Source organism: Vombatus ursinus, unplaced genomic scaffold, assembly GCF_900497805.2.
Source record: "Vombatus ursinus unplaced genomic scaffold, bare-nosed wombat genome assembly UNPS02010639.1, whole genome shotgun sequence".
Taxonomy (NCBI): domain Eukaryota; kingdom Metazoa; phylum Chordata; class Mammalia; order Diprotodontia; family Vombatidae; genus Vombatus; species Vombatus ursinus.
Genome location: NW_020950417.1, coordinates 3,002,240 through 3,074,328, shown reverse-complemented (window position 1 = coordinate 3,074,328; position 72,089 = coordinate 3,002,240). Strand labels below are relative to the sequence as shown.

The following is a 72,089-nucleotide window of genomic DNA, read 5'->3' as shown; positions in this document are numbered from 1 at the left end:
CCATCCCACACTATTAACTTTCAATGATTAATGCCCCAGTCGTATTTAATAATACTAAATAACATTTACAAAGTGATATTTACTTTGATTTTTAAAATACATTTTATTACTATCTTCTGTCTTTACATCAGTCATTTCAACTTGCACTCTTCAGATTGCTCTCCCTGTGATTAAAAAAGACATCAAAACAAAATAAAAATAGCCAATACAGTGACATCTGAATATGTATACTATAGTATACATTATAGTCCTCCATAGCACTATGGAGAGGTATGTATTATCTGTTTTCCATCTCCTTTATTGGTTTTTCAGTTACTCAAAACTTTACTTTCTTTTACTGATCTTTTCATTTAAGTTGTTGTCATATGTATTGTTCTTTTAGTATTACTTATCTCAGTTCATGTAACTCTTCCCATGTTTCTTCAAATTTTTAATATTTCTTAACTGTACCATAATATTCTTGTTTCTTTTTTTAAAGATCCTTCTTTTTTCCCTTCTACTATCTTCTGCTCCATTAGGGAAAAAAAAAAGAAAGAAAACCTCTATTACAATCAAGAATAGCCAAGTAAAACAAATTCCCAAACTGTCCATATCCAAAATAAAATTTGTCATAATTTGCACTAAGTCCATCACCTACCTCTCTATTAGAATGCAAGTAGCATGTCTCATCAAGAGTCCTCTGGAATTGTAATTTTTCATTGTACTGATTATAGATCTTAAGTCTTTCAAAGTTGTTTGTCTTTACAACATTATTGTTAGTGTAGAAATTATATTTCAGTTCTATTTACTTCATTCTGTATCAGTTCATACAAGTCTTTCAAGGTTTTTCTGAAACATCTTCTTCATCATTTCTTACACTACAATATTATTTTATCACATTCATATACCATAACTTGTTCAGCCATTCCCTAATTGATGAGTTTAATATTTTTGAGCAATTCTTTGCTACTTCAAAAAGAACTGCTATAAATATTTTTGCACGTTTGAATCCTTTTACTCTTTCTTTGATCTCTTTGGAGTACAGATGTAAGAGTATTCACAGTTTAGTAGCTTTGAGGGGATAATTCCAAATTGCTTTCCAGAATGTCTGGATGAGGTCACCATCCACACCAACAATTCACTAATGTTTCTGTTTTTTCACAGCCACCTCCAGCATTTATTTTCCTTTTTATCAATTTTATCAATCTGATGGGCGTGAGTTAGAACTTCAGAAGTATTTTCATTTGCATTTCTCAAATTATTAGTAATTTAGTAATTTTAGTAAATTAGTAATTTTTTTCATATGGCTCTTGATAACTTGGATTTCTTCCTCAGAAAATTGGCTATTCATATCCTTTGTTCATTTATCAACTGGGGAATGGCTTTTAATCTTATTATTTTATATATCTTAGAAATGAGACCTTTGTCAGAGAAACTTGCTGCAAAGATGTTTTTCCTCATATATGTTTCTAGTTTAATTTTAGCTGCACTGCTTTTGCTTGTGTGGGAAAAACTTTTTAATTTTATGTAATTAATAGACAGTTGGCAATAGAAACCTATCTTACCCTAGGAGGAAATGGGAGAGGTAAGAGAAAGGGGAGGGGGAGGTGATTGAAGAGAGGAGAGATAAAAGAAAGCAATGGTCAGAAGCAAAACAGATTTTAGAAGGAAGGATAGTATAAAAAGAGAGAAGCATAAAGAAAAGAAAATAGAATGTAGGGAAATGCAGAGTTAGTAATTATAACTGAATGTTAATAGAATGAAGGCACCCATAAAATGGAAGTGGGCAGCAGAATGGATTAGAAATCAGAATCCAACAATATGTTGTTTATGAGAAACACGCTTGAAACAGAAAGGCATGTACAGAGTTAAAATAAGGAGTTGAAGCAGAATCTATTATACTTCAGCTGAAATAAAAAAGACAAGGGTAGCAATCATGATCTCAGACAATGTAAAAGTAAAACTAGACCTAATCAAATGGCATAAGCAGCAAAATTACATCTTGCTAAAAGGAACCACAGACAATGAAGTAATAGCAATACTAAAATATATGTACCAAATGGGGACCTCAACTTTCCCCACTCAGAGCTAGATAAATCTAATCATAAAATAAGAAAGAAGTCAAGGAGATGGATAGAATATTTAAAAAGTTAGATAAAAGACTTCTGGAGAAAATTGAATAGGAATAGAAAAAAAAATACCTTTTTTCCAGCTATACATGGCTCCTTCACAAAAACTCACCATGGATTAGGGTATTAAAAACCTCACAACTAAATGCAGAAAAGCAGAAATGTTCACTGTACCCTGTTCAGAGCATAAGGCAATAGAAATTACATTTAATTAAGGGGCCATGGAAGAATAGAGTAAAAATTAATTGGAAACTAAATAATCTAATTGTAAAGAATGAGGGAGTTAAAAAAAAGTCATAGAAACAATTTCTTTAAAGAGAATGACAATAATGAGGTAACATTCCAAAATTCGTGGTACAGTAGTATATAGGGGGAAAAGCAGTATATGGGGGAAATTTATATCTCTAAATGTATACATAAAAAAGGCAGATCAATGAATTGGGCATGCAACTAAAACTAGAAAAAGAACAAATTAAAAATATCTAATAAAATGCCAATTTGGAAATCCTGAAAATCTAAGGAGAGATAAACAAAATTGAAAATAAAAAAGCCCTTGAACTAATAAATAAAACTAAAGCTATTTTATGTGAAAATCCAATTAAATACATGAACCATTGTTTAATTTTATCTTAAAAAGAAAGAATAAAAGCTAATTACTGGTATAAAAATGAAAAAGGTAAATGCACCACAATGAAGATGAAATTAAAGCAATTATTAGGCGTTATTTTGCTTAAGTGTATGCCAGTAAAACTTTCAATCTAATTGAAAGGATTGGATATTTACAAAAATATAAATTGCCCAGATGAACAGAAAAGTAAATACAATACTTAAATAACTCTTTCTTAGAAAAAGAAATTGAATTAATGAGCTTCCTAAGAAAAAATCCCCAGGACCAGATGGATTCACAAGTAAATTCTACCGAACATTTAAGCAACAAGTAATTATAGTACCACATAAACTATTTGGGAAAATGGGCAAAGAAGGAGTCCTGCCAAATTTCTTTTTTGACACAAATATGGTTTTGATACCTAAACCAGAGAGAGCAAAAATTTGAAAAAAAGAAAACTATAGACTAATTTTATTAATAAATATCGACCCCAAAATTTTAAATGAAATACTCGCAATGAGATTAGAGCAATATATCACAAAGATCATACCCTATGACCAGGTGAGGTTTATTCCAAGAAGGCTGGGCTAGTTCAATATTAGGAAAACTATTAGCATAATTGATCATATCAATAGAAAAATCATATCATATCAATAGGTACAGAAAAAGCTTTTGACAAAATAAACATCCATTCCTATTAAAAACACTATACTAGAAAGTATAGGAATCAATAGAGCCTTTCTTAAAGCAATAAGTAGTATCTATTTAAAACCAAGAGCAAGCATTATCTATAATGGAGATAAGCATGAAGCCTTCCCAATAAGATCAAGGTGAAGCAAGTGTGTCCATTATCACCACCATCATTCAGTATTGTAATAGCAATACAAACCCAGGGATTATCTTAACACAATTACAAAACACTTTTCACACAAAGATCTAAACAATTGGAGAAATATTAATTGCTCCTGGGTAGGCCTAGCCAATATAATAAAAATGACAGTTCTATATAGTTAGTTACTTATTCAATGCCTTACCAATAAAACTACCAAAGAATTATTTTATAGAGCTAGAAAAGATTTAACAAAATTAATCGGGAAGAATAAAAGGTCAAGAATATTAAGGGAATTAATGTACCAAAAGTGAACAAAAGAAGTCTAACAGTTACAGATTTCAAGGTATATTACAAAGTGGTAATCATCGAAACAGTCTGGTACTGGCTAAGAAATAGAGTGGTGGATCAGGGGAATAGACTGAGTACACATTGTACAGTAGTTAATGAACATAGTAATGTAGCATTTGATAAACATAAAGATGCAAGCTTTGGGGATGAGAACTCAACATTTGACAAAAATTGCTGGGAAAACTGGAAAGCAGTTTGGCAGAAACTAGGCATAGCTCAGCATCTCACACTGTATACCAAGATAAGGTTAAAATGGATAAATTATTTAGACAAGAAGGGTGATATAAGAAAATTGGGAGCATGGAAAGATGTAACTCAGATTTATGGACATGGGAAGAGCTTCAAGCAAGAAATAGAAATGATCACATGAAGTAAGATGGATAATTTTGATTATATAAAATTAAAAAGCTTTTGCACAAACAAAACTAATGCAGATAAAATTAGACAAACTAAGAAATTAGGAAACAAAGAAAAAAATTTACAAGTTTCTCTGATAAAGGTCTCATTTCTCAAATATATAGGGAACTGTGCCAAAATTATAAAAAGAAGAGTCATTCCCTAGTAGATAAATGGTCAAAAGATAAAAACAGGCAGTTTTCAGAAAATTCAAAGCTATCAATTGTCACATGAAAAATACTCTAAGTCACTACTGATTAGAGAAATACAAATGAAAACAAAGAACATATACATTGGCACTTGGTAATTCCTGAATAACTTTCTTAAAGACTTTAGTAGGAGGTTATAATCTGCTGAAATATAAGAATTTCCCAGCCTTTCACATCTTGCCTATGTATGTCATTAGCAGAAACAATATTGCAGACATTGCTTCATCCCTCTGGCAGAGCGAAGTGCCATTTGGGTCCCTGCAATTTCATAGATGCTTCTTTTAATATCGTAAAATGCTCTTTAAAAAGGTTCTTTCAATAACATTAGTGTCTCTGGAGCCAGTCAGTCCTCTTTTGAAAGAATTTCCTTTCTTTCCTTTTTCCTGTTTGACCTTTGCAGAAGGTTATGAAAATAGTAAAATTTGCTTTATCTGTTGGTGCTTTAATGGCCAGGGTTCAATCTCATAGAAGCATCCTCATTAAAAATGTTGCCATTTGTCTGACCTGCTGAGATCTTGGCTGATGCAGATTCTGTCTTTGAAAAATTACAGAGGGGATTGTTGCTGAAATTTCTACAGTATGAATGGATAGCATTTTCTCTTTGCTTGTTGGCTTGACTTATGGAGTTATGAATCAGGCAAGAGAATATATCTTCCATGTAACTAAGAAATCTGTTGATCCATTCTGCAAATTAAGACAAGCCAACTTGAATGTTGAATGTTAAGATGCTTGCAGTATACAGTAGTGCTAAAAACAATGTGCTTTTTTCATTCTTGTGTATGTCTGTGTCTTTGAGTTTGGGATAGAGGGAGATGTTGTGGGCTGGGCCTGATTCAGGAAAATGTGATGCTTCAGGCTTAGAACTGGAATGAAATGAAAGGTTTGTAGACCAACAATTAACAAAAGGTTTACTTAACAGGGTAAGGGTATTTACACAGGATTGACTTAGTGGTGCACAGCTTACCTGACTCTGCTGTCTCGTGAGAAGGTTAGGGAAGGAGCTGCTAACTCTTCCTGCAGTGATGTTTGTATTTAGGCTGTCAGAAGTTCTGTCATTGATTTGGGACTTAATATCCCCTGGGTTATGTCTCAAACACAGTTTTAATTCCTTTTAAAGAAAAAGTAGCAGAGCTGATGTGGGCTAGGGCCTCAGAACATTGTTCCAACCACATTGTATGTATGTGTTTATGTGTGTGTGCATGTATGTGTATGTGTGTGTATATATATGTATGTATTTTCTCTCCCACTGTTAATTAAAATTAATCTCTTATGAATAAAGGCTATATCCTATCTTGCAGGTTATAAAAACCATAAAAGTGTTTACACAAAGTAGACCAAGAATTTGTTAATAAAAATTCAACAAAGCTGTCTACAAAACTTTTTCTTCTTTTAAACATCCACCACGTCGCAGGCACTGTTCAAGGAGTGCATGGGGGAGACAAAGATGAATAAAATAGGGACCCTACTGTTAAATAGCTAAATAGTTAAATAAGAGTCTTCTTTTGGGGGAGATGTGGCAAATACTAAAATGCAAATTAGAATATGGTATGTGCAGTGAAGAGGTACAAAGCATCATGAGAGATCTAAGGAGGGATAGATTGTTTTTGTCTGTATATATCATGGAAGACTATGAGGTCACATCCAAGTTAGGTATGATATATGGGCAGACTTTCAGCAGGTAAAGATGGAAGAAAGGTTTTATTCAAGGTATGACAAGTGACTATTCAAAACCTTAGTTTTAAATTAGTTCAGCAAATGGAGTCACATAGCACCATCTAGCCTTTTGTTTTTATTTTTGTTTTAAACTAATTTTGAAATGCATTATCTTAATTTGACAAGTATCATGTGCTCATTTAGAACCCGGATATTCTAGTCACATTTATCAGAAGACATCACTTTTGAATAATGGTGATGGTGATGATGATAATAAGCTTATAAATCAATTTGTATTATGTTCCATTCTCTTTCTCAAGTAACTCTAAAATTCTATAATCTTGTCATCCTAAATTCCCAAATGGCTACATTTTTGGAACCAAGAAAGCAGATTATTTATAGTATACATCGGGTAAAGTCAAGTCCATCATAGAAAAGATACTATCTGAATAATTCTTTTGCTATTACCAATATGATTCTCTACTTTCCTTGCTCCCTACCACATCATCGAAGATAGAAATGACCTGGTATGCTTATACATTTCTGTTTCTCTCATTGATTTTTATCCTAGAGATAACTATAATTTTGTGGAATTTTTTAATGTAGAGAGGGCTCTAGAAATGTACATTGTTTATTCATTTTATTAGGTTAATGGGGTAAGCTTATCATATCTCATATAACTTTATGTTGAAGGCTGTGGTCTTGGTATTAGAAATTCTTCAGGGAAAGCATTGCATGATCATTATTTGAATCTAGAAGGTGTTCTCCCTAAAGATCAGATTTTAGGAGGAAAAGTATGGACCAATCAAAACTGAGAGCAGGGCCATGAAATAGAAATCAAGAGTTGTGGGATGCTTACCCAACAGTCTCAGAATTTGCCACCCTCTAGTAAGAGGCAATGTATTTAATTTCCAGTTTCTTGAAATGCACTTGGCTAGTTATCATGACTAGCTTTACAATTTACTAGTTTTACAGGTTACTAGTTTTATTGCTTAAGTCATATGCATGCTGCCAAAAAGGAGAAATAGATTTTACCCTTTTGTGCATAAAACTTGGCTTTCTGTATTAAATTGCTGTTTCCTTATTGGGATATCTATCTAATGTATATTTTCAACCATACTTGAGGAATTAGCTTTGCAGTTTGCCTCTATCAAACTTCCTAAAGAAAGTCTCTTATCTTAATTTGAATTCAATATAAATAGTATGTTTTCTCTGATATTTTCCCAACAGGTACACCCACTTACAACAGCTTCTATGTTTTCTGCAAAGGAGATTGTCAAGATGTTCAGTCAGGAAAATTCAGGGTATGGTGCAGCACCTGTAAACAGACAGCACTGACCTTGGACCAGGTAAGGAAAGGCAGTGTCCAGAAGGATACTGTCTGGAAAAGAACAATGCATTTTCCCACAGGGTTTCTTTTTATTGTTTATCATTTTATCATAGGTCACTGGCAGCCAAAGACATGTCCCTTTATTATATTAATCTCTACTTAAAGTTTTACTTAAAACAGGCAGTTTTACCCTTTGGAAATAACCCTTCCATTTAAAACCATAGGAAGTATGATTAGATACTTCTTTTTCTGTCTCCCAAACACAGTGGTATCAAATCCATGTGTAAGTGTTGTTTTTCCTATTGAAATGTTTATGACCAATGCAATGGACATATGAGGACATATAAAGCTTCAGTTGGAATACAGGGTAGAATTTGGCTAGAAAGAAAGAAAAGGAAGGAAGGGAAAGGAGGAAGGGAAAGTGAAAGAGAGAAACAAAGAAATAGGGAAGAAGGGAAGGGAGGAAGGAAAAGTAAGACTTACCATATGTCAGGCACTGTACTAAGTAATGGAGATATAAGTACAAACAGAAAGCCAGTCCTTGCCCTCAAACAGATTACATTCTAATAAGGGAAGATATTTGTAAGGGAATAATGGACAAGGAGAGGTATTTTGGACTGGAAAGTCATAGGAAAGTTGAGCATAACCAAAGACAATTAACGTACATTTATTTTCCAGTAATGGTAATGTTGATTTGATTATTTTCTCCAGATTTAAAGTTGGAAATGGGAAAGGTACATATGTGATATTATCGCATATGTTATTGTACAGACACATATGGAGATAGACTGTTTCTATGTGCCCTACTCCATCTATGTTCTTTTTGGACTATGGCTCCCAGAAGACTGTGTGTAAGATTCCTTAAACTGTTCAGACTTTGGCTTGAACTAGTATTTACTCTGGTTTGTGTCTAGGACATGGTTGTCATTTTTTCATGACTCTGTACCTTTTCATTAGCTGTCCGCCATGCTTGGAATGCTCTCCATCCTAATCTCTGTCTCCTGGCTTGCCTAGATTTCTTCAAGATTCAACTCAAATTAACTTTCTGAAAAGATGTCTTTCCTCGTCCCCTTAATAAGTGTCTTACTTCTGATATTACCACCACTTTCCCTGTGTTTTACAGGGAATGTACATCTTGAATGTACATAATTGTTTACTTGTCTCCCCCATTAAAATGTGAAATGAAGTGGAGGCACTATTTTTGCCTTTCTTTGTATCTCTAGAGCTTAGCACAATGCCTGATACATAATAATTGCTTATTGACTTGTCTTCTTGACTTGATTACCTACCCATCTTCCTCAAGCTATCCTCAAGCTCACTAGTGGTAGGAGCAGTATTTTAACCTGTCCCTTATGCAGATGAAGTTGGTTTTTCCTTAAACGATATTGAAACATTTCTCAAGACTTGATTGGCTTAGAGGAATAAGATCAGCCTGTTGACATCATCCTCGTCACTTCTGTACAAAGCAGCCATAAGAGACAAGTTTGGCTGGTATATAGAGATAGTTAATATAGAAAAGGGAGCTTTATTTAACTTAATCAATTTGAGGTGTCTATCCTCAAGACCTATCCTTGTTGAATATCATTCTCCTGCTACGACAAAGAAAATCTTTTTTTTTTTAACTGTTGAATGACTTACAAGTCATTTTGGGCCATAGTTGAATCGAAACTACTGACAGACTGGTGGTATAACTCAAGCCTTGTCCAGAACAACCTGGGAGGCTCTGTCTTCTCTTTATAATTCTTTCTATTGTTAGCTCTTTTTTTATCCTTTTTTTGATGAGGCAATTGGAGTTAAGTGACTTGCCCAGGGTCACACAGCTAGTTAAGTGTCAAGTGTCTGATCTGAGACCGCATTTGAACTCGGGTCTTCCTGACTCCAGGGTTGGTGCTCTATCCACTGCACCACCTAGATGCCCCCTCTTTATAATTCTTTCTTATCAAAATCTGTGCTAGGTAATGCAAAGTGGTAAATTGCAAAGTTCATGCACAGACTTCTGAAAAATGTAATCCAAAGAGGATATCAAGTATGCAAAAGGTCATCTCCCACTCCTCTCCAACAAAGATGATAATAATAATTTATTGTAATACATTATTACATAATACTGTTATATACATATTTATATCATATAAAATTATATTATCTATATTATGTAATGTAGTATATATATCATATAAAATTATATTATCTATAGATGCTGCATTGTAGATATCATGAAAAGGAACACATTTAAAATTGCAGTGAATGTCTTAATGTTGTAACTGCTCTAGTGCTAGAAAAAAACACTATACCTTCCTTTGTGGTGACCTTAAACAGTGTTAGGCAATTATAGTATTATACAATGTCGTCATATGTGAAAGTGGGCATTGTGGCATTGTGTCAAGAGGACAATGTTTGTTCCAGAATTCAAATCATGTTTCTTCTATTTATTATTGATATTACCTTGGGCAAATCATTTTTGTTCTCAGTGTTTTGGTCTCCATCTTTGTAAAGTAAAGAACTAGAGTAGATGTTTTCTAAGGTTCCTTCCAGCTATAAATTATATGATTCTAATAAAGCACCAGAGCTCTGAGAATGTGGGAATATTGCTTTCCAAATTTCTGTTCATTTTGTTTTGCATCATTCAGGTACTGGGAAATAGGGAGAAATGGCGATGTTTAGGGGGGCAGTATTTTTTCACTTTTAGAAATTTCTATAAGTAGTTATTTGCCCTCACTACAAACCTTCAACAAAAGAAGGACTAGAAATGTATTTTTGGAAAAAACAGTAGTATCCCCTAAGTTTAACCAACTTTAACAAATCAAGCAAACATTATGAAGCTTATAAATCCTCTATTTTCATGTATCTTGCTTAACCGTATATGAGAATTTCAACCAGCCTATTTCTACTGCCCTTATTTATCTTGAAGTAAGAGGACTGTATGGGGATGCAAATGTGTGATGCATTTACTTGATTCATAAAATGTTGTAAGGAAAATATCAGAAGAGTGGTTAGATAGGACCCTTAGTCCAAAGTTTCTTAAACTTCCCTCGTGGCTGATTTGTCTTCAGCTTACTACTGTATGTGGTTGTTTGAAGTATTTCACATGTTCATCTAGGCTGCTTACCTTTGTTAGTATGATGCTAATTGAGGTGAAGGTGGGGATTTAAATTTTTTTTATTAGCAGAACATAGCTCTATTTGGTTAACAGCCACAGACTGCCCTGATTCTCTCAACAAGTCTATTTTCCCTTCATTATTCATTCCTTCAACCAATAACTTTCAGTGTCTACTCTGTGTAAAGCATTGTGGTAGGTACTATAGAGGGTTACAGAGCTGAATAAGACATAGTTCTTATGTTCAGGGAGCTTATTTGTGGTCTATAAGGTAAAGGAAGACAAATATAATCAAGGTAGGATAAGAAAGTTTAATGAGCTATTACACCAATACATGGTCAGAAAGGGAGGTTGGGTGAGGGAGTACTCAGTGGAACTCATCAATTTGGAAAACCCAAATAGAACCACATTGCAAATAGTGGCAAAAAAATATCTTCTTTATGCATTAATGACAGTAGCTTCTTTTAGGGCTGGGTTTTCCCAATCTGGTTATTATTAATCATGTTCCACTATTTCAAGGAATAATGTCCCTGGGGCACACCTCATATATCTGTACTGGGGGCCTCCATGTCCTTTGCCTTCCTTAGGAATTGTACATACAACAATTCACTGACAATTTGGGTTTCTTCTCCACTAGCTGCTCCACTCAAGCCACTCATACATTTGTTCGATAGTTACCATACAGTTCTAGAAATTGAGTTTTCTAGCCAGTGCCTTCTAATTGCTCAAGGTGTTCATATGGAAATCAGATGCTGGGAAACTATACTTGGATCCTATTTATCCTGAATAAAGTGCCTTTTCTTTGAGGGACTGGTTTTTTACAACTTTCTCACAGCTGTCCTTGTTTCTGCCCCTTTCCACTATCAAAACTGTCCATTTCCAAAAGGTCCACTCTCTTACAGACACGTTATCTCATTTCATTTGCCCAGCAACGTAGTGAAATAGATAATATTTACTTCCATGCTTCTTTGGATTTGTGATCTCATTAACGCAGGTGCTCCCTTGACTAATATAGATTGCAACTCACCCTTTGTCTTCTTGCACAATGCTATCCATATCCTCTCATAAAGCCTCCATACAAGGTTTACCATATTTTCATATATTGAGGAACTTTTCTCTAGGCCTTTTAGCATTCTCTCATTACCAATGTCACCACAAAATTCTTTGGAGATAAGTGATTTCTGTTTTACAGCCATATAACATTTGATTATACTAGAAAGGCCTCTAGTTTATCACCCTTATAGGTAATGTTTGCTCTTCTTTTAAATAGATACTACTTATATTAAAGAAAGATCTATTTATTCTCATGCTTCCTAATGTTTTTGTTTCCTCTCCCACCCAACAGTTCATAGCAGTCTCGCTTGTTACTTTGAAAGCCACTAGTGAAGAGAAAAATCACAAAATTGTGAGGGTCTGAGGGTAGAGGGAAGCTATCTTTTCCATTTCAGTTCTGGCTCAGTACTTAATGAGTCATCAGTCCTTCCATCTCCTTAGCTAACCACAAGACTCAATGTTTCTCCACAATACAAACCTCCTAGTCACTCATGGCTAGAAGTAGGCTAATCAAACATCCACATGTTGAATTGAAACCAGGAAGAAAATACCTGGGCACCCTCGATATACCACACCAGGAAGATCAAATCATGCTCTAAGGACTGGTTCCTTATTGACTACTTCCCCTATTATACTTGGAAGGATTTCCTTTTTTTTTTTTTTAATGAGTTTTTATTGATGTCTTTTGTAACAGCACAGTGATTTCCTTCATTATCTCTCCCACTCCCATCTCAGAAAGCCATCCTACGTAACAAATTTTATTTTTTAAAGGGGCAGCTAGGTGGCACAGTGGATAGAGTGCCAGACCTGGAGTGAGGGAGACCTGTGTTCAAATCCAATCTCAGACACTTACTAGCTGTGTGACCCTGGGCAAGTCACTTAACCCTGTCTGCCTCAATTTCCTCATCTGTACAATGACATGGCAAGCCACTCCAGTATTTTTGCTAAGAAAACCCCAAATAGGGTCACAAAGAGTTGGACATGGCAAAAAGGACTGAACAAAAAGAAGTGTGGATTTGTAGTAGATGAAGAAGGCATGACTGTGTGGCTTTCCCCAATGGCAATGAGCAACATGTGAGCAGAAGTGAAGGTTGAAGTATGCTGAAGGTGACCCAAAGCTGAGAAGAGACAGGCAATAAATGATAGTAGGACAAAGGGTACAATTGATTCAAAGGTGAAGGAGAGTGCATTGCAACAAAGATAACTATATTTCAATAGGTAGAAAACAGGTAAAGAGTGTTTTTACTTTAAGGATAAAATTAAGGAATTTCAGTTGTAAAAAACTCACTAAAATATTTGCATAGCAATTAAAGAGATTGCTGAATAAACATTAGCAATACATATCTCATGTATTTATTTATCAATAAACGTGATAAAAATAGTAGATATGATAAGCTATTCACAATAAAGTGCATATACTAGGGCCAATGCAACATATGATTCGGCTTCATGTTTAGCTTCTAGCCAGGTGTCCCAAGCAACATCCCAGATCCATCTGCTAGAAATCTGTGAAATGAAAAGACCAAATACCAATTTCAGATTTTACATTTTCAATTCAATAAATATTTATTGAGGTGCTTTGGGGGGAGGAGAATATATACAGGTTAAATCACAGATCTTATAAAATGCTGAAGTATATTTTAAATATGATTTTTGGGTAAAATTGGTGATAGTAGAGTTATATTCTCTGTATACTCCATGTGCATATAATCCCCAATATAATCAATGTATGCAATTCTTTTATTTTATGAAATTTAGAGTATCATTTCACTACCATTTACTATGATTTATAGGGTCATATTTGTTCTTTCTTTACTTTTGAACATATTGCCAATCAAATTTATGATTTCTTGAATACTTGGGGTAATGACTAACCCTGAGCTTCCAGCCCCTACAGTCCTCCAATAAATTCAGTAATAAGTAATAAGCACCTTATCTGCACTGGGTATTATGTTAGGTTATAAGGAAACACAAAGACAAAAATAAAAATCAGCCCCTGTCTTCAAGCAACTTTTTACATAGAGAACGTGGACACAGAACATTAAGTACAAAACAAATACAAGGTAATTTTCTGGTGGGAAAAATCAGTTCTCACAGATAGAATTAGTCTTCACTAGCGCCTGAAGGGTTCTGACTACTGTGGTCCCGAGGCAGGAGAAAAATAAGTACTCATGCATATAGCAGCACCTGGTCAGTCTTACACTGATTATGTTCTGACCTTTTAATCTGCTTCTGGTATAGTGATAAAGAACTTGGATGGTTCCACAGAAGCTGGGGCACTCAGCCTTTTCTCTTGTGAACCCAGAATGTGGTTTGTACCAGATTTAGTCCTGGGAAGAGCCTGGCCTCTAATGAGAAGAGGCTTTCTGTTTTCACTTACTGGCTTACATCTTCCACCTCAGGAACCAGAGAATGATTTTGCTTATGGCTCATATCTAGGGCTTCCCCTGAAAAGGACGGGATGGGATAGGGAATGTGTAAAAATATATTCAATACACAATAAATAAGAATCAAGTATGGGAAAAGTAATTCATTCCTACAGACACAAGAATGGCTAAACATTTTAAAATAATCCCAACAATTCTGCAGAAACACTAACAAAAATGAGATTAAATAATTTATAACTCATAGTTCAATCTGCTTGAAGGATGATACAAACTTCATTAGAACAAAAAACAATTTTTCTGTATTAATGCAAATGTTCTGTAATATCCACCTTGGCTCTCCCCACCCACTCTTTTCAATTTCCATTAGGAATGTGAGCTCCTTGAGAGCAAGGATTATCTTTCTACTTGAATTTGTATTCCCATCACTTCCTGCCATGTCAGACTGAGAGTAAGCACTGAAAAAATGCTTCCTGACAGACACCTACCTCCAAACCTTCATAACTGATATCCCCTATGCCTAGAATGTATTTTTCTTCTCACTCCTGCTGCCTCTTTAAATCTCTAGTTTTCACTGAATTATCTCCTTATACATAAAGCCTTTCCAGATCGTCCCAGTTATTGATAGTGCTTCTCCTCATTTAATTACCTCTTTTATGTATATAGGCATATAAAATTGTGTTTGTCTCTCCTGATAGAATGTAAGCTCATGGAGGGCAGGAGTTTTACTTTGTCCTTGTATTCCCAGTGCCCAGCACATAGTCAGTACTAAATAAATGACTGGTTCCTGAATTGAAGTCTCTATCCATTAGACCATACTGCCTTTGGTACAATATGTCTCTTAAATGTTCTCACTACCTTCAAATCATTTGGCGTACCAAGTTAATCTTCCTAAAAACCCCTGTTGCTTAAAACATTTAAATGATTCATCATAGGATATGATTAAATTTCTTATACCTTATAGTCAAGGACCTCTACAAACTGGCTCTTACTTGCAACTCTTATTTCCTATTAATAAGTCATAAAACTCTCTGCTCCCACCAAATCTGTCTATTCACTGCCTCCCAAACTGCCTCCCGTGCTTTCCTATTTCCACATATTTATTCCTATTATTTCTCCAATGGGTACTGTATTATCTTAAATCTTCTTCATCCAATCAAATCCAATTCATCTTCCCTCAAGGTCCATTTTGCAGTATTACCCATTTCATTAAAACACACAAAAAACTCCAAGAGGGGTTCTTAACCTGTGGTCCATGGAGAGATTTCAGGGGATTTGTGAACTTGGATGGCAATAAAAACCACATCTTTATTTTTGCTAACCTCTAGCTGAAATTTAATAGTTACTTCAATTATTTAAGAACACTATTCTGAGAAGGGCTCCATAGGCTTCACAGACTGCCAAAGGGTTCTATGACATAAAAAGCTTAAAGACCATCCCAAGTGAAAGTGAACTATTTCTACTCAGTTCCTGAAACACACATTTGTCCATGAGTAACTTATTATTACGTACTGCCTAGTGTTAATATTGTATGTGTAAATATAGGTATGTACATGTTTATGTGTATATATACATATGTATTTATAATATATATATATATATACATATACACATATAACATCTCTCCAATTAAAATGTAAATTTTATGAGAACAGAATGCTTCTTTGGTTCTTCCTTGGTGCCTTGCACACTAAGCTGCATACAATAAGTGCTCAATAAAAAATGTGTTAAATATTAAGTGATATAGAAAACATGACATCTGGCATTATCATGAACCTTATTTAACAATGGGATGCCTGAGTTAACTAAATGGATTACTAATTTTCAAGAAATGCATTAAATACATTTAAAATCATTAAATAAACCATTGATATGATGGTAAGTATGTAACAATTGGCTCTCTAGGGAAAAAATGTATGTGCAATACATTCTTCAGTTTAATCTGCTTTATTAACATTTTCTCCATCACTTTATGTCTCGAAATCAACAAAATGACAAATTATACTCTGATTTGTAGTGTTTGCTTATTTCCAAGGTGTAAATGCTCACAATGAAAATTTAAGTCAGCTCTTGTAAGTCAGTACAAGTTGGATCTCACATACCCCTAAATACAATTATACCAAACATAATTTAATCTTCATTTGATGATTCAGAATTATGTAATATCTGATTAGTGTCTTTAAAATAACCTAACCATGATTTAATCACCATGGGGAATTTTAGTGTGGAAACTCATTTTACTGAAGCAGATCAGGCACTCATCTATTACTTTTCGAATTAAAAAAACTGCCTGAGACACTAGGAGATTAAAGTCATTTGATTCAGATCATATAGTATGTTTCAGAGGCAGGACCTGGAACTTTGGTCTTCCTGACCAAATCTAAGACCAGATCTCTTATCTATTATGCCATGTGGCCTCTCAATGATCATCATTAGAAATAAAAATTAATGTGTTATAGATGTATAAACTAGGCAGGTAGGTGGTGCAGTACACAGAGCACCAGGCTGAGAGTCAGCAAGATATTTACTAGCTCTGTGACCCTGGGCACATCACTTTACCCTGTTCGCCTCAGTTTCTTCATCTGTAAAATGAGCTGGAGAAGGAAATGGCAAACCACTCTAGTATCTCGGCCAAGAAAACCCCAGACAGGGTCACAAAGAGTTATACATGGCTGAAATGACTGAACAAGATGTATATAAGTGTCAGTAGACAAAATTTTTCTATACTTACTTTTATTGACTGACCAGTTTTTTGAATAAGTATTATTTTTACAATGTATTTATATCGAGAGAAAGCAAATTCTTTGACAGCTGCTAATACACGATCTGCCAGTTCAAGTGACAAGAGAGAAAATGTTTCTTCACTGTACTTGACATTCTTAAGTCTGTCCTATTAAAAGAATTTTAAAAAAGCAATCCTTAATTTCAATCTAGAAATTTTTAGCATAAAAATTAGAATTTGACAAATTAAAACCAAAAAAATGGAAACACATCTATCTGCTGTCCTTTAAAAGTCCTTCACTAATGGCATAGAGATGACCCTGGCTACTTGGAGGCTATACTATGAGAACTAAGGCAGTTTCTACCAAATTTGAAAAGGTTTCAAATGACATATGACATATTAAATTTACTGTCCCAAGAACCAGCTTATACATAGACATGCACATCATCAGGTTAACCATTAGGTAATGAATTTTTTGCCCTTGGTGATACATAATATAGGAGAAAACCCGAAACCCCACAAAATGTTCCTCAATCTTGTTTATGTATTTCTTTCACTTCAGCATTAATAGTGGCCTGGTTGCATAAAAGGGATGAGAGAATGTTAAAAACTATACAACTTTTAGACTGTCTACAAAAATTAATGTAACTATTGGCACTCCAAACATGAGAACTTTGTCCAATGGCAAATAAGCTGAACTGAGTCACATCCACATTGATATGTTCAGAATAGTGAAGTGTTATCATTTCACCTTGCCTGGTACTGTTCATAATAAAGATAAGCAAAAAGACCACCAGGGAGACAATTACATCTTAAGGACCAACATAATTACAGAGTTTGAAGGAATAGAAAAACTACAAAGAATTTGACAAGATCTTCCAAATCAAGTCAACTAATACCTAAATACTTGATAACTTTAATGAAAAAATGGGCACAAGAGGGGAAAATAAAAAAAAAACAAAAAACGTTAGTGTACAGGGGACTGGCCCTTAGCCAGCATTAAACTGAGAGTGCATAGTGAGTGTAAAGGAAGACTAGACAATGAGCCAAGTCCTTAGAAGCACTCGAGTGCCTTTGGTGCAATCCCCTGCGTGGAAAAGGATAGAGAACCTACTTCTAGAGAATCTTAACAAGTAATAGTTGTGGATAGCCTTTGCAGCATGAATAGCTAAGACTCTCTAACTGGTTCTGGTCTGCTAACCACATTGTGAATAGGAGCCTCTTAATTGTCTGCAAGTACACAGCCAGAACTAGCTAATCTAGCTCATCCTTTTCTTGATTTCACTTCTTCCAGTCTGTCAGAATTCTGGTGAGAAACAATTCTATAAAAGGAGAGAGGCCCTAGGCTTTCCCCACCAAGACTGACATGTGACGTGCAAATACTAGTTCTTGCCTCAATGTCTATTCTTTCATTTTAGGTGAAGGAGGTTGGAGATGACTGTGATAATTTATGAGTTCTGCCAGGTCCAGAAGTCAAGTCCATGATGGATTTTGCAGGCAGCTGGTTTAGCACTGATGATAGCCTAAGAAGCAAGGAGCGATGTTCAGGACGACCCAGCCCAGTGACATCTGAGACAAGGGCTCATCCAATTGATATACCACATTTATACTTAAACTTGATAGGACCAATGATTTGTAGACACTGCAGTAAGTTTATGCCCACTTTCTCCCAGAGTCTAAGGTAATAAAGGGGAGAGTGTACCCCAGAAGTATGTATATGGGGGGGTGTTTGTTTTTGATATGTCTTTACATCCCTATGTAAAACTAATTGATGCTAATTGATGCTAACAGTTACCCACTAGTGCCCAGCTGGGCACTAGTGGGTAACTGTGAGGGTATCATTTTTGAAATGAAGGCTTGAGCTGACAGAAACAGAGAAGAGGAATCTCAATATCAGTGGTATTTTAGAACTCTGAAGGGGCAGTAGCTAGCCTTTCTCTCCGAAAGTGAGAACAAAGAGAAAAATTCACCACATTGGAAACTATATTCAAGGATTAAGAAATAAGTCGCAAAAGATTTTGATTTTTCCGAAGCCCTCCCCCCATTTGTGTTTGCTTAGAGATTAGGGCCAAGAGGCACACACAAACACAATCACCTTGAAAAATAAGATTAACTTTATCTTTAAAAAACAAAACATGAATGGTTATCAATATTAGAAGACAATAAACTGGGTACAGAAAAGTTTAAATCAACAGTAAATTCGAAGAGTAAGAATGAGAATGTGCTTTGTGCAATATTATGTCAACGTGATCTATTTAATTTATTAATCAATCATTTATTAAGTACCTATTATGTGCCAAATACTGTGCTAGATGCTAGTGGCACAAATATACAGAAAGAAACAACGCCCATTCTCAAGAAACTTTCATTCCATTGGGGAAGTCATTAAACAATTTATTCACTTTTAAAAAAAATCATGTTTTTAAATTCTGAATTTAACATTAAAAAAGATATTCCCATATAAAGAGCAGAACATAAAGCAGATTATATGTAAAAATAATTTTAAATAGCTTACTTTAAAAAAGTACACAAAAAGGGAAGAGAACAAGCATTTACTATATATCTACTATGTGCCAGGTATGAAGCTACTTGAGTATGCCTTCAACCCAATTTACTCTGCCTCTCATTGACTGGCTAATAAGAAATCTCAGCCCAAGCCTCTGTTGGTTACTGTTTGGGTTTTGATGGAGAAGAGTAAGTGTAAATACCAATTGTTTCTGTTCTGGCCAGAAACCCCGAGGGTTTTCCCCTCTTTTACCTCATTTCTTACTTAGCCTTAATCCCTGTATGGGTGTTACTTTAAGATAAACTGAGACCTGGGAAAGACCTTAGCTTAAAAAGGCCAAGGTCTTCCACTGCATCAGGGGCCATTTCCAGTCATCCTGATCTATGTCTTGCCACTAGACCCAGATGGCTCTGGAGGACAGAGTGAAGATGGTGACTTTGCATAGCCTTGCCTCACTTAATTCCAATTCACTTGCAAGTCAAGACATCACTTTCCCGATGTTATTGATCTTCAAGAGTGAAGGACAAACAACAACAACAAGTGCCAGGTACTGTCTTAAGGGCTTTACAAATATTTCATTTGATACTCACAACCACTCTGTAAGGCTGGTGCTATTAGGATCCCCATTTTACAGCTAAGGAAACAGGCAGTAAGTAACTTGCCCAGGACCATACAGCTAGTAAGTGTCTGAAGCTGTATTTGCACTCAATCCTGACTCTAGACACAGTACTCTATCCACTGTTATACCTGTATTCAACTTAGTATTTTCATTGTTTTATTTTTAGGCTCTGCCCAATGAACTTTATTGTGCTTATCTTTATATGGGGCTGAATTCAAATATAAAGTCTATTCCTGAATCAGGCATACATATCAAAGTTCTTAATCATGTTTTCATTTGGTATTATTTTTTAAAATTCCATTATATTTTTAGTTCTGAATTCTTGTTCTCTCCTATTTCCCCTCCTCTACTCATTGAGAAAGCAAGAAAAACAAAACCCATTACGAATGTGTATAATCAAGCAAAACCATTTTCTATTAGACAGCAATATTTTATTTTCAAAGCACCAAGTTTCAAAGTTGCATTGCTTGTCTGTTTTCTTCGAAAATTCCTTCAGTTCTCTTCTGTGCATTTTGAAAAAAATAATCAAGTCTCTTTTTTTTCTCCTTTTTTTTTGTGAATACTATAGCTAGCTCCTCTCCCCCCAAAATAAAAAAAGCCCCCAACATAATCTTAGTAATAGATAAACATAATAAAGCAAAATAAACATGTGCATTTGATATGTTAAAAATAAATGTCTAATTCTCTACCTTGAGTAGAACATCTCTCTCAGGAGGTGGGTAGTACATTTCCTAATCAGTTACATGGAATTGTTGTTGGTAATGGCCAACAAAGTTCTTAAGTCTTTAAAATTTTGCTTTTCTTAACAAATAAATAAATTGTTGAATTGTGTAAATTGTTTTCTTGGTTCTATGTAAATTGTTCTGATTCTTTCACTGCACTTTGAATTCATAGAAGTCTTCCCAAGTTTTGCTGAAACCATTCATTTCCTCATTTCTTATGGCACAATAATATTTTATTATTATTAATATATCTTAATTTGTTCAGGCCTGGTTTAGCTCTCAGGCTAAAGTTGCCAACTTCTATTTTGAGCTTAACACCTCTCCCCCCTAAATCTCCTCCTCTAATTAAAAAAGGAGGAAAAATAAGTTACATAGAAGCATAGTTAAGCATAATAAATCCTCAGTGTCTGTGTCTGAAAATGTCTTTAATTCTTTATCTCTGTCAGGAAGTAGGTAGATTTCTTATCACAGAACTTGTGGAGTTGTGGCTGGTCATTGTGTTGCTAAGCTTTCAATATTGTTTTTCTTTATTATTTGTTACCGTTTCCTGGTTCTGCTCACTTCACTCTAAACTAAATCATGAGTCTTCCCAGGATTCTCTGAAACAATCCCTTTCATTATTTCTTATGGTGCAATAATAATCCATTCTAGACACATGCGATAGTTTGTTCAGCCATTTACCAATTGGTACGCATCCCCTTTATGTCTAGTTCTTTGTTACAAAAATATTTTTGTACATATGGGCAATTTCCCTTTTCATTTTTACTATTTTTGGTATAACCTTAGCAATTGTATATCTGGGTCAAAGAGCATGCAAAGTTTAGTGACTCTTTGTGTATAGTTCCAAATTGGTTTGCACAATGGCAGGATCAATCCAGAGATACACCAATGTGCATTAATATGCCTGTCTTCCAAATAGCTCTCAATATAACTGTCATTCTCTTTCTAGTCATTTTTGCCAAACTGATGGACATGAGGTACAGCCTCAGTTGTTTTAATCTGCATAATTATCATTAGTGATTTGGGGTGTTTTTGTATATGGTTTTTGATAGCTTGAATTTCATCCTATTAGAATATCCTGATTACATCCTTATTAGAGACATCTCTAGTTTATCTTCATTATGTATAGTGCCAACTTTTGGTGTCAGATTCAGTTTATTGATTAGGGAAACATCTGTTTATTCCTATGCTTTGCAGTCTTAAAAAAAGTTTTTATTAATGTCTTTTTTACATAGATCACCATATTTTTTCCCATCAATATCCCTCCTCCCCCATGCAAAGAGCCATGTCATTAAACAATTATTTTTTCTTAGAAGACAAAAAGAGATCAGTACATTGAGAAATTCTGAAAATATGTATGTAAATTTACACTTGTGACCTCCCACTTCTGCAAAGGGGTGTCTTCTCAAAGCTCTTCTTTTAAGTATTGCTTTTTTCTGATTTTCAACATTTATTTTCAATTATTTTGCGTGTGACTGTTCTTTCCATTGACATTATTGTAGTTATTACACAGACTATTTTCTTGGCTTTTCTTACTCTACTTTGTGTAAGGTCATGTAGGTCTTCCTAATATTCACTTGTGGTAAAAACCCTACAAAGTATAGGTATAGAAGGGGCTTTTTTTAAGTAAAGTAGGTCCGACCATGTCACCTCCCTACTCAATAAACTCCAGTGACTCCCTATTTTATCCAGAATCAAATAAAATGCTCTGTTTGGCATTCAAAGCCTTTCATAAACTAGCCCTCTCCTTCCTTTTCAGTTTTCTGTCATCTGATTCCCTGACATGTATCTTTTGAACCAGTGACAATGGCCTCTTTGACTGTTTCATGAACAAGACATTCTATCAGGCTGTCCCTCATGCCTGGAATGTTTTCCCTCTTCCACTCTGATTCTTGGTCCTCCTGGCTTTCTTTAAGTCCTAATTAAAATTCCATTTTCTACTGGAAGCCTTTTCTACTACCTCTTAATTTTATTAACTATTTCCTATTTATCCTGTGGATAGCTTGTTTATACAGAGTTGTGTGCTTGCTGTCTCCTCTATTAGACTGTGAGTTTCTTGAGGGCAGGGATTGGTTTTTTCTGTGTGGTTAGTGCTTAGTGCAGTACCTGGCACATAGTAGGTACTTGATAAATGTTTACTGACTAATACCAAAAGCAAGTAACATATGCAATGGGGATACAATAGAACCTTTTCTGGTAAATATGGAAGGAAAGCAAAGATACCCACTCTCCTCACTATTATGTGATATAATTCTGGAAATGCAAATAATGACAATAAGAGAAAGAAATTAAATGTGTAAGGACAGTTAGAGAGTTGATAAAATTATCCCTATTTGCTGACGATATGATCATTTACTCGTAAAATCCTAGGGAATTGGCAAATGATATTAATCAAGGCAGTAACTTCCGCAAAGGTTGCAGGATAAAAAAAAAATCTTCATTTCTAAGAGGCAATAACAGAAAGTGAAATTCCATTCCAAATAACAAAGCAAACAAAAGACTTTTATATAGATTCAATGACAAACTATTCCTTAAAGGAATAAAAAAATTTCAATACTACCAAAGTTAATTTACAGTTTTAATGCTATACCAATCAAATTATCAAAGGGATATTTTATAGAACTTCATAAAATAACAACAAAATTCATTTGGAAAAGCAAAAGATTTACAACATAACAAGGAAAATGACCAAAAGAGGTAGGGAATAAAGGTAGAATGGCACTTCCAAACCTTAAATTTACTATAAAGCAACAGTTATCAAAATAATTTAATATTATTTTAAGAACAGAGAGCTAGATTAATGAAACAGACTAGACAAAGAAGAATCAGAAACAATGAAATTCAACAGCCCAGTTTTCAATAAAGTAGACAATATAAATTACTTAGAAAAGAACTCCGTATCTGATAAAAACTGCTGGGAAAATAGGAATGGCAAAAATTATGCTTTCAGCCAACAACTTAAATTATATTTCACAATATATCCTAAGTGGATATGTGATCTTAACATTAAAGATCATAGTATGAAAAATTAGGAGAGAAGCTAATTATATATCTTTCATGGCTATGGGTAGGAAATGTGTTCTTCTAGCTCTGTAAAATAATTTTATGGTAGTTTTATTGGTGTAACACTGAATAAGTAAATTAATTTAGGTAGAGCTGTCATTTTTATCATACTGGTTTGGCCTACCCAATAATATTTTTCTAGTTGTTTAGATCTGACTTGATTTGTGTGAAAAGTATTTTGTAATTGAGTTCATATAGTTTAGGAGATATACTCTTAACCATGCAAGGGAGAGAAGCAATTATAAAAGATAAAACAGATAAATTTGATTACATGAAACTGAAAAGCCTCTGCACAGACACAATTAATCCACCTAGGATAAGAAAGGAAACAGTTAAATGGGGAAAAAAAATTCTTTTATCAAGTTCCTTTGACAAGGGTTTGGTATTAAAGACCAATAAATGATTAACATGTACATATGTTTTACACACACACACACACACACACACACACACACACATTCTGAAGCACCTATCCCCAAAAGCCATTTCCCAATAGTTAACCTGTCAAAGGATATAAACATTTCTCAAAAGAACTGCAAACTATTATCATGAAAGAATGTTCCAAATTACTAAACATGAGAGAAAGACAAGTCAAAATAACCCTGAGGTTTCACTTCATACTCTGCAAATTGGCAAAGAAGAGAAAAAGTACCATGGTACATTTTTGGTGGAGCTTTGCATTGGTATACTCATTTTAGAAAGCAATCTGGAATTATTTAAATAAAGGGACTAAAATGTCCATACACTCTGACCCAGAGATTTAATTACTGGGCCTATACTCCAAGGAGGCCTTTGATAAAGTTCCTATATACACTGAAATATTTATAGCAGCATTTTTTTGTGATAACAAAGAATTGGAAACAAAATAGATGCCTATTGACTTGGAAGTGGCTAAATAATTGTGGTACTTGAATGTAATAGAATTATGATGATGATAATAACAATAATTATAATAATGGTTAACATTTATATAGTTCCTACTATGTGCTTCAGATGGCAGCAGCTTCCAATTCTGACTCATAGCTATGTCATCCTAGGCAAGTCATTTTACTTTCTAAGCCTCAGCTTCCTCATCTTAAAGTAAAGCCTCATAAGTAGTTTTTATAAGACTCTAATGAGATAATGTATGTAAAGTGCTTTATAAATGTTAAAGTGCTATATAAATACAAACTATTATTATTATTCAGTATAATTTTGAATAATTCTTCCTGTATTTCTTTGTATTCATTTTTTCATTTCTTATGACATAATATTCCGCTGGATTCATAAACCACAATTTGTTTAACCATTCTCCAATTATTGAGACAGAGAGGTTGTTAGGAACTATCATTATATAATGTATTATTTAAGGCATAGTTTGTGAACATTCAGAAAGGGAAACAGTGATCACTAGGAGTCAGCACAGCTTTATAAAAAACAGGTCCCATCAGACTAACCTCACATTTTTTTTGACAATGCTACTAGACTGTCATGACTGACTTGATCAGGGAAATGCAATAGACACAGAATACATGGAATCTGACATTCTCTCAAGCTATCCTTGTAGGCAAGATGGAGAGAACAGGGCTAGATGATAGTATAACTAAGTGGATCCAGAAGTGGATGAATGATCAGACCCTAAGAATAATTATTAATATCTCAATGTCAGTTTTAAGAGAAATTTCCAGTGGAGGGCCCCAAGGGAACTTGTCCTTGGTCCTATTTTTTTATCTATGGCTTGGATGAAACCTCAGTTGGTATGTTTATCAAATTTTATGATGACATAATACTAGAAGATATAGCTAATACATTGGATGACAAAATTGGGTTCCCCAAATATTTTAAAAGGCTAGATTCCCCCCCCCACCAAAGCTAATAGTACAAAATTTAATAAAAATAAATCTCTTGTACTTAGGTTAATAAATTCAATTAGGTAAGTACAGAATATGAAAAGCAGGGTTAAAGAACAGTTTATGTGAAAAAAGGCCAGGGGATTTTGGTGGACTACAAATATAACATGAGTAGACAGTAACATGGCAGCAATCAATGGAAGTATAACATCCAAAAAAGGGAGTTATAGTCCCACCCTGGTCAGACCCTTTGTGTCATATTATATTCAGTTCCAGGCACTACATGTATTGAAGGCCAATGTCAAAGCTGGAGTGCATCCATAGAAGGGTGACTATGTCAGTAAAGTGATTCCAAGCCATGCCAAGTGAAGATTAATTGAAAGAACTAGAAATGTTATTCTGCATAATGTTATTGGGTTGAGAGATGTGGGAGGGAGGGATTTATAGGAATCTTCAAATATCTAAAGTTATGCTATACAGCATAAAAGTCAGACTTGTTCTGCTTGACCACAGATGGCAACTTCTACTAATTAAAAAGGAAAAGACAACTTCCAAATGATTACAGCTGTCCAAAAGTGAAATGAGCTGTACTGGGAGGTTACAGAGGTCTTTAAGTAGAGTCTGGATGAACATTTTAGGAATGGTGTAAAAGGTATTCCAATTCACATTCTAGTTGGTTATTATGACCTCTGAGGCTCCTTCTATTTCTGTGATTCTGTATCCCTGAGATACACTATTGTGGAGTAAGAAAAGATGTTGATCTAAGACAAGAGCCTGGATTCAAGTCCAAGCTCCACCGCTACTAGCTTTGGCAAATCACCTGATCTCTTATAGCTTCACTTTCTTCACCTGTAAAATAGTAATTTGAAAAGTATTTGAACTGCCTTTCTCACCATTGTGAAGATCTAATGAAATAACAGATGAGTTACTTTATAAAAAGAGTAAGAAGGTCTCCAATAGGTTGGGTTGATCTTCTACATTAGGTTTAGGAGAAAACATGGGAGAAAAATCAAACAGGATGATAAGAAATGGAGGAATTATACACAGCAATGAAATAATGGATGAGTCAATCAAAATATCAGAGTAAAGGGTTGCATACATACTCTCCCTCATATACTCAACATGCTTCCTGCTCACTCTTGTCTATTAGTTTTAGACCTATCTTGGCAACATAGAGGTAATAATTAACTCATGGTTAACAGGGTAAATTGTAATAAAAATACCATCTACTGTACTTGTCATAGCAGTTACAGTAACATTCAGTAATACATTTTAAACTTCTTAGAGATAATTAGAACATAAAAAACCCATCTTATTATAGAAATCTATCTTATCAAATATTTTAGAAAAAGATATATTGCTCTAACCGTTAGTATCTGTTGAACTTTCCTTTGTACTGAATGAGCTTGGAATTTTCTGTATGGCTCCATTCTATATGTGTTGGCATATTTTACTTTTCCCATGGTCTTCCATTGATCTTTACCTATATCAGCAATTGAGTCATCAAATGGAGGTTCAACATACAGAACATCATGTACAGATTGTCTGAGTCTTTCCCGTAAGATTTGTGCATACTAAAAAAAAAAAAAAACAAAAACCAAAAATATTTTAGTATGGCTCAGGGTTTGTTAGTTGAGTTTCTGCTTTTAAATACTTTTTTGCAGTGGAAGTACCCCGACTGACAGTTGGGGGCAGGAGTGACTAATACCCACCTATAAGCTTATTTTTATACTAGGTTAAATAATAATGAACTCTTTTATTCCTTCATTAACAAATATTTGAGTACATATATATGTATGTATATATAAATACATATGCACATGCATGCACACACATATACGTAAGCAGTCATACACACATATACTACAGTGTCTCAAATTTAGACTGAGAATTGAAGGTCAAACCTGAGAAAATGGCTTGGACTATCCTGTAGACAAGAGGAGGATTAACAAAACGAAGCACCTTAAATCTTTTCCAGGCCTGCCACATTCTGAAACTAAGTCAAGTCTCACACCTCTCTTCTAGACTCCTGTAAAAGGTTGATTTACCTAAATCAGATTTCTTTCTTCACTCCAATATGATTTTCCCAAATCCAACTCAATGATTTCCCCAAATATGACTGCCTAAATTATTTTCCTAAGCTGTAAATACAACTATGTTGCCCACCTACTCAATAAACTTTAGTGACTACCTATCATCTCCAGCATCAAATATAAAATCTTCTGATTGGTTTTTGAAGCCTCACCCTTTTCCTACCTTGCTAAAACTTTACTCTCATCTACATACTCTATGAGCCAATGAAATACAGGCCTTCTTGCTATTCCCCACATAAGATACTCCAATTCTTGCCTTTTCACTTCCATACCTAGAATGTTCTACCCTCTCACCTCCACCTTCTTCTGGCTTCCATGACTCAGTTCAAATCCCTCCTTCTAAAGGAGACTTCCCCAGTCTCCTCTCCTAGCCCCTAACCAGTACTTTCCTTCTAATATTACCTTCTTCTTACACTGTATGTATCTTGTATGAACAACTGTTTGGAAGTTGTCTGTTCCATTAGAATGTGAGCTCCTTGAAGACACAGGACCATGTTTTTTACTTTTTTTGTATACCCAGTGCTTGGTACAGTGCATGGCACATGGTAAGCACTTAAAAAATATTTGTTAACTGATTTCACTACAGCATGCTGCTTTCGTATTAGAGATGCAGAGACACAGGCAATCACAGACACAAGTGTCACAGGGATGTAGAGCAAGACATAGCAAGATCTAGACACAGAGGGTCAGACAAAGCCACATCTTTTGTAGTCATTTCTTTCTACTTATACCACCAACACCTTAGTTCATGCCTTCATCATTTCACCAGACTACTGCAATGTTCTCTTACTAGGTTTCCCTGCTTCTAGTCTTCCTCTTCTCTAATCCATCCTCCATACAGCAGACAAATTGATATTCTTTTTTTTGTTGTTGTTGTTGGCAAGGCAATAGGGTGAAGTGACTTGCTCGGGGTCACACAGCTAGTGTCAAGTGTCTGAGGCTACATTTGAACTCAGGTCTTCCTGTATCCAGGGCCAGTGCTCTATTCACTTTGCCATTGAGCTGCCCCAACAATTTGATATTTTTTTTTAATTTTTTTAGGCAATTGGGGTTAAGTGACTTGCCCAGGGTCACACAGCTAGTAAGTGTCAAGTGTTTGCTCTGAGGCTGGATTTGAACTCAGGTCCTCCTGACTTCAAGGCTGGTGCTCTATCCACTGCGCCACCTAGGTGCCTCTCTATCCACTGCGCCACCTAGCTGCCCCTCTATCCACTGTACTACCTAGCTGCCCCTCAAATTGATATTCTTAAAGCCTAAGCCTGCCCATATCACTCCTCTGATCAAGAAGGTTGAGTGGCTCCCTATAGCTCAAAAGATAAAATAAAAACACCTCCAAATGACATTTAACTTCCTTTGCATTGTGGCTCAAATCTATCTTTCAAGATTGATTTCACATTATTTCCTTTCACACACCGGACATTTCAGCCAACCAGGGATACTTGTTTTCTGTACGTTAACATTTCATCTCCAGGCCCCCTTTAGTACCAGCTGTCCCTTGTACTGAGAATTCTCTCTTTCCTTACCTCCACTTCTATGTTTTGTACCCAGAAAAATGTAAGCTACTTGAAGGCAGGGTATATATTTTTTTATATCCCTAGTGTCTTTGCCTACAGGAGGCATTTAATGCTTGATGAATGAATGGTGCAATGTGGCAACCTTAAATGCTAAATTATTATGTTTAGTGTTGGATTTAAAGTCAAGGGTCCTGGTTTTGAATCCTGGTTCTATTACTTATTATGTGTGACCTTGGGAAATTCTTAATCTGTTTAGGACTCAGTTTTCTCATCTGCAAATGGGGGAGTAACTAAATGATATTTACATTTCCTATCACATCTACATCTCAATTCACCCTATATGGGGGAAAATACCTACTGATGAGAGATCACAGCAGGAATACTGTGTTTAGTTTTGCCTACCACATTTTTAAAACGGCCCTGACAAACTGCAGCACATTTGGAAGAGGGTGACCAGAATGGTGAGAACTGAAAAACGTGTCTTATGAGTAAATGAGAGATGTTTAAAGACTGGAGAAAAAAGGATTTTATTAAGTAGAATTAGCTCTCTTCAAGCACCTGAATGGCTATCCCATAGACGATAGATTTGATTTGCTTTACTTGGTTTCAAGGTTGCATTGCAAATCTCCTGAAAATATATTGGGGGGGGGGGGGAGACTGCCAAATAATTAAGGTTATCAGTCAGGATAAAAAGAAACATTTACATAGCACTTTATAGTAAAACATTTTACATAATGTCCTTTGATTCCCACAAGTAGGATGGGCTGCTTCTGGGTAGGACAGGTAGATAAAAGGACTTAGAACTGGAAGGAACCATGTAAGTCATCTAATTCAATTCACTCCTTTCATAGTTGAGGATACCTCAATTATCCACAGAGGGGTTAAATAACTCCCCTAGGGCTGTGAGGTTACCTAAGGCTCACTTCTGGACCTGTAGGCCACTCATGTCAAGAGTGGGTTCACACTCAGTTCTCCTGATTTCAAACTAGGTGTTTTACCCTCCAATACACTAGGGATTCTTGATTTCTGGAACACTGGGGAGTAAGACCCTGAGAATGCTTTAGCTGAGATGCCACCAAACCTAAGGATTAGGCTAAAAGACTTATCTGGTCCAATCCTCTGGAAGTCAGTGAAGAGCACAAACTTGAAAAGTCTGGGGTGATGCTCAAAGCCTTGGGCCAGCCCCAGCTCTTTGGGAAAGAGCTCATGTTGTGTTTCTGTTGTGTTTTGTTTGTGACAGTGGGGGGTGGATGGGTAGGGGCCCCTAATGCTCCCCCGTTATCACTGGGGGGTGGAGGGTCCCCGTCACTGCTATCACACTCACTGCCTCCTTCTCAAACATGCTGGGCCTCCGCTCTCTCTTCGCCGGGGGCATGGGGGCCCCGGGCTGCTGCGACGGCATCGCCGGGGCCTTCATGCCTCGGCCGGCAGAGGCAGAGGTACCGGCGGGAGGGATGTTTCGTTTTTCCATGGTGCTTCGCGTCCTCCTCTTTCTCCTAAGCCGCGGTCAGGCGGGTCTGCTCTATAGCTAACGTCTCTTCCCACCCATCCCGACCGAGCCGGCTCTCTGGCCGGAGCCCCGAGACCTTCCCTCGGAGGTACCGGAGGAAACCGGCTCGTAATGACGCCGGGTACCGGCACGCGCCAGGTGAAAAAACTGGGGCTGGTCACGTGCTCCCGAGGCGTGAGGCGCCGGAAGGCGATAGTGCGGAAGTGACGCCATCGCGCCAGCCAGCCAGCCTGGATTCGTGCCGGAAGCCGGAAGAGCTGGAGGAAAGAAGAGGAAGAAGGAGACGTCCCTGGGCTGCGCGATAGGCTGATCTCGCGAGAGGCCCCGTGGGGACAGCGCTGCTGGGTGTAGTTGGTCTCCTCTGTCCAGTGGCGTGGTCAGCCGGGTTCTGAGAAACCACCTCGAAATCCTGGCCGTAGCAAATTTGGCACCTTCTAGGATCGCTACCCCCGCAACTCCATCTGATCAGCCGAGGAGCATGTGTTTGCGTCGGCCAGTCTGCATTCACCGCACGGGCTCCTCATCTTTTTTGGGGCCATGGACCCCTCTGACTCCTGGTGAAGCCTGTGAAACCCTTTTCAAAATAACGTTGTTTTAAAATGCATGATGGAAGGCAATGCTAGATTTCAGTTAGAGGTCAGTGAAAATAAAGATGTAATTACTTTTTTTCCAACTTTGTTCTCGGATCCCCTGAAATCTCCCACGGACCCTTTGGAGCGTTTGTGGATCCCAAGTTAAGAGGCAGTGGTTCGGAGTCTAGAGGAGGGATCAGTAAATTGAGAGACCAGTCAAAGCTCGGCGGTTTTTACCGCCTTCACGAACCCCTTACTCTTGAGACATCCTATAGGGAACTGGGCAGCTTTTAATACAGGAGGGTTTTAAATCAGTATTGGATTGAATTGAAGTCGGGGCTACAGTAGCTAATAGATGGTGGAGTTTCTTCCCTCCAAGAGATTTGTTTAGGCCTGCTTGGGAACCTAAAGCAGGAAGCCAGAGAGCATTTATCAGGGGCTTATTATGTGCCAGACGTTGTGCTAGGATTTTTCATGGTAGTGGAGGAGACAGGTTTAAAATAAATATGTTATGTGTGCATATGTGAGTATACACACGTGTGTAGATGTGTATTATATATATACATCACATGTGTATGCATGTGTATATTATACGTAACCAGTATATATAAATATATATTATGTAATATGTATCAATTATATATGTGTGTTAACCTTACAAGAGGCAGCAAATTTTAAAATACATACATACATGTATGTTATATATATATTTTCTAAAATTTACTGCCCTTTGTAAGATTAACACACACATACATATATACGTGTATGCATATACTAGTGTATATACACACATTATCTACACACACGGTTACAATTTTCACAAATTTTCGGCAAATTTTTACAATTGTGCGTATGTTATGGATTTAGGGGTGGCGAGGCAGGTGATCTATGTATACCACACTGGGGTAAATATTTACTGCTAGCGTCTTCCCCCTGAGGTTACCACCAATTTATGCTGCACATATCTTGTTTGTACATAATTGTTTGCATGTCGCCTCTTCTATGAGACCATGAGCTCCTTGAGGGCACAGACTTTTTTTCTCCTTTCTTTTTAATAAATGCTTCTTAACTTTGGGAATGTACTCTGCAAGTCCCAAGGGTTGGAGGAGGGGAGGGGAGAGGGTTAGGGCAGCCGTCCTCAGTTTGTTTCCTGTTTTAGCTCCTATTTTTTGAAATGTACAGATAGGAAAGGCTTGGGGCAGATCCTCGGGTACCTCCTTCCTTTCCCAAGCAGGAGGGCTGTGTTGGAAGTTCACTCCTCAGGAAAGCAACTACAAAGTCTACCATTCCCAGAGTCTGCCCTATTAGGCAAGGATCAGGAATTGTTCCCTTTTTTGTCTGAATCCTCAGCAGTAGCACAATGCCTTAGGTGCTTAATAAGTTGAATTGATGCTTCTCTGCCCCTAAACATCAACCTTACTACCTGCTATTTCAGTTTAATTCTGTGAGTCTTGAAGACTTTTCTGCCAGGAGATCCTTTTTAAAGTACAAATAACCCTAGGATGAAGCACATCTTGTTTCCTAGAAATATTGATTATTGGTTTTAATGAAGATTGATTTTTATCTGGGAGGAAGAAGCAAGATATTGTCTGGGAATGGAAACAGGAAAACTTTGTATATTTCCTACAGAGAAGAGAATCCCATTTGGTGCAGTGGAAAGTACTCAGGGTGTGTTGCAAGAAGACTATTTTTTGTGTCCTGGCACTCAACACTTGAATGAATGAATGAATGACATTGGCTGGTTGTGTGACCACTTTACATAGTTCTTTAAAATCCCTTTTAATCTTAAAAAGATGATGGTTTATGTTAAAGTAAGCTGCCAACTATGTGTGTGTATATTTATATATATGTATATTTGTCTTAAGAACTAATTATATAAAGTGTCATTTCATTCTCGGTTGTACCACTTCTGTTACTTAATATCTCTGAGCTTTTGTTTAGTTATGTGTAAAACTGTAGGTAATATTTTCATTACCTACTCATAGGGTTGTTATTAGGAAAGTGTTTTATAAAGTGCATATAAATGTGAATTATTATTATTGCTTCTTTTGGTTCATCAGTACCATTTAAAATCATCCAGTAAAATATGTTAAAATGGAGTCCCATGTCTAATGCTCAGAATAAAACTTGTAAGCAGGTGCAGGAGATAGATGAGGAAATGGAAGTTCAAGAATACTGAATTCAGTTCAACATTTTTAAGCACTTGTACAATTCACTGTGCTTTATTTAAAAGAAATGACATTTTTAGAAGATGCATTGAGAGAAATGCTCTGTTATGGTCCATAAAAATACTTTAAGACCTTAGGTAAAATATCTTTAGAAATATTTTAATTATATTTTATCTAAATTTTTAAAGCATTTAATAGATATTCCCTTTTTAGTCTTTTTAAAGCCAACATATTTTAATTACTGTATCACTTTATATTTATTTTCTTTTTGTCTTCCTGTTAACAAGAGTCCATTGTATCCTATATTCCAGATGTTAACAACTGACTCCATCACTACATGCCTGTCTCCCCCAGTATATGATATGGTTTGCAGACTTGGGTTTGAAGTCAAAGAAAGCCATGATATCCACAGCATTGTATCTCAGCATGGTGAAGTGTGCTGGAAAACAATTGCTGAATGTATGTGCTATACAGATTCAGGTTCGTATGCATTGTGTCTCTGCCTTCATTAGGAGGATGGTGTTGCTTTTTACATATGTAATAGGGAACACAGCAGAGAGAGAGAGTTTGGGGGGATGGATAATGAGTTCTGTTTTGGACATCAAATTTAAAATGTCTACTGGACATCCAGTTCAAGATGCCTGAAAGGCAGTTGGAGATGCAAGATAAGAGATCAACAGAGGGTTTGGGGCAAGCTAAGTAGATTTGAGAATCATCAGCATAGAGATGATCATTAAATCACTGAACAAAGTAATATAGAGGGAGAAGAGAAGAGGGCCCAGGACAGAACCCCGAGGGACATCTACAATAAAAAGGTCATGGTCTAGAAGATGATCCAGCAAAAGAGACAGAGAAGGAAGGGTAAGATAGGTAGGAGGAGAACAAGGAGAGAATGGTGTCCCTAAGACCTAGAAAGAAGAGATCATCAGGGAGGAGAGAGTGATCAGCAGTGTCCAAGGATGCAAAGAGGTCAAGAAGGATGAACGTTGAGAATAGAACATTGGATTTGGCAACTAAGAGGTCATTATTAACTTTAGAAAGAGCAGTTTCTGTAGAATGATAAGGTTGGAAGCCTGAACTTAAGGAATTAAGAAGAAAGTGAGAGGAGAGAAAGTGGAAGTACCTATTGTAGATGGCTTTTCAAGGAGTTTAGCTACAAGGGGCAGGAGACACATATGACATAGTTAGGAGTGATGGAAGGATCAAATGAGGGTTTTTTAAGGATGGGGGAGACGTGGCTATAGGGAAGGTGCCCATAGACAGGAAGAGATTAAAAATAAGTGAAAGAGTAGGGATGACAGAGGGGACAATCTGTTGGAGGAAATAAAATGGAGTGGGATCACTTGAACAGGTAGAGGGATTAGCCTTGGTAAGAGTTAAGGCCACTTCATCATGTGAAGGAGGAGGGTATGGCAGAAGACATCTGAGTAATAGATGAGGAAGAAGGGAGAAGAAGGAGTTCAGGTGAATGACCTGAATTTTTTCTGTAAAATATGAGGTAGAGTTCTTGTGCTTGCTATGTACCAGGCACTGTGTTAAGTTCTGAGGAATCAAAGAGAAATAGTGGTTGTAATCATACCTTAAGTTGTTTCAGTACACTGACATATAATTCATTTTGGTCAACAGACTAGAACTGATTTATAGCAGTTAGGTGTTATCTCTCGGGCTTATTGTACATTTCAGTTCCCGCTTACCTATTTTTGGTCTGCCCTTGTTAATCTGAAGGTCATTCTCCTTGACTGAACAGGTGGAATCAAAATGGGAGAAGTAGCGGTATGGTGCAGTACGTAGAGACTGGGCAAAGGAAGCAGATGACTCTCATCCTAAACCAAGCTCTGCTATTTACTGAATGTCTGACTTTGGGCAAATTCTTAAATTCTCTGGGTCTCGGACTCCTTTTCTGAAAATAAAAATGCTGGATGATCTTTAAGATTCCTTCCAACTTTGACACTGTATTCTACTCTTAACCTTTTTCCTTGATAATTTGGAGAAACTATGTAACATGTATCTCTGCTGTGCTAAAAAACATTTCTTTATCCTAGAAAGACAAAATGTGGATTACTTAAAGAGTGTGAGCCTCTTGGGTCCTGTATGTGAAGCTGTTCACACTCATATGTATTCCCTGACTAAGGCACAGTTTGAAGTTCGATATGCTTTTTGGTTCCAGTGGACAAATTTTCCAGAGGTATAACTTTGTGTAATATGTAGAAATTGCATAGTTTTAAAAATCTTTTTAAATTTTAAACAGTTGATAGTTTATGTTAAAGTAAGCTGCCTGCATATATATGTGTGTATATCTATCTTATCTATCTATACTTATATTTATCTTAAAAGCTGATTATGTAAAATGTCATTCATACCCGTTTGTACCACTTTTATTAATTTTGCAATTAATTTTTAGTGTTAACTAAGTAGAAAGAAACAAAATTCAAAAGAATGCCTTAGCACTTGGACTTTAGCTCTTGATTTTTCTATAATACTTAGCAGAGGCAACTGGTTGCCTAGTTGATAAAAGTGTTGGGTCTGGAATCAGGAAGACCTGGGTTCAAATTTGGCCTCAAACACTTAGTAGCTAATTTGAAGATCCTTCTCCTTGATTGAACTGGGCTTGGGTAAGTCGCTTAATCTCTGTTTGCCTCAGTTTCCTCACCTGAAAATGAGGTTAATAATAGCACCTACTTCCCATGGTTGTTGTGAGGATAAAAAATGAGATGATTTTTGTAAAGCTTTGAAACTTTAAAGTGCTATATAAATACTTCTTTCCTTTCCTTTCCCCTAGTGTTGTTTGAGATAACCTATTTGTTTAAGTCATGGAAAGTTGTTTAAAAGTTATGGAAAGTTGCCATTGAAACATGTGTAAGGTTGAATTTAAGGGATAGTATTTATAGTTGTTTTGAAAAATGTTGGGGTTTTTTTTGGATTAACATCTATTATTTATTGTCTTATAATAGCTATTTCCTGAAATATTTGTTGCTCTGAAGAGTCTGCAACCTGCAGCTATTCCTCTTAACTTAATGAAACTAACCTCATGTCTGGAACGAGCTTTGGGTGACGTAAGTTCTTAGAATTATTAATGTGTGGTTTAAAAATTGCTTGAACAGGAACAGAAAAAAGCATTACCCATTTGCGCTGCCAAGTTGGTATTTTATTTGTCTACATAGTAGCTCAGGAACTAGAATAATTGTTTTCAGATTGCTCAATGTAATTGTTTCTCTGTAAGTGACCCATCTTTTTTTTTTTTTACATTTTTTTTTTCTTTTAGGCAATTGGGGTTAAGTGACTTGCCCATGGTCACACAGCTAGTAAGTGTCAAGTGTTTGGTCCGAGGCCGGATTTGAACTCAGGTCCTCCTGACTTCAGGGCTGGTGCTCTATCCACTGCACCACCTAGCTGTCCCTATAAGTGACCATCTTCAAGACAGAATCATATAAAAGATATATGTGAATCATTTGATTCAGATAATTGTTACTTCCTGTTATGTTAACATGTTCTCTAATGACTTTTTCCTCTTATCCGTTGTACACACCTTGCTTTGTGTTTGTTGTTTTCTTTTTAGGTTTGATTAGCTAGAAGTAATGTTTTTTTCTATAAAAAAACATCTTTTATTTGAATTGTAGGTGTTTTTATTGATTGGAAAGGAATGTCCATTTCTTTTAAGAGACTTGCTTGTATCTAAGGAGCTTGCTGAAGTGTTTGGACAATCTGTGGTAAGTTTCTTTGTAGTTTGCAAAGAGAAATACCTCAGTAGTATTTTTCATCCTTTCACTGATTTCAAGTTGATGATGGTTCAGAAAAAGCAAAAACTAATTTGTTACATGTAGATTTTAGGAATTAAAAGGGATTGTAGAGGACACCTAGTGCAGCCTTATACCCGGTAAAGAAATTATTTCTACAATATTCTTATAGAAGGTTGCCAGACTTCTGCTTCAACATTTTTAGTGATGAAGAACTTACTACTTCATAAAGCAATCAATTCTGTGGTGGGACAGCTCTAATTTTTATAAAATCCTTCCTTATATTGAACTAAAATCCACTTCTCTATAACTAGTAATCATTCATTCTAGTTTTAGCCTTTGGAATTGTACAGAATAATTCTAATCCTTTTTCTGTATGATAATCTTCAAATATTTGAGGAAGATACGTCATGATTCCCCAAATACCCTCTTATCTAGGCCAGCATCTGTTGTTCCTTCTATTATTCCACATGTAACACGGTTTCAAGACCCTTTGCTATCTTAACTTCCTCCTTCTGTATGTAAATTGTCAATGTCTTTCTTAAAGGACCTTACATTTATTTTTATCCAATTTCTTGTCACTGTTGTCCTTATCATTTTAGTTTTTAGAAATCTTTTTGAATTCCATTTTTGTCATCCAGTGTATTAACTATTTTTCCTGACCTTGTGTGATATTAAAATTTGGATTTATCAAAGTTACTGATAGAAATTTTGAATAGCAAGAGACTAGATATAGAGCCTTGTGGCATATTACAACAGTGTCTACTTCAGATTGATATCAGCTCTTCAGTATTTTTTGGATATAGTTTGTAAACTAGTTAGGAATTCATTTTGTCATGTGTAGAAGATATGATTTTTTTGGTTAAATTCTGTAAGCATAGCCTACATTTAATCTTATATGTCAAATGAATCAGCGTGGTGTATTGGAAAGAAAATTGGGTACAGGAGTCAAAAGTCAGGAGTTTCCATTTCTAATCCATTTCTAAACCAATTACTACTAGGTGTGGACTTTGGAAAGTCACACTTCTCAGTCACAAATTCCCTGTTAATTTGGAATAACAATACCTACTCTGCCTTCTTCATAGGGATTTTGTGCAGATTAAATGTGAAAGTGTTTTGAAAGCTATAAAATGTAAGTTGATAATATTGACACTAACAATAAATGTCTTGTTAAAATCAAGATGTGTCTGATCTTTTGGGTGGGCCATTAACAGTCCTGTCAGGTAGGCTATTGGGAAGATGTTGTTATTTTCATTTGACCGAAAGAGAAACTTAAGCATAGAAACTTAAACATAAGTGACTTCCTTAATTTCATACAGCAAATCAGGGTGGGCCTCTGAAATAGAAACCAGGTTTCCTGACTTTTAGCCCATGGCACTTTCCATTCTAACAAATGAGCACAAATTAACTAAATTTCTGTATACTGTGCAGCATAATATCTTTTGAAGTTTTAGTATAAGTTATTATTAGCGCTAAACAAATTTACCTCATCCTAAATCAGCTGAAACAGTTAAGCTAAAAAATTCTGAATTCAGTAGTAGAATGTAAATATAAACTCAGAGTTATATTGATTGACTCAATAATTTGCTTTCATTATCTTAATTAGATGGATATAGTCAGAGTATTCATTGGTTCTCCATGTGGACTTAATCTGCGTAATATTTTGTGGCATGGATTTGTATCTCCTCAGGAAATTCCTCCAAAGTAAGTTGTTGATAAAATATCCTTCTCTTTAGGCTTAGGTATGACTATTGTTCCATTCATGTTCACACAACAAAAAAAGAAATATTTTGAGGAATAAGATACAGGTGGACCTAGGGAGCAGGTTCTCAAATTATAGAACTAGGTCTACTTTGAAAGGTTTCATTCAAATATTTATTTCAAAAGGTGTATTCTATTTAGTGAGAGGAGTGTTCATCTTAGGATGTTTAGTACTAGACAAGATGCTAAATGTTATAAATGACATATAAAGTGACAGCCTGAAAATCACAGCACTCAGGCCTAGGCTTTTGGGGATAGGATTTTGAAAATAGGAGAAAGTATTAATGTTGTAACTAGATGGTTCTCATGGGCTGGACTGGTGCGCAGCCTGGTATTAATACAAAGACTAGGTTGTCAGTAAAAGAATACACAGGACCTTGGGTGAGAGGAATATTCTGAGAGGTTCTCAGTCAGTGTTTCACCTGTTTAACAATAAATATTTCTTAAGTGTATGAAGGTTACTGTTCTAATTTCTGAGAATTGCAATAAAACACAGTTCCTGTCCCCATGCAGTTTATTGTCTTGAGTAGAGATGACAGCTTGCTGGTTTTTGTTCTGTCACTGCTACTTTTTCATTCCCAGCCCTGTGTTTGCATCTGATTCAGAGTATCTCATAATTTGCAGGTGCGTAGCACCTTTTCTTTCTATAAATGTTTATTTTTTTAGCTCCATAAGTTGTAAAAATATATATTCATATACTTTTCCTTATATATCTCTATGGTACTTTCCCTTAGATATTGCTCGATGCTAGTATTGTTGACAGCAGGATTGGGACAACTATTAAAAAGTTATCTTCAGCAAACTAATTTTACATTCGTACATCGGCCTTTCCTAACTTTTGCACACTTAAAGGAATTGATCATTTTTCCTGGCAAGTACTGTATTTCATATTTTCTCATTTGAATTCCCTTTGTAAAACACATATGTAACTAGGCTATAAATTCAAAAAGTAGAATTGTGATGTGAATTTTTTTACTGTTGGGAATGAACTGCAGGATGCAGTAACTTGATGTAAAATGTATTCTTGAGCTTTTATATTCTTATGTTTATAACTTGTGTGTTGGAGGGGCCTGGTAGTCAGAAGGGCTCCTGGTCAGTATCTAGGAGTTTGATATACCTTTTTGGCGCTGGTCCTATGAGAAACTGGTCTCTGATTTTCCTAAGTGAAGGAAAATTATATTTTAAGGACCCAAAGGGCCACTGTTTAACAAGCCAGATGGTATAAGTGTAAGACTAAAGCAGAATCTTTTTCTGTGGTATTGGAGGAGGCAAGGAAGTTATCACTTAGGAGTATTGGCAGCTAGGCGATACAGTGGATAGGGCACTGGGCCTGGATTCAGGAAGACCTGAGTCCCAGTCTTGCTCTACTTACTAGCTGTGTGACCCTGGGCAAGTCACTTAACCTCTGTATACCTCATTTTCCTCAGTTGTAAAATTGGAATAATAGTAGCACCTACCTCGCAGGGTTGTTGTGAAGATCAAATGAGATAATATTTACAAGGTCCTTAGCCCAGTGCCTGGCACATAGTATGTGCTATATGAATGTTACCTGCTGCTGCTGCTAGTACTACTACTACTACTACCACTACAACTACCACCACCACTACTTAAAAAGAAAGAGAACATATATGGAGTGATGGAATGGGACAGTAGGCTAAATGTGTCTTTATTATCAGGGTTTAGTCCTATTAGTAAGTTCTTATTATGTATTCTATATCCCAGGTATTTTAATTAATCAACAAGTACTTAATAAACTTGAAGTTTGAATATGCTCCCCTTTAAGTCACTAAATCCAACTTAACTACCAAAGACCCAGAGGAAATTGAAACAAGAAAAAGGACCAACAGAAGTTTTTGGGAGTGAACTGGGAGCCAGAGGAGGAACACTAGCAGTAGCAGCAGCAAAAGAGCTGTCTGGAAGGGGCCTCCATGCCAATGGAGAGACAAGCTCAGGGAAAGGGACCAAGGTGCCCTAGAGTCTGAGGTCTGCAGTCACAGGATTTCTGGAAAGGAGAGGACTCAGATGCTAGTCTTGTGATGTATGATAACAAAGTCACCTTTAAAAATAATGACAACTGATTTAAAAAGCTATCGCTCTAGACCAACCAAGAGAAACAGTTAAAAAATTAGAGACAGTTTTCAAGACTGAAGCCTAAAAATCCTCAAGAAAAGTATGGGAAGTATCACTGCAAATTTCTTGCTGCCTGAATTCTGGAGGAAGAAAAATTAGGAAGGCCTGAGTGATGAAGAATTTTCTTATCCAAGAGCTACTAAGGCACAGATGATTCATGGCCAGAGAGTGATGAGTTCATCTGGAAGAATTTGGGAGAAGAGAAATGTATATAAAAAGGGTACCCGACAAGGTTAAGGGGTTTAGTACCCCAGAAATAAGGGTGAGGAAATGGACTCTAGAAAGGTTGGTGTCTGAAAAAATAACTATAGCTTTACCAAACCAAATCTGTTAGATAGAAACCAGATATTTATCTAATATCTAGCCTTATAGGATTGAACTAGCTGACCTGGACAAGAAGACCTATCAAATGTACAGAGTCAGTGAGGAGAAGCAAAAGAATCAAAAATAGCAAGGCCCAGTTTTTGTAATCATATGTTCTCCTTTAGGGCCTATATGTATCAGGAGAAGTGATGGATTCAATCCATCCAATCTCATGATATGTCAGAAAGGGTTGAAACGCAACAGATATGGTATTTATTGAAATATTAACTCATGAACTGAATTCACTCAAAGGCCTGATGATTCATACCTGGCTGGTATCTCTTGTCTGTCATGGAATTGTATTGCATGGTCTTGAGGACCCACACCAAGCTAATTGCCTTCCTCTGTATCCTCTTCAGCTTATCAATGTTCTTCATAAAATGTGATGTCCAGAACCGAATAAAAAACTCCCAATGTGGTCTGACCACGGTAGAGCTTAGTGAGACTCTCATCTCATCATTCTAGGCACTGTGCCTCGTATGAATGTAGTACAAGGCTACACTAGTAACTTCCAGCGCCAAGGTGGTGGTGTGAGGAAAGAACCTTCAGAAGCTCTCCCAAATTCCCCCCAAAACAAGTAGAAAACTGCCTCAGAATTGGTGTAGGAGCAGGAAAATAGCTTACTAGCCAGCAGGAAAGGTCAGCCTTACTGAGGTGGGAGGGGAGTGAGGTCCAAGAATAACAGAAGCAGCAGCAGCAGCAGCCACAGCAAACAGCAGCCACAGCCAGCAGAGAGACTTTGTTTCCATACCAACCCAGCAGCAGAGCCCCACCCCTCCAGGCACATCAGCAACAAAATTACTCCTCCAGGGCTTGTTAGCCAAGAGGTCCTGTTTCCATAGCAACCCAGCAGCAGGACCCTGTTCCTGGGGGCAGACCAGCAATAAGATGTCTCCTCCCAGGCCAGCCACCAGAAAGACTCAGTTACCACAGCAACCCAGCAGCAAAGCCCTATCCCTGGAGCAGGCCAGCAGCTAAATCCAGCGCCCCAGAAAGGCCAACAGGGAGGCCCCACTGCCCCAGTACAAGCCCGAAGGGAAGCCTGTTCTCCAGAGAAAGCAAGAAGCTAAGCCCTAAAGCCCAGTTTAAGCCAGCAGGAAGACCCAGAGCCACAACACAAGAAGTTTGGAACAGTGCAGGAACAGAGCACAACTCTCACATGAAAACATCAAGTCACCAAAAAAAAAGGCAGAAAAAAAGTGAGCAAAAAACAAAAAAGAAGAGTTTGAGTATAGAAAGTTACTATGGTGATAGGGAGGATCAAGGCATAAACTTATAAGAGGACAATAATGTCAAAATGGCTACATGTGAAGCCTCAAAGAAAACTATAATTTGGTCTCAGGTCCCAAAAGAATTCCTGGAAGAGCTTAAAAAGGATTTTAAAAAGCAAATTAGAGAAGTAGAAGAAAAATTGGGACAAGAAATATGAGTAATGCAGGAGAATCATGAAAAATCATGTATATATTGAATGTAGATAAATTACAAATATATGTTGGACGCTTTGGGAAAAGAACAAGTCTGTAGAGGATGAGAGTTTGAGGGCTAGTCAATAAAGTCTTGTAGAACTGTAGATACGGAAATGAACAGTGTAACTGGTGATTTTATCAAGTACCATAGTTTTTGGTTCATAAACATAAAGAAGCCAGTTCTACAGTACATTGTGGAATTGTTTAAATTTCTTTGGTGTTGGTTAGTATTACTGATTTTTAAAAATTGACTGATGCAAAGATTATTTCTGTGTGCAGATGTTAATGATGAAGTACTGTCAGTAGTTGAAGAACTGATAAAGAAATCTACTTTTGTGTTGAAAATCATGATCCCATTTTGGGAAGCTATGGTAATGAAATTCAGATCACACAGGTAAGTGAAGAATTAAATTGTCAAACTTAGGATTTGGAGTTGGGGGATAATCAAAAGAATTTTTGACTTTCCATAGATTGTTTGCAGTTTGAATATAAATATATGAAAGAGTTGAGTTTAGATGACTCAACAAGCTATTAGCTATATTAGAAAAGAGCAGAAATAAAACTCTTGGTAGCTAATCTAAAAATATCTGCTATTCAAGTTTTATTATAGTAATTGTTACTTAAATGGTCTACTTCCTTCCAAATTGTTTCTATTTTTAATAGAATTAATATGATAGCATTTCTTGAGCAGATCACTCTATTTGACCCTTGGGAAGCTCAGAAAACCACGGAGATCAGATAAGACCTCTGCCTTAATGGAGACTGTAAAAAGGGGAAAGAGAGCAAATATGAGAAAATAACAAAAAGGAGTTAGGAGGCTTAGTATGAATGATGATGTTTAAAGTTTGTGTTACGTTGATTTTTCATGCCCTTGAGATTCGCTTTTTAAAAAAAAAACACTCATTTGAAAAATTTTGAGTTCCATATTGTCACCTTTCTTCTAGCCTCTTCCTCACCAGTTGAGAAGGCAAGCAATATGATACCCATTATACAAGTCAAATTTTGCAAAACATATTTCCATGTTTACTCTGTTGCAAAAAAAAAAAAAGCAAGAAAAATAAAGAAAATTTAAAAAGTTATACTTCAGTCTGTGCTCAGTTCATTAGTTCTTTCATCATGAGCCCTTTGGAATTGTCATGTATCTTTATATTGATCCGAGCCAAGTGTTTCACAGTTGATCATTGTTACAGTATTGTTGTTACTATGAACAATGTTCATCTGGTTCTGCTCACTTCATTTTGTATCGGTTTATATAAGTCTTCCCAGGTTTTTATGAAACGATTCCCTTCATCATTTCTAACAGCACAATAATGTTCCATTATGTTTCTATAGCATAACTTGTTCAGCCATTCCCCAATTACTGGACATCCTTTCAATTTCCAGTTCTTTGCCTCCCCAAAAAGAGCTGCCACAAATATTTTTGAACATATAAGTCCCATTGAGATTCACTTTAGCGCCAATATTTGTGAATGTCTAGTGTTGTGAAAGAGAAATCAAATAAGACTACCATGACAACATAGTCTTCCATTTGGGTATCACTAAAGATGCCTCATTGAATCCTGGGACACAATGAAGCATTGTTTAAAAAAATAATACAATGACAGTTTGATTTCTATTTTTATTTTGCTTCGGATTTATTTCTAGCTTAAGGAAGTCATTTAATTTTACCTTACTTTTAACATCAGGTTAGCAATACCTGGACTGCTATTTTGATGTTGTAAAGTTTGATTGTATCAGTCTTTATGAAGAATTTTGGATCTTTTTCACAGATATGCTGACTGTATAGTACTGTTACTGACACAGCTGGAAACTGGACTCCGAAAAGTCTTCACCACAGTTAATAAATGTCCAAAAAGACTTTTGACAGCAGAGGTATATATGCTTTTGTTTGTTCTGTTATTATGATTAGGAGATAGCCTGAAAGCTAGTCATTTATCTGAGATCAGTGATAGAAAAATATTTTGAGTTTATTCATTTTTTTACCTGTTTGCTTTCAGAGTATAGGATGAGCTATTTGCCTGAATTATTTAATTCGCTGAACCTGCATTTTTTTTTTAACCTGTAAAATAAGTAAGCAATAAATCAGTCAATAAACATTCATTAAGCACCTACTATGTGTCAGGAACTCTGTTAGGTGTTGAGGATACAGAAACAAAATGACAGTCCCTGATCTCCTATGAACTACCTTTTTAACAGTCATAGTAAAGATCAAAGGAGACAGTATAGGTAAGATATTTTGTTGGTACAAAGCACTATATAAGTATAAACCATTAGTACTAAAATAATTTTATGATCTGTAAATTTGAGTTATATTTTTCTGATTGATTATCTTATTTGTTACTTCTTATTCTTATAGTGATTTGCAGGTGTGATGTTTATTACCTTTATGATGGCCTTTTAATCATTTTTTTCTATGGTGTCACCAAATATGTACTCTTTTAAACTAATGATATGTGAAATAATAAGGGAGGCAACATGGCATAGGGAACACAGTTCTGGGCTTGGAGTTAAGAAGACGGATTTAATCCTGCCTCTGGCACTAATTAAGTGTGTGAGCCTGGGCAGACCACTTAATGCCTCTCTTCTGGTAGAGAGACTTCTTACACCTGGCATCCCCCATGTGGATCATATCACAGGTCCTTCATGTGGATATGGAAATGAATACAGAAATTTCATGTGCTAGGGAAGCTCATGTTATCTTACTGCATCCAGAGTTTTAAAAGCGCCACAACTGAAATTCCTCATAAGAGTATTATTTAAACATGGCTTAATTACTGGTTTATAATGCCACAGGTCTCCTATAATATGCTGTTATTCAATCAGTTTATTCATTGCCTTCCCAACCATAGGAGGTCAAAGACAGTTTAGGATTTGTGACCATGCACTAATTTTTTTTTCCTGTTTAAATACTGTTATTCTACCTGCATTTTACTTTAATTTTTTTCTTTTCTCTTCTTAAGTCTACAGCTTTTTACACCACCTTTGATGAAGTAAGTAGTTAAGTAATGCTTATGAAATTTCTTTAAATGGAGTTTTTAACTTGTGTTAAAAAACTGACTTCAGAAGTACAAGGTGGGGGAAGGTATGGCCAAATAACAGTCCATCTGAACAAAATCAGGGTTTTGTAGTGAACTGCAAGCTCCATTTGAATTAACAGTGTTATCTGGGAGCAAAGTAAGCTAATGCTATCTTGGGTTATGTTAATAAAAGCAAAGTGTCCAGGACCAAGGAAATCATAGTCCTGTTGTACTCACCCCGGTCAGATTGTGCCTGAGATAACATGTTTATTTCTGGGCACCATGCATTTAGGAAGGACATTAATAAGCTGGAGAATCCATAAGAGTACAACCAGAATGGTGAAGGGCCTCAAGATAATTCTGTTTGAGGATTTATTGAAATAAGTGAGTCTGGAAAAGAGAAGACTTTTTTTTTTGTACATGTGACTCCTTTTCTTTGATTTCTTTGGGGGTATGTTAGTAGTGATATTTCTTGGTTAAGTGGTATGCACAGTTTAATAGCATTTTGGATATAGTTCCAAATCACTTTGCAGAATGATTCACTACTTCACAGCTCCACCAACAACACATTAGTGTGCTTGTTTTCCCACATTCCCTCCAGCATTTGTCATTTTCCTTTTTTGCCTTCTTAACCAATCTGAGGAGTGTGAGGTGATACCTCAAAGTTGTTTTAATTTACATTTCTTTAATAATTACTCGTGTTTTAGAACATTTTTTTATATGGCTATTGTTAGCTTTGATTTCTTCCTCTGAAAACTGCCAGTTCATATCCTTTAATCATTTATCAGTTGGGGAATGGTTTTTATTCTCACAAATTTGATTTATATATTTGAGAAATGAGACCTTTATCAGAAATTTGCTACAAAGTTTTCCCACCAGTTTCCTGCTTTTCTTCTAATTTTAACTGCATCGATTTTAATGTGTAAAACATTTTAAATTTTACATAATCAAAATTATCTTATCTCCTGTGAACCTCTCTGTCTTGTTTGATCAGAAACTCTTCCCCTAGCCATAGATCTGAAAGGTAATTTCTTCTCTACTGATTTGCTTGTGATATCACTCTTTATGCCTAAATCATGCACCATTTTTGAGCTTATCTTGTTATATGATATGAGATATTGGCCTATTCTTAGTTTCAGCCAGATTGCATTACAGTTTTCCTAATAGTTTTTTTTTTCAAATAGTGAGTTCTTATCCCAATAGCTGAGATCTTTGAATTTATCAAACATTAAGTTACTGTGTTTATTTGCTTCTTTATATTGTGTACCTAATTTTTTCCATTGATCAGCTTCTCAATTTTTTACCCAGTACCAAATCATTTTGATGTTACAGCTTTGTAGCATAGTTTGAGATCTGGTCCTGCTAGGCCTCCTTCCTTCCCACTTTTTTTTTTTCATTGATTCCTTTGATAGTCGTGAGTTTTTGTTCCTCCAGATGAATTTTGCTATTATTTTTTCTAGCTTTATAAAGTAATTCTTTGGTAATTTGATTGGTATGGTACTGAATAAGTAAATTTAGGTAGTGTTGTCATTTTTATTGTATTGGTTTGGCCAACCATGAACAATAAATATTTTTCTAATTCTTTAGATATGTTTTTATTTGTGTGAGGAAATAGTGTTCATATGGTTCCTGTGTCTCACTTGGCAGGTAGACCCCCAAGTTTTTTATACTGTCTGTTGTTAATTTAAATGGAATTTCTCTATCTTTTCCTTATGGATTTTGATGGCAATAATACAGAAATGCTAATGATTTGTGTGGGTTTATTTTACATCCTGTAAATTTGCTGAAGTTGTTAATTGTTTCTATTAGTTTTTTGGTTGGCTTTCTAAGGTTCTTTAGGTAAACTATGATATCATGTGCAGAAAGTAATAGTTTCCTCACTAGCTATGTGCTTCAATTTCCTTGTTTTATTTCTGTAGCTAACATTTCTAGTACAATATTGAATAGTTGTACAATATGGTAATAATGGACAGCCTTGCTTCACTCCTGATCTGCATTATTGAAAATGCTTACCCTTGGTTTTAGAGAAATGCAGTTCTTAAATCTTAAAACGTTTATAAATATTTGCTTTTTTTAGTCTATACTGAATAAACACTTCTTATTGCAATTTCGTAGTTATTTAAAAGTAAAATCTGCATGTGAAGTTCAGTAGTTCTCTCATTTTTCATGTTTTAAATACTTTCCCAGAAGTATTATTTTGTCTCAGTAATACCACTGTTAAGAAGTAATTATTGTGAGTCTTTGTGGTACATTCACAATTTATTTCTTTGTCTCTTTAGATATTAGCAAAACAATTGAGTGATGATGAAATCAATCATCTTCCTCTTTTCCTTGGAGAACCTGCTATGGTAAAGTATTAAATATCCTCCAAATTTAACATTCTGTATGTATGGAAATGACTTAGTCAAAACAAAATAAAAGTAGTTAACTTTGGCCAGGATTAAGAGATTTCCTTCCAGAATATATGTTCAAAGCAATGTTTCCTGACTTGCATTTTGGTTCAGATTTCTAGATGTCTGAATTTCTGTAACACTGTGGATTAAAAGGGAGATGTCCCGAGGATTTTGTTTGTTTGTTTTTTGTTTTGTTTTGTTTTGTTCTTTGGTGGGGAAAGGGGTTGGTGAAGAGGAGGGAATAGGACTAGTAAGCTCTTATCTATGTGTGGCTAAATGAGAGAAATGAAGAGAAGTGGAGAAAATTGTATGGTAAAATTGAAGGTGAAAAAATAGGCAGAAAAAGGTATAAAAAAGAGGTGTAAGTTACAAGAAAGTTATAAGTTAAAGGTTGAAAAAAGAGTGGGGAGAAAAAATAGAGGCAAGGAGGGGAAGCAATGGCAAAAGGAGAGAAAGTGAAGAAAAAAGTAAAGAATGGAAAAGAAAAGTAAGAGCAGAAAAGAGAGAGATAGAAAGGGAGGGAGAGACACTAATGCGCTACAAATATTTCTCAGTTGTCCTCAGAGGTTGTTGAACCAGTGGAGTGTTGGTCATGATGGCTCTCACCATGACTTCCATTCATCCTGACCCTGGAAGGCAGAGCTTTATCCTCCAGCTCCAGAATGGAATGGTCAGAGACCAGTTTTATATATAAGAGAAGAAGGGCCCAGAGAGTTTGCTTAGCTGCAGGAAACTGTCTGACTGCTTTCCCTGTTCTGTCCTATTTTCCAGGGAGGTAACACACACTTGGGCTGCCCTGCTCAGACTGGATTCTCATAGTCCTAGACCAGAGCACCAAAGCATTAGCACTCTCCTAGCCCAGGGCCCTTCTAAGGAGTTAGCAGGTAGGAAAAGCTGCAGAGGCAGCTTCCTATGTCATCAGTCAGCTGCTCGTCTAAGAAATTAATTACCTCATACATCCGGTAGGAAGTAATGCACTACTTGTAGCTCACTTGCCTCTTCTGGAAAGCCATGAACCTAGTATCCAAAATAACATGAGTGTGGAGAGGCACAGACAGGTATTGTGCTATTTCTACCTTAGAAGCTCTTATGTGTTGGAAAATCTGAGGACAAAGGATCAAATTAAAAATGTATTCTAACAGAGCATTTTGGATAATTAAACTAAACCTACATACACATACATGTGTGTGTATATGCCAAATATAAGATGTATTCTTATGTGAATGCCATTTGGTGCAATATGAATTCATTGAAACAAAAATACACAATAACTTCTTTTTATAACTCTTGCAGGAAAAATGCTCTGTAAATCTCCTAAATCAATATTGATAAATAAAGGCTGCTTCATACTGTTCTAAATATAATTTCATTTCACTGTAGTCAAAATTATGTGTAGGTTATCGTTCTGAGTTATTTGGACGTGCCTATGTGAATTTAGCTTATGAAAGGTCTGTTTCAATAGGTAATTCAGTTCATTGCCCTCCACTGAAGTCTTTGTCTAATTCCTCTCATGGGTTTTGATGGCTGCACCTGGGAACGCAGACTTTGGCAGCCTCTCTAAGATAGCAAGGCTTTGAATAAATCTTAGGTAATGGGTTTTTTGAGGATTAACTTGATCATTTCAGAGACACCCATTGCAAGGTTGGTTTCCTGTTGAAGACTGGGGCCTGGTAGAGAAGGTCCAGAGTTTGCCTGGAGAGTAATGAAGATTAATGTGGGGGATCTACCTGTAAAATAGTGGAGACTCACTGTACCTTCAGTTCTAATGAACATCATTGTCATGAGGCATGTATCGGAGACAAGTCACTTGCCAGTGCATGTATACTGCAATTTCAATTATTAGAATTTCGTTTATGGCTCCATTTTATAGAATAGTTGGCAGCAATGCTGATACCACTATGAGAGCTATAATTATGGCAGATAATAAAAGATATTAGATCTCCCTTATCAGCTAAATATACTTTATTTTCATCTTGAGCAGAATTTATTCAGTGTGAATTCTAGGTAAATATACAATGACTGAGCAAATGATATATAAATACGTTATTCAAATGATATAATATATGTAAAGTACTTTGTAAATCTTAAAACACTATGTAGATGTCTGCTGTTACTATTATTATGTACCATCTAGCTATCTAGCTTTTTTGTTCAGGTTTTATAGTCTACCAGCAATAATTTAATCAGAAAATATGTAATAGTGAGTCACATCTCTGTTCAGCGAAAATTATTAGGGACCAAAGTCTGTCCCCTTTTTCTATTTAAATTGTATGTACATTAGGAAGATATTTCAGAATTTTATGTTGAAAATATATTGGACAAGACGTCAAGAGACTAGCTTTAATTTTAGCTATGTTATTAGATATGTGAGCTTGGGAAAATCATTTACCCTCTTTGGGCTTTGCCATTTGTAAAATAAAGTATTAGACCAATAGTTCTCTGGGGCCTCTTTTGGCAACAAAAGGCCAACTCTAAGTTCAGAGGCAGCAGAGGTAGTTTGAACTGATAAGTATTTTTCAAACCTTTTTTTTTGCCCAAAACCTTTGAGAGCAATTGCCACCACCTGGGGAGGGGAAAGTAGCGGGTAGACACATAGGGGAAGGGGATATGTATTCCATTTCCACGTTATTGAGGAGGGGAAAATAACTATTTCAATTTATTTGAGCCTCAAAATGAAAGACAAAAGGCCAAGGGAGTGACAAGTGGAAAGAATGACAATGCTGTGGACAGTATTGAAGTCTAGGTATATATAAAGAGAGATCAATAACATTTTGGTAGACTTAACTGGAGAGAGGTTGGGTAGCAGAGAAAAGTTTTATAAACAATCATTACCAATAGCTGTTAGAAGCTCTAGTCACTGTAACTCATTCAAAATTTTCCCCAGATTTCTTAGGGATCTTAATTCATGCCTAAACATAAAACAAAATGAAAACAAAACCTAAAAAACCCCTTACTTAGATCAAGACGGAAGTGGTTAGATTATATTATTAATAAATTGTTGCACAGTATATTATGCATATTAGTGAAACATGTAAAATCCCATTGACTGTTTTCTGGCTTGTTTTATTTTGTTTTGTCCCAAAATACACTGTAAGAAATAGGTGTTTGCAAAAGATTTATAGGAAGTTAGGATTCTATATTTAGTAGTACTTGAGAGCCCTGGATATGGAGATAGAAGATCCAGGTTTGATTCTGACCCATTTATTACCTGAATGACCTTCAGCAAGTTATTGAATTTTCATGATCCTCCCTCTCCTTATCAGTGAAATGAGGGGTCTGGACTAGATAACTTCTAAAGTTCTTTCTGTCTCTAAATCCTGTGATCCTTTGCCAAAGAAAGATTTTTATGGTAGGAAACATGTACCAACAGTGTATTGTTTATGTTATAATGATTGCTCTCAAAAGTATTGCCCTGTGGAAGTTTGTTATTTGTTCTATAGTTGGCTTCTCGCAGTTCACACTGATAAGACTACAAGTGTCTTATCTCCTTTTGTTTCCTGACAGGAGTTTCTTTGGGATTTTTTGAACCATCAAGAAGGCCCCCGTGTAAGAGATCGCTTAAGCCACGGGGAGATCAACTTAAATGACTTTCCAAAGGAGGTTACAAATCAGCTACTTGCCTTTTCCGTTGTACTGTTACTCAGATTTGTTGGAGAAGATGTGTTATCAGTTTCTAAGGTAGTATTATTTATGGAAAATTAATGTCAGTTATATTTGCTACCAGGTATGCACAAAACAAGATTACTTTAAAATACAGCCAGTTCTCAGTTCTATTTTGAATCATTTATTTCTCTGCTAGTAGGGAGAATTGAGAATGGAGTCTTTTTATTGACTTCTTTTTAAAAATTCTCCTTGACAGATCTGTCTACAGATTTTCTGTTAATTTAATTTGAAGTTGTTTAAACTACTTCTTAGAAATATGTCTCTGTGTGTTTCTAAATGCTAATGAGAATTGTCAAAAACTGGAGCTGTGTGGTATGGTAGAGAACCCTAACGTGGTTCTCTGCTCCTGATGTGACATCCAACAATTCATGTGACCGTGGGCAAATCTCTTCCCCTTTCTGACTCTCACATTCTTCATCTGGTTGTAGAATGAGAAGTTTGGACTAGAATACGGGTTTCCAGCCTGGGGCGTGAGAAACTTATGGAATGGTGTCGGGAATATGGAAGAACTCTTATCCTATTGAAATTAATTTTGTTATTTCATTTCTTATTGCATGTATTGTATAGGGGGGAAGGGATAGGAAATAGAATAAGCATTTATGTGCCAGGTACTGTGCTAAGTGCTTTACAAATAGGATCTCATTTGAGCCTCAGAACAACCCTGTGAGGCAGGTTATCCCCATTTCACATTTGAGAGAACTGCAGCAAACTGAAGTTAAATGACTTGCCCAGAGTCACACAGCTAGTAAGTAAGTCTGAGGCCATAATTGAACTCAGATTTTCCTGAGTCCAAGCCCAGTGCTCTGTCCACTGTGCTGCCTACCTACCTCATATAAGAAGGGCATAGGGTATAGGAAGGGTTATTGAAAGCCAAGGGGTATAGGAACTGAGAAAGATTGGGAACCCTGGACTAGAGGATCATTGAGATCTCTTCTAGCTCTAATAGTATATAATTCTATCATTTTATGAACTAAAAAAAAAATCTTTTTTCAAAACTGTATATTAAGCTAGTAAATATATAAAAGATTCTCTAAATGTCTACTAAATTTGTCTAGGGGTGGGACATACCAAGATAATTATTATTAAAGCTGTCATTTTAAAAAAATTTTGTTAGAATGTCTTATTATTTATTAAATTAAAACTATCATTGGCTGTAATCTGGCCTTATATTTCAAGTTTCACAGAATGTTAATGAAGAATTTTTTTTCATTTTTTCATTTCATTTCATTCAAATTTCATTTCAAATTTTTTTCATTTTGTTTCCCTGTCTTTTCTTTGAGGTAAGGTCTCTGGGAAGCCTGTGTCTTTAAATGACTTTCAGTTTGGTGTTAGAAAGCCATGAGTTAAAACAAAAGTTACAGTGATTAAGCTTAATCTGTGCTTTTTTTTTTAAAAACCAGGAGAATGCATCAATCAAAACTTTAATCAACTGTGCAAATTGCTATTGTTCTCAATTCCATCCAGTTTCTCAGCTTAAAAAAAAGGTAGGAAGGCACGTTACCTAAAAGAATAATTTTTTGTGTATGTGTATTTTGTTGAACTTGTTCATTTATAAGCCTGGAACCAAGTCATGGTAGAGTAGTGACGGAGAACTTCAATCAATGTGCTGTAGAACTCTTTTCTGTAAAAACCAGAGGAGATAATAATGTCTTGGCTTGCCTTAGTGATTTTTTAATCCTTCAAAATATGGAATGCTGAACTTGAGGAACTTGTCTGGATCTAATTCTCACAAAATGGGGTAGAAATGATGGAACTTTGTGTGAAGGTAAGAGGGAGACATTGCCTCCTTTAGCTTAAGATTTGTAATAGACAAGGAAAGGAAAATTAGGAATAATGTGACATGGTCTTAGATTTTAGAAGATCAGATTTCAGACAATTCAGAAGAAGGGTAGATCGAGACCATTTAATGTGAGCTTTCTGTCTCTTTCTCTTCATTCTGAAACATCTTGATATAGTCCCCACTCTCTCCTTTCTCTAGTCTTTGACTACTGAGCTGCCTTTGAACCTTATCTCCTTCAGTCTTCGCCTGCACATTGCAGTCTCAATCATTCTTTTCCTCTCAGTTCTTCTTCTTCATCCTCTCCCTCTCCTTCTCCCTCTTCATCTCTTCTCCTCTTCTCTCTTTTCTTCCCTTATTTTCTCCCTCCCTGCCTCTCTTTCTCTCACCTTCAACCTATTAGTTCTTTCCCTACCATCTTCAAAAGAGCCCAGGCATTCCCCATCCTTAAAAAAGCTTCGCTTGACCCTGCCAGCCACTCAGATAAAATCATTGAAAAGGCGTCTACATTGTAGCCTCCATATCCCCTCCTCTCACTACTCAAACCTTTGTATTCTGGCTTCTGACCATAACACTCTTCTGTCTAAAGTTACCAATAATCTCCTAATGGCCAGATCTGATTTTTTTTCTCAGTCCTTATCCTTCTTTAATATCTGGTGCATTTAACATGTGGCCATCTCTCCTCTCATATGCTCTCTCCTCTCTGGGCCTTTGTGACATTCTCTATTGTGGTCTCCCGTTTCAGCCACTCTTTAGGCTCCTTTGCTGGTTCATCATTGAGATCACATCCCTTTTACTTAAATGAGAGTCTTCCCCAAGATTCTGTCCTAAGCTTCCTAAGCTTCTCTTTCTGTATTTTCTCTCTCAGGGACCTCATCAGCTCCCATGGATTTAGTTGCATAAATGACTCATAGATTTTATATACCTAACCCCAGTCTCTGTCCTTAGCTAGGCATCACCAGTTGCCTGTTGGACATTAATTATTGTTGTTGTTATTCCCATTTTACAGATGGAGAAACTGAGTCTGAGAGGTTAAGTGAATTGCCCAGGGTCACACAGCTATGACATGACAGAATCAAGATTCAAATTCGATCTCAGGGCTTTCTGATCCTCATCCTGTCTCCTCCTGGGGCTTGCCCTTTTGATCATCTCCTCTTTCTCTCCTTGATTTTCAGCCTCTCTTTATTTACCGGCTCCTTCTTTACTGCCTACACACACCTGAAGGTCTTCCCATCCTTAAAAATCAAATGTGGTACGGCCATCCCCTCATATTCTTTCTTATATTTTCCCTTCCTTTCACAGCAGAACCCCCAGGAAGAGGAAAAATGAAAGTTTCCTTTCTTTATTGCCTCCACTTGTACTTTTATCAGTCCTTTCTGACATCTGATTTCATCACTTAACTGAAATGGCCTTCCCCAAGGTCACCAATGAGCTCTTCTTTCTTTTAAAAATTCTCACTTTTAGTGATGTCTTTTCTTAATGTAACACTCATTTCCAAATATTTCCTTCCCTTCTTCCCTGTGAAGTGAGCCATTCATTATAACAAAGATTTTTTTAAAGAAGAGGGGAAAAAACAGTTCAAAAATGACCAACACATCAACATGAGTGACAGCACATGCAATATGCTGTACCTATTTTCACCCCTCTCGATGAAGGTAGGGAGATGCATTTTCCTACTCAGTCAACTAGGATTTATTAAATACCTACTATGTGCCAGGCACTGCATTAAGCACTGGGAATACTGGCAATCCTCCCCTCTACAAAAAAAGAAAAAGAAGCAAACCAGTCCCTGCTCTCAAGGAGCTCACAGTCTGAGGGGGGAGACAACATGCAAACAACTATGTACAAACAAAATATATAATAATAGATGACATTTATGTAGCACTTACTGTGTGCCAGGCACTGTGCTAAGCACTTTACAATTGTTATCTCATTTGATCCTCACAAGAAACCTAGTAGATAGGTACTATGATTATCTCCATTTTGTAGATGAGACAAACAGAGGTAAAGTGACTTGCCCAGGGTCACACATCTAGTAAGTATCTGAGGCCAGATTTGAATTCACTTCTTAAGGACTCTAGGCCTAGGGCTCTATGTACTGTTCCACCTAATTGGGAATAGTTTCAGAAGGAAGTTGCTAACATTAAGAAGGACTGGGAAAGGCTTCTTGCAGAAGGTCATACTTTTTGGCACAGTGGGTAGATCACTGGCCCTGGAGTCAGGAGGACCTGAGTTCAAATCTGGCCTCAGACACATAACACTTACTAGCTGTGTGACCCTGGGCAAGTCACTTAACCCTATTGCCTAGACCAAAAAAAAAAAAAAAAAGGTCATACTTTAGCTGAAACTTGAAGGAAGATGAAGGTTTTCAGGAAAACCAGAGGGTAATCAGGAGGGAGACATTTCCAGTCATAGGGAACAGCCAGTGAAAATGCTCAGAGTCAAGAGATGGACTGTTTTGTGTGAGGAGGCCAGCGTCCCTGGATTGGGGGTACTTGGAGGGGAATTAGGTGTAAGGAGACTGGAAAGGTGTTGGGGCAGGTCAGGGCACGTTATGAAGGTCTTTAAAAGCCAAAGAGTGCATTTGAGATCTGATCTTGCAGGTGATAGGGGGCCACTGCAGTTTAGGGGGTGTGACATGGTCAGACCTGTGTTTTAGGAAGGTCAGTTTGACAGCTGAATGGAGAAGAAACTGGAGTGGGGAGAGACTGAGGCAGGGAGAGCAGCCAGAGACTCTTGTAGTGATTGAGGTGTGAGATGACTGAGGACCTGTAGGAGAGAAGGGGGCATCTGTGAGAGATGGAAATAGGAAACTGAGGAAGAGGGGAAGGCTTGGGGGGAAAGATAATGAGCTCAATTTGGGACATGTTGGGTTTAAGATGTCTGCTGAACATCCAGTTCAACTCTAGGACCTAGAGTTCAACTCTAGGCCAAGGTCATTGTAGTTGCACATCAGGGTGTTAAGGAGACATTGTAAATGTGTATCCACAATAGTCATTACTTTAAATCACTTAATTGTGAACTTGTTCTGTGTTTCTAATAATTTACTTGCAATTTATGCATACCAGTCAGTAAAATGCTGAATTACTTATGCTAATTTTTTGGCTAAAATACTAAAAGTAGAGCTTAATGAGTTTCTCACATGCATTACATTATAAATTTGTTGTTTTGAAAAATATATTTATCAGAAAATATCTTTAAATTCCTTAAAATTAATTATATTTTATTTCCTAGATTCTGTACTGTGAGAAAAGCATCAGAATATGGCCTCAGCTTCCATTAGTGCCAGTAGAACATGTTCAGGAAGAAACCAGGTATGTTTCAATTTAAAGAAAGGTAGAGGACAAATGTTGTACAGTCATGGAGTCAGATGGCCTTTGATCCTTAGTGTTAAAATTCATTCTTATTCGGAGAAGCTTTTAAAAGACCAATACTTAGATACTCACATGAATCTGTGATCTCATCAAGGTCGGCATTTCCTCCAATGCTGCAGGCCACGACCCACCTTGCCTGCTCATCTTTTGCAACTCCTGTTCAGTCTTGCTATGATTTTGCCACTGGGGAGCCACCCATGCTGCTGGGGGTTGCTACTCTTCCTCTGCCTCTTGTTCTAGGGAGTGAGGGTACCAGTGGAGTTGGATGGACATTCAGTTATCTCTTGCTCTCACTAAAATGCTCTCACCCAGGCCCCCCCCCCTTTTTTTTTGCTCATGTATTTCTTTGATGAAATCCTTCATGTTACTTCTCTTTTGTAATTCTTTACTTAGAATGTGTTCTACCCTGTTCTTGCCTACTGTGTCCCTCTCCATTGTCATTTGAGTGATCTTCAGTTTTATAGACCTCCTCTGTTTATGCTTGGTCTGGACTAGCAGTTTTTCTCATCTTTATTTTCTACAGTGCCAATTCCACTTCATCTCTTTAGAAGACTAAATAATAATGAAATTACATGCAGTCCTTCACGGAAAAAAAATCTTCCCTAGTTAAGCATTTTATAGATATTTTTTTCAAGTGAAATAATACATTTCATTAAGGAAACATTGCTGCCCTCAAGTTATAGGTTAAGAAACTATTAACATTCAGGTTGCCGTGTGTGTGTGTGTGTGTGTGTGTGTGTGTGTGTTAATGTGTATATAATGCAAATATGTCTTTTTCAAAGGCTTTGAAAAGGCAGCTACTTGAAATTGAATCGAAACTAAACTAAATGTCAAAAGTACATTGTTACATCACTGAAAAAAATATTTGCTGATCAGTACCTGTTCATTACTCAAAGGATTTGGTGTTGATTTTATACAAGAGATATTATGTAACAAAGTCATGAAAAGTAGAATGTTTATACAAATTAGTTGCATATTCATTTAGTCAAATATGAACTTCTAAAATTTTAGTTATAAATCTAAAATTTTGTATTTTTCAGATTAGAAGGCAATTCTGAAGCCAGTAATTGTTATCATTTGATTATAAAAATTTCCTCTGAACTCCAACATTACATGTCACAAGGTGACTGCAATTTAAGTAACTTACTGGATAATCCTCCCACAGCAAAGTAAGTCATTTTTAGTATTATTGTAATTTTTTTCAAATTTATTATTTATTTTTTTAACATTAATTAAAGAAAAATTTTTGAGTTCTGAATTCTCTCTCTCCTCCACCCATTGTAAAGGCAAGAAATGTAATATCAATTATACATGGGAAATCATGCAAAACATATTTCCAAGTTGACCATGTTGTGAAATAAAACAAAAACAGAAATTGAAAAAGTTGCGCCTCGATCTACATTCAGACTCCATCATTTCTTTCTCTGGAGGTGGATAGCATTTTTCATCATAAGTCCTTCAGAATTGTCTTGTATTGATCAGAATAGATAAATTGTTCACAGTTGATTATTGTACCATGTTGCTGTTACTGTGTACAATGTTCTCCTGGTTCTGCTCATTTCACTTTGCACCAGTTCAGGCAAGTCTTCCCAATATTTTCTGAAATCTGCCTGCTCATCATTTCTTATAGCACAATAGTATTCTATCACAATCATCTATCACAGCTTGTTCAGCCATTCCTCAGTTGATGAGCATCCCCTCAATTTTCTTAAGTATTAATGCATTACTTTTTTGCATTGTCTGTGTTTAAAATTTTACATATTATTTTTTGTAGCTGAGGAATAGTTTTCTAGTTCTAGAAATATCTAGATAGGTATTTGTTGTTATAAATTCAATGAGTCAAGAAGATTGCTGGGTGGATCTTGCCGGGTGGGGTTTTGACAAAAGTTAGTCATGTTTTGGGAAAGTGAATCCCTTGCGAGTTCATTTTAAAGCATGTGATGATTAAAGTTTTATTTATGATTTCTAGGTGGTCCCTTTTGCTTCATGAGCTGTGCAGCAAACGCATCCGAACTTTATATTGTCCACGGCCTGTCCTTGAAGTCCTTGTTATTCTTCAGAAAATAAGTGTGCATTGCCACCTAGTGTCTGATCAAATTATTGCCACTACAGAAATAAGATTTAAGCAGTGGATGCAAAAGACACTTCGATCTCGCCAGAGGCAGAACTATCTACGCATGTTAAACAGGTTTATAAAATATGATACGTATATTTTTTATTTTGGATGGGAGCACAATTGTAATATATTAACTTTAGGCGTAGTTTTAATTTCTTTATTCAGAGAAAGTTGAAGTTGAAGTTTTTTACTTTTAAGAAATTTCAAATTTTTCGTAGGTAGTAATGTGAAATCCACCCACTGAAATGAGTCTAATATCTACTAGCAGCAGCCAGAAGCAGCATGGCGAGGTGGCTAGACCTCTGTTCCGAAGTCAGGAAGATCTGGGTTCAAGTCTTGCCTCACATGCATACTGGCTGTGTCACCATTGAACCTCTGAGCTTCAGAATATTCTCTGAGACTAGGAGTTGCTGATTTGCATTGGTGGAGGGAGTTTCCTCACCAGGAGTTTCTTATATTGACGAAGTAGCCTGTCAGGCCCAAAGAGAGCTGCAGAGAATTGTGGCCTTCTGAGTAGCTTCCCTTTACAAAGTAACAGAAAGTGGTAATTTACCTGAGTGTATGACGGCTACTAAGAGATTGTTACACGTTAACAACTTGCCCCAAAGCAAAGGCTTCATGGAGAGGATGGTACTTTAACCGAATCCTGAAGGAAGGAAGGAAGGAAGGAAGGGACATTTTGAGAAGGTCCAGAGAGAGTGCATTCCCTGCATGAGTGACAGTCTTCATAAAGACACAGAGATGGCAGGTGGAGTGTCATGTGAGAGCAGCAAAGGGAAAGCCAAGATTCCCGCATGAAGGGCAGAGAGTAATGTACAATGAGGCTCAGGCCAGCTTATGAAGGGCTTTGAAAGCTAAACAGAAGAGTTGGTATTTAATTGTAGAGGAGATAGGAGGTCATAGGAGTCTGTAGTAGAGGAGTGACATGGTCAGATCTGTACTTAAGAAAGATCCTTTTGGGGGCAGCTAGGTGGTGCAGTGGATAGAGGACTGGCCCTGAAGTCAGGAGGACCTGAATTCAAATCCGGTCTCAGACCAAACACTCGACACTTACTAGCTGTGTGACCCTGGGCAAGTCACTTAACCCCAGTTGCCTTAAAGAAAAAAAAAATCCTTTTGACAGCTCTGTGGAGGGTAGACTGAAGTAAGGAAAGGCTTGAGGCAGGGAGGCCAATTGCAAAGCTGTCACAATAATACAGGTGAGAAATGGACTTAGGTGATGGCTGTGTGAGTAGAGAGAAGGGTTTGGATGTGAGAGCTATAGAGGTAGAAATGGTGAGATTTGGCAATTTTCTGCTATGTGGGGTGAGGGAGAGTCAAGAGTCAAGTATAATGCCCAGGTTATAAACCTGGGAGACTGGAAAAAATGGTGGTACCTTCAACAGATACAAGGAAGTTTGGAAGAGAGGAGGATTTGGGGGAAAATATAATGGTTTCTGTTTTAGATGTGTTGGGCTTCAGATGTTTTGGGAATATTCAGTTTGAAATTTCCACTAGGCAATTATTGATATGTACCTGAACTCAGGGAAGAGATCTGGGAATGTAATAATGAGATGCCTTGGAGGGGCTGCTGAGAGAGAGAGTAGAGTAAGAAGAGTAGGGACCAAGACAGAACCTTCAGGAACACTTTACAGGGAGGGGTGTGGATCTGGACAATAAACCCGCAATGGTGACAGAGAAGGGAAGGTTAGACTGAGAGGAGAATCAGAAGAGAGCTGTCATGAAAGCCCAGGGGAGATAGTGTGCATGCAGGAGGGTGGTCACCAGTGTTTTTGGCACTCTTTTTTCCTCCAAATAATCTTTTATTTCCTGATTCAGTTACATACTGTGTGTATATTTGTACGTAAGCTCTAAGATTATGGCAAAATGTGATTGCCCAGAGAAGTTCATCAGTATCATGACAGCATGCTTGCACAGGTTCTGGGTAATGGACAGTGCTCCTGTGCTTTCCCACTCACCGGTGGAGTGAAACAGGCCTTGTGCTTGCTCCCATGCTTTTTAACATAATGTTTTCAGCCATGTTGTCAAATGCCTTCTGTGAGATCAAAAATGGCATCAAGGTCAGCTACCACACTGTCAGTTAATTATTTAACTTGAAAGGGCTACCAACTAAGACTCAAATGGAGAGAGAGCTGGTGTGGACTTTTTGTTCACAGATGATTGTGCACTCAATGTAGCCTCTGAGGTTGAGATGCCACAAAGTATGGACCTCTGCCACTTGTGCTAATTTTGGCCTAACAGTTAAGAAAACGCTAAGAAAATACAGGTTCTCCACCAGCCAGCACCACACCATCGGTTAGGAGAATGAAGAAGTTTTGAATGCTGTGGATAAGTTCACTTGTCTTGGTAGTGTCCTTTCCAGGGATGTGCACATAGATGATGAAGTTGATTCGCACATTGCCAGAGCTAGCTCAGTGTCCAGGAGTCTCCAAAGGAAAGTATGGGAGAGAAGAAGAGGTATTATGTTGTTTACCAAACTGAAGATCTGCAAAGCTGTTGTGCTGATCTCATTGTTTTATGCCTGTGAAGCCTGGATAGTATACAAGCGCCATGCCAGGAAACTGAATCACTTCCTTTTAAATTGTGTTAGGAAGATTCTGAAGATCACCTGGCAAGATAAGGTAGCAGACACTGAGGTCCTTTCTTGAGTTGAACTACCAAGCATTTAGACTCTGCTGCAGAGAGTACAACTCCAATGAGCTGGCCACATTGTTTGAATGCCAAATAGTTGCTTAAAAGACTATTTTATGGAGAGCTCACACAAGGCAGATGCACACATGCAGGTCAGAAGAAGTGATACAAGGACATTCTCAAGGTCTCTCTGAAGAGCTTTGGAATCAATTGTGAGACATGGGAGAAGGAGCACAGGACCATCAGCATGGCGTGTCAGCATCAAAGAAAGTGTTGTGCTCTGTGAGCAAAGCAGAATTGCAGTAGCCCAAAAGAAACCTGGGTTGCCCAGAGATATCTCTGCTCCAGATGTACAAATGGACTCTTTGTGCCTGACCTGTGGTAAAGCCTTCCAAACTCCTATTGGTCTGATCAACCATAGTCAGACAAACTGTATCTTGGCCCCCACAGAGTGATGCCATTTTGGTCCTCTTTGAGAACAAAGGGCAGCAACCAACCAAGCTACTTTTTAATTTTTTTGTTTATATTCCTAGCCCCAAATGTGATGCTTTATAGTAGATGTATAACCGCGCTCCTCTCTGTCCTTTGCCCCTCCCCTTCGGGTGGCCATCACCACATGCCTCTCACCTCAATTATTTTCATGGCCTTCCGTTGATGTTTCTGCTTCTAGATTTCCCTTCTCCACTCCATTTTCTGCATATCTGCCAAAATAGTATTCCTAGAAGGCCCAGGGTACTTCTTTGCTCAAAAACTTTCGGTAGGTGGAGTATATGGGCATCTCTGTACCTTTTCTTCTAGTCTCCTGGCTCTAAAGCAGCCAGCTCTTATTTCCTATTACTCTCTTTCATGTACTTGATATAAGTTATGTGTAGCTAAACTGGGCTTTTATTTATCCCTTGAATTACACATTTCATCTCCTACTTCCATGTATTTCTGCAGGTCACGGGGAATGTTTGAAGTGTATTTCTTCCTCATAGTCATTTCTCAGAATGTTATCTTCTTTCAGTGCTCAGCTCAGATACCATCTCCTCAATGAAGGCTTACTTAATTTCTCTCAGTTTTAAATGTCACCTCCTTAAGATTTCCTTACATTTATTTCTTTTTAATATAACTTTTATTTTATTTTACCTTTCTCAGTTAACAAGCATTTCGTTTTTCTCCCTCCAATCTCTCCACTTTCACTGGGGAAAAAAAAAAGCAAAGAAAAAAATCCTAGTAACAAATATGGACAGTCAAATAAAGCAAATTCTTCCATCAGCCATGCCCAAGAATGTATATCTCATTCTGCATCTATTTATTTCTTTATATTCATGTTGCGTCCACACTGTCTCAGTGAAATGTCAGTTCCTAAAGAACAGACACACTTTTAGTTCTATCTTTGTATCCTTAGCCTACTTCCTAGCTTGATGCCATCTGTATAGTAGGCATTCAATATATGTTTGTTGAATTGGATCCTAGGAATGTGTGTTGAGGAAATTAAGGCTGTATGTGGAGTCCCCTTGTTTACCAGGTTTTAGTGGTGAAAGAAAAGAGGGAAGTGTGATTATAGTTAGATAGAATAGCAGAGGTAAACAAAGGGTTTTTTTTTTAATAGAAAAGTCATTTTTGGCATGAAGGAAACATTTTACTAAATTAAACTCTATTTTATTTTTAGTATTAAGCTTTTGTCTCCTGTACTCCAACTAATATTATTGCTGATCACACTGGAATTGGTCAACATTCATAGTGTTAATGAAAAAAATGCTTGTGAATACCAGCAGTACTTAAAGTAAGTATGTAATATTTTTAAATGAACTAAATGGACTCATTCTCTATTGTTCTTACTTGTCCATTCTCTTTGACAGTATCTTTTTTTTTTTTAAATGTATTTATTAAGCATTTTCCTCTAGACATTTGCATAGGTTTGTACAGCTAGTGCTGGAACCACAGAAGCCATCCATTGTAACCCTCTTATTTACAGATGAAGAAATTGAGGACTAAATAGGTAAGTGACTTGCCCAGGGTCTTTGTAACAGTATCAGAGGTAGGATTTGAATCCAGTTTTTCAGTCTCCAGAGCATGTAGTCTTTTCGGTGTACCATACAGCTTCCCTAAGGTGGCATAGATATAGAAATCTTTTCAAGATTTTCAAGATTTCTCTTTTACTTGAGAATATAAGATTGCTATTACTGGTGCAGATAAAATGAATATTTCTAAGAGAACAATCCCATCAAAAACCACTTAGTCCATCTTGCTGCCTCTAGATATATCAGAGAGATATATTCTGCAAGCCATCTGAGCAGAAATATTTCAGCAGGTGCTCTAGTGAGAGAAAGAGAGAGAGAGGAGTTGGTATGAATGAAACAGGCTAAACCACCACCATTACCACCTACCCAACGAAAGCAACCTAGGACCTCATTTCTAAGAACCCTGATAATAGCAGTGTCACCATGGGCCATGCTTCTAGTCTAGCCCCACTACCATCATCAAGGGGAATGCTCCGTATGGTAATGTGACCCCACCATCACAGCCACTCCCCAAATCAACCATTGACAAACTACCACCAGCAGGCAGGAAAGCCAGTAGAGTTGGTCATCACTTCTATTCAGACCCCCAGGGAGACAGCCCATTTCCCCCCCCCCCTTTTTTGTTAGGCAGTGGGGTTAAGTGACTTGCCCAGGGTCACACAGCTAGTAAATGTTATGTTATCTGAGGCCGGATTTGAACTCAGGTCCTCCTGAATCCAGGGCCAGTGCTCTATCCACTGTGCTACCTAGCTGCCCCTATTATGCCTTTTTTTTAAGAACCCTTGGAGTAGTAGTAACCACACCACTGACCCTGATCTCATCTTGGTTCCTACTGCCGTCTTCCAGAAACAGATCCTGTTTTATCAATCAAAATAACACTAAAGAAGATGTGTTTATACATCAGCCTTATTCCCCCTTGCATCCTAGCCAAACTAGACTACTTGCCATCTAACCTGCCAGGCCTTTCTTCTCCCTTGCTGATATACCATGAGACCATGGGTCTGTCCGTGAGCCCTTCAGTGATCCCACCCTGTGTGGTGTTTTGCTGCTGTTGTCCATCCTTTGTTCTCGAAGAGGACCAGTGATAGAGAGGGTGATGTGCAGGTGGATTGGATTTTCTGTTTGTATCCCCAGCACTTAGCATGTGTAGTGCATTGCACACAGTTCAGTGCTTAGCAGTTGTGTTCTCAATTAATTTATACATTCATGTAGCCAACAGCCTCAGTGGTTGCTAAGGAAGATTCAGTTTTTCTTATCTGATAAATTCTTATCATATCTCAATGACTTAGAATGAAATCTATTGGGCAGAACTGAATTTTTCAGGTATAAGAGAATTTAATTATAGAGTATCTAAAGCCTCCTATAGTATTAAGGTCTAAAGACATATCATAACCCTTGTAGCCTCCTTGCCTATATCCTAAGACCTGAAAGCTCAAGGGACACAGGGGTCATATTAGTTCTTTGAGGAGTCCTCGAGGCTACACCTAGTAGTCATAACGGTCTCCTCAGAAACTGTACATTTGCTCTGGCAACTCAAAAATTAGATGTATGAGTACCTTGGTACAGTAGAAAGAACACTGGATTTAGAGTCAGAGGATGTTGGTTTGAATTGGGCAAGTCATTTCATCTCTCTGTTCTCTGAGCCTCAGTTTCCTCATCTGTAAAATGAGAAGGTTGATATAGATGACACTTGAGGTCTCTTCCTGCTCTCAATCTAGGTCCTGTGAATGTAGTGGATTGTAAGCTCACAGTAAATCCACAGAATGACACTAGCAAAATCCTTAGCATAACACTTGATTTTATTAGTAGAGGTATAGTGTCCTAGTGAAGCAGTGTCAGACTCAGACAGAAATGGGGCCTCTACATTCATACAGATTTCTTTGGGTCAGATATTGACTTACTTTTGCAATGTAATGTTATCTATTTTTTAGTATAATTTTACAGATTTAGTTAAATATTTCCCAGTTGCATTTTAACCAAGTTCAGGCTGCCCTTAGGAATGTTATAGGCTGCATGAGACCTACAGACCATGTGTTTGACACCTCTGTCCTAGATCAAAGTAGATGGTAGTTTCACTGTATTTTGCATTGATCAAACTATGTCTTGGTGTATTCATGTTCTCTTCTGGGCACCATGTTTTAAGATAGACTTTGATGAACTGGACCACATCCAGAAAAGTTTAAGTAGGGCAGCGAGGGAAACGGGAACCAGGAGTGAGACTGAAAACCATAATGTATTAAGAATAGTCTGGAAAAAAAAAAAAACTTGGGGTCAGGGAAGGCATCGTAACTATCTTTGGATACTTGAGGATAAAGAAGAGAGATCAAATTTTTTTCTTTGTTTGAAGCAAATTTTGATTGAATTTGAGAAATTAATTTTCTATCAGAGATAGAAGAGAAGAATTTTCTATCCAGAAATAGAATAGACTGTATCTTGTGAGGTGCCTTTGGTCACTGGAATTGTTCAGGCATAGGCGTGCTACAGTCTGTCAGGAATCTTGTACAGGAAATAGCTGGGTGGAGTGAGTGGTTGAACTAGATCAGCACTTCTTAAACTGTGAGTTGCAACCCCATATGGGGTCACAGAAAATTTGGCAACAATAAAAGGTTTCTGAGTATGCAACGACCAAAAATTAATTCAGAATGAAACGGGCAATGAATCCGAGGTGTTTAGGGCAGTGCGTGTCTGTGCTGCATCGTGCAGCTTCGCTGCAGCCTTGGTTCTGATCACAAAGCATGTGCGCTTTGCACTGTGCATGCCCTCAGACCACACAGCATAGCAAAAGGAAAAAGTTTAAGGAGCCCTGGACTAGATGACCGCTGAAGATTCTGTAATGCTAATATTTGGTTAACTAGTGTCTAGATGTATGAGAGTCTGTAAAACTATCCTGGCAGAAGTTTAAACTTTTTTGACAATTATTTCAATCTCTAATAACATTTATTTTCAGGAAAATTCCCATTTCTTCTAGGTTATTTACTTTGACTTTGAATTTATGTTAATTTCTTCATGTTTATTCCTCAGAGAAGGTCATCAAGTCTATTTAATAAGCACTGATATGTTTAAAAATGACTGGAAAAACAAATCTCTTTTCGAAAGAACTAACATTTAGCCTAATGACTTTGTGCCTTACATTTTATGAGCTGGTATAGGGTAAACAGTTCAAGTCTCCAAGGAAAAATGGGAGTATATGTCTCTTAGAATCATTCTACTTCAGTTCATTTTTCTCTTGTTTTCTAATTGCCCAAACCTTAAAAAATTCATGAGACATTTTTAAGAGCCCATTTGTATATGGTGTTGTATGATGAGAATGATACATATTCTGCCTACTCTAGTCTTGGTTTTGATATAGAAGGAAGATAGTCTGGGAAAAATCTGGGAAAGAAGAGAAAGCAGTTTAAGTAATTAGGATAATTGATAGATGAACCAGTATCAGAAAAAAATGGTAGTTTTTGCCAATCTTTTTCCTCTTTTTTTTTTCCCCAACAGGTTCTTGAAGTCAATCTTGCAGTACACTGAGAATTTGGTGACTTATTCTAACCAAGAAAAAAACAAATGGGATGAATCCATCAATATTACACATCTAGTTTTAGTAAAAATATCGACTTTTAGTGACAAAAAGCAAATGTTAATACACTTAGCCAAGGGAATCCCCAAATAAAGTTATTTTATGACAATTCTTCATGAGCAAAGGCTAATAGTATGACAGTTTTTCCTTCAGTAGTTTCCTCTTAGATTGAAAAATTTTGGAAGCCTAACATGTAGTTTCCCAAGCTTCTTCAAATTTGGTATCACCAATATAGCCTAAGTCCTGGAAACCCTTCATTCCCCTATTGCAAGAGCAGCGAGAAAATATAAGACCTCACATTTTGTTCTAACAATACCTTTCCTGAAGTGATTCACACAGCTATCATAGCATATTGATGTCTAGACAGAGAGTCTCATCTGAGAGTCTCAGAGTACCATGTGAATATGAATTCATTAATCTTCTCACCCTTTGAGTTTTGTAGGGAAACAAGTTTCATTCACTTCATATTTGAAAGTGGGAAACCAAGACAGAGCTGGGATAGGAATCTAAGTCACCCAGCTTCTCATAAGAAAGAAGAGGATTAGTCCTAGTTACTTTACTAGTTACCTTTCTTTCTACAGGAATGGGAAATTCAGCCTTACAGGACTTTTTGTGAAATAACACATAAAAATGCAATATAGAATCCCTTATGGGGATTTGAATGACAGGCCGAACCATGTCTAATTGAATCTGACTCAGAAAAAAATGTCTCAAGCAATGAGATGTCCATCGTTTCTCTCAAAAGATTATTCCAGAGCCAAACCAAACTGAGGGTCTTTTCAGATTGTGACCACAGCACAAATGCAGAGTCCCCTAACTCCTCACTTATCTTACCAGCAGTTGCAAAAGCATGTAGAAAAACTAAAGCTGTTTAACATTTAGATTGGGGAAAGGTAACGCTAACAGACTAGGTAATAGGAATTTAGAAATTTCACTGTTTTCACTAAATATTTTTTTATCATCTGTACCCTTATGTTTATTTTAAGTCAAACTGAAGTTTTTTTTAGTAACATTCTAGTGTGTAAATCACTTTTAATAAGATGCAAAAAAAAAATTCTTTTTACAAAAACAAGTGGCCCAGTGGGACAGGTGGGAAGAACACTGGTTTTAAAGTCAGAGGAACTGATTTCAAATCCTGTTTCTAATACTAATACTTACTAGTATGACTGGAAATTTAACCTCCTCATGCCTCAGTGTCCTTATCTATATAATGAAGGGGGTCGGACTAGATCAGCGGCTTTAAACTTAAGTAAAAACGGGTGATAGGGCACTCAGCCATACATAAGGATCCCCATGGGCCACATACTAACTTAGAAACTCACGTGTTAACATTATCTGTGTTTTATTGTATTTTTACGTATTTTGCTAAATAGCTCCCAATTATGTTTTAAAATCTGGTTCAGGCTGCTCTTGTGTGTCTGACTCTTCTGAACTAGATGACCTCTGAGCTCCCTTTCGGCTCTGGATCTATGGTCATATTAAATCATCTTGTGGAAAAAAAGAATCCCTGTGAATTGTGGTTTTAGTGATAATCAGTCTCATCTGAGCTTCAGCAACCTCTCATTAGAGAATTAGTATTAAAACGAATTTGCTCTATCAGATTAGATCAATAAGTCCATGTGGCTCTGTGTAGACCATCTTTTTAGGGCTATGAAACTTGTCTTGGTTTAATTGTGCTTTTTTATTTGTGATACCAAAGGTCTTGATTGTCCTAGACCTTTGCAGTGATCGGTGCATGGCCAGCGGGGGGAAAAACTCGATGGATCTCATATTTGGGTGCATTGCTGAAAATGTTATCTGCAATAAAATTAAGTATCTTTCATTTGTAAGTTTCCACAGTGTTTGAAGTATTGTTTTCTGCAGTAGTGGAATGATGTGATGATGGTTATGATATAGGGATTTTTGGTTAACGTTCATTATAAATAGTTTGCCTTTTTGTAACCTTGATTGCTTTATATAAATTTCCTTACACCAATGCTTTCAAGATTTAGTAGTTTTATTTTACAGATCTCTATTAAGACTTACTATCCCCTTTTTCTTTGTTGTTCACTTATTAAATAGTTTTCATTTGAGAGGCATTCTATTAACTCTGAGAAAGCTTGAACAAAGTAAAATATATCTTCTTTTTCTGAAAGCACTATAGCACTGTATTTGTTACACAGTTTTACTAAGCTACCTAGAGAACCCACTTTTTTTTTCCTGAACAGGCTTTAGTTTCCAGCTTTTTTTTTTTAAAGTCTGTTAACATTCAACTTCATAATTCCAAAAGATTTTTGCTTGTTTGTGTATCCCTCTATACTTCATTCTGTTTTCTGTGCATTTAAAAATGTTTTATTGATATTTATATATATATATATATCTGTTTATAAATAGGCAGATAGATATATAGAGATCTGTATATAAATATATCTATATAGAGATAGATATATTTATATACATATAAATATAATGTATATCTATATATAGATATTTGCATCACTGTCATAAATCTCTCCCCTCACCCCCTCCCCCCAATCTTTTTCTCCCTGTCCTGTGAGGAGGAAAAAGCCCTCCTTTGTGACAGGTAAGCATAGTCAAGTAAAACAAACTGACACATTGCCACATCTGAAGATGTATGTCTTGTGCACCTTGAGTTCATCACCTCTTCCCCGAGATGAGAGGCACCAGCCATCAATCATTGGTCTTTTGGAGTCCTTTTTATTTACTATTTCAGAGTCCTTAAGTCTTTGAGAATTGTTTTCTTTTAGTGTTGTAGTCTTAAATTGTTCCCTTGTTTTTTAATTTCTCTTTTTGTTAGTTCTTGCAGATATTCCCAGGGTTCTCTGAATCTGTCCCCTTCATCATTTCTTTTGGCACAGTACTATTCCGTTAACATTTATATGCCATATTTTGTTCAGCCATTCCCCAATTAATGGATATACCTTTGGTTTGCAGTTCTTTGCTGCAACAAAACTCAAATGCCTTTAAACTTTACTAAGATTTTTGGAACACCTCATATACATACATATATATTTGGAACACCCTACATATACATATATATGTATGTGAGATATATGAGTGTGTATGTGTGTGTGCGTATCGTCTGATACACAGTGTGTGTATGTCCATTCCCTCTATGATCTTGGTAATGTATGCCTAAGTCATTGGGTATGAATAGTTTGATGGTGTTTGGGATGTAGATTCAAATTGCTTTCCAGAATGACTGGACCAATTTAAAACGTCACCAACAGTGATTAATGTCTCTGCCCTTCCATGCTCCCTTCAACAACTGTTGCTTACCTTTTCTGTCATCTTTGCCAATCTGAAGGATGTGAGATGGAACCTTAGAATTGTTTTAATTTTCACCTTAGTGATTTGGAACTTTTTTTTATATGGTTATTTACACCTTGCATTTCTTCATTTGCTTTGACTTTTTATTGGGGAATGTATTTTTCATATATATTTGAATCAATCCCCTATATACATTAGATAATAGACCTTTATCAGAGAAGTATGCTGCAAAGATTTTTTTCCTAGTTAACTATTTCCCTCCTATTTTTAACTTATTTTGTTGGTGCAAATCGTTTCAATTTTATGCATTTACCATTGCCCATTTTATCTCCTGTGAGCCTATCCATCAATCCCTTGTGTTGTTTAAAAAAAAAAAAAAAGCTTTCCTGTCCATAACTTAAGAAATGTTATCTCCTTCCATGTTCCTATAATTTAAAAAAAAAAATTCCTTTTCACTTATGTTTATTTTGGACCAAAATGAAGAAGAAAAAATCTCTTGGTTTGGACTTTTCAACAGCACACTTAGTAAAAGAATGGTGTTATGGAAGACCATTTGTAGAGCCCCTGCTATAGTCACATTACCATATTTCCAATGTGCACTTTGAGAATGCTTTTACGTTTTGTAGAATCATTCTGGATTATTTGATTATTTTACTGTTTTGGCAAATGATTATGGGCTTGAAACAGAATGTATCACAGGGCACCCACACAAAGATGGCACTATATTCTTACTAAATTGTTGCAACTCCTCACATGGGAGAAAACATATGGTGAAATATACTATTTGAATATCTGTCAAAGTATTGCAAACGTGAAAACAGCCACGTCCAAAAGAGGCAATTAGAGAATCACGAAATTGATCTCACCTATACAAAAAGTTGGTTTTTGTTTCGTCTTCTGTTTAGCCAGCACATTGTTTATCTCTGCATATTTCCAAAATGACCTGGCTCAAATACACTTTCCTCAAAAATGTAACATTGCATTAACGTATATTAGACTCATAGCACCTATGGGAAGCTTTCAAATCAAGTACTAATGGCCAGCAGGTTGGGAGAATTATTATAAATTAATAAATAAATAATTTAGTGCTTAAGCTATAGTTCAAGACATTTTATTATCATGTAATGAGGCTTTTTAAAACATGATGAAACAGATTTAAGTGAATAATCTGCAGCAACTTCTAGAGAAAAATGTGATTATAAGCAATTGAATATAAAGTATTTGACTTAAATTTAAAAAAAAGTTAAAATATTATGTAAGTACATTAGTAAAAGAGCTATAATGTGGTTATGAATTAGTTATGTACTACCTTTAAACATTTTAATAGCTAAAAAAAAAAAAACAGCTGAAAGAGGAAGTGTGTTATACTGCAAGTCTCTATCTTTGGAACTCTTCTCCCTTCATACTATTTTGCTTGGGGGATATCACCAGCTCCCATAGATTCAATTATCTTCTTTATGCAGATGATTCTCAGATCTATCTATCCAGCCC

At 36.5% G+C, this 72,089-nt stretch overlaps 2 protein-coding genes across 5 annotated transcripts; one reads left to right on the top strand and one right to left on the bottom strand.

The window, feature by feature from the left end:
• Positions 1 to 13,025: 13,025 nt before the first annotated feature.
• Positions 13,026 to 30,609, bottom strand: TCTE3 (t-complex-associated-testis-expressed 3). The gene is made up of 4 exons (XM_027854800.1): positions 30,407 to 30,609; positions 26,843 to 27,049; positions 16,746 to 16,904; positions 13,026 to 13,136 (listed from the first exon to the last, which is right to left on the bottom strand). The coding sequence occupies exons 1-4, from the start codon at positions 30,551 to 30,553 to the stop codon at positions 13,026 to 13,028; spliced, it is 624 nt and encodes a 207-aa protein (XP_027710601.1). The 5' UTR covers positions 30,554 to 30,609.
• Positions 30,610 to 30,850: 241 nt separating this feature from the next.
• ERMARD (ER membrane associated RNA degradation) lies at positions 30,851 to 69,160 on the top strand. Of its 4 annotated transcripts, XM_027854861.1 has the most exons (20): positions 30,851 to 31,228; positions 33,644 to 33,812; positions 35,375 to 35,517; positions 36,284 to 36,385; positions 36,950 to 37,039; positions 38,673 to 38,770; positions 39,410 to 39,451; positions 39,562 to 39,698; positions 43,066 to 43,180; positions 44,556 to 44,658; positions 45,747 to 45,776; positions 48,083 to 48,151; positions 51,701 to 51,874; positions 53,260 to 53,343; positions 56,871 to 56,950; positions 58,051 to 58,179; positions 58,980 to 59,198; positions 63,412 to 63,525; positions 63,647 to 63,741; positions 67,250 to 67,337. In XM_027854861.1, the coding sequence occupies exons 1-19, from the start codon at positions 31,196 to 31,198 to the stop codon at positions 63,735 to 63,737; spliced, it is 2,022 nt and encodes a 673-aa protein (XP_027710662.1). In that variant the 5' UTR covers positions 30,851 to 31,195; the 3' UTR covers positions 63,738 to 63,741; positions 67,250 to 67,337. The 4 variants fall into 4 exon arrangements, with proteins under 4 accessions (XP_027710662.1, XP_027710659.1, XP_027710663.1 ...); XM_027854858.1 differs by lacking the exon at positions 63,647 to 63,741 and having other exon boundaries at positions 67,250 to 69,160; XM_027854862.1 differs by lacking the exons at positions 36,284 to 36,385; positions 63,647 to 63,741 and having other exon boundaries at positions 67,250 to 69,160.
• The last annotated feature ends 2,929 nt before the right edge of the window (positions 69,161 to 72,089 follow it).

Bases quoted from the DNA above. Each gene is read 5' to 3' on its own strand.
- TCTE3 (XM_027854800.1), bottom strand. From the start codon at position 30,553: ATGGAAAAACGAAACATCCCTCCCGCCGGTACCTCTGCCTCTGCCGGC. The intron at 16,905-26,842 runs GTTAGAGCAATA...TTCTTTTAATAG, and splicing joins AAGTTCAACAGATACTAACG to GACAGACTTAAGAATGTCAA. The intron at 13,137-16,745 runs GTAAGTATAGAA...TTCATTTCACAG, and splicing joins AAACTGGTCAGTCAATAAAA to ATTTCTAGCAGATGGATCTG.
- ERMARD (XM_027854858.1), top strand. From the start codon at position 31,196: ATGATGGAAGGCAATGCTAGATTTCAGTTAGAG. The intron at 38,771-39,409 runs GTAAGTTGTTGA...TTTCATTCCCAG, and splicing joins CCTCAGGAAATTCCTCCAAA to CCCTGTGTTTGCATCTGATT. The intron at 63,526-67,249 runs GTAAGTATGTAA...TTTCCCCAACAG, and splicing joins GAATACCAGCAGTACTTAAA to GTTCTTGAAGTCAATCTTGC.